The sequence below is a fragment of the Rana temporaria genome, chromosome 2, assembly GCF_905171775.1.
Source record: "Rana temporaria chromosome 2, aRanTem1.1, whole genome shotgun sequence".
NCBI lineage: Eukaryota > Metazoa > Chordata > Amphibia > Anura > Ranidae > Rana > Rana temporaria.
In genome coordinates this window covers 170,436,402-170,508,490 of record NC_053490.1, presented here as the reverse complement: position 1 = coordinate 170,508,490, position 72,089 = coordinate 170,436,402, and the positions used below count along the sequence as shown (strand labels likewise).

General features: G+C 42.8%; 2 protein-coding genes and 1 long non-coding RNA gene across 4 annotated transcripts; 1 reads left to right on the top strand and 2 right to left on the bottom strand.

The window, feature by feature from the left end:
- The first annotated feature begins 1,917 nt into the window (after nt 1–1,917).
- Nucleotides 1,918–16,009, top strand: LHFPL5 (LHFPL tetraspan subfamily member 5). 2 transcript variants are annotated; one of them, XM_040341393.1, is made up of 4 exons: nt 1,918–3,177; nt 7,755–8,199; nt 10,742–10,978; nt 15,878–16,009. In XM_040341393.1, the coding sequence occupies exons 2-4, from the start codon at nt 7,788–7,790 to the stop codon at nt 15,892–15,894; spliced, it is 666 nt and encodes a 221-aa protein (XP_040197327.1). In that variant the 5' UTR covers nt 1,918–3,177; nt 7,755–7,787; the 3' UTR covers nt 15,895–16,009. The 2 variants fall into 2 exon arrangements, with proteins under 2 accessions (XP_040197327.1, XP_040197328.1); XM_040341394.1 differs by lacking the exon at nt 1,918–3,177 and having other exon boundaries at nt 7,617–8,199.
- Nucleotides 16,010–33,095: 17,086 nt separating this feature from the next.
- LOC120929695 lies at nt 33,096–35,179 on the bottom strand. Its single transcript, XR_005747418.1, has 2 exons — nt 35,146–35,179; nt 33,096–33,263 (listed from the first exon to the last, which is right to left on the bottom strand). It is a non-coding gene; the product is annotated as an uncharacterized LOC120929695 (long non-coding RNA).
- A 1,614-nt stretch (nt 35,180–36,793) lies between these two features.
- On the bottom strand, nt 36,794–59,476 carry CLN5 (CLN5 intracellular trafficking protein). The gene is made up of 4 exons (XM_040341392.1): nt 59,173–59,476; nt 52,222–52,396; nt 45,270–45,495; nt 36,794–37,499 (listed from the first exon to the last, which is right to left on the bottom strand). Exons 1-4 carry the CDS (start codon nt 59,241–59,243, stop codon nt 37,006–37,008), a joined length of 966 nt encoding a protein of 321 aa, XP_040197326.1. The 5' UTR covers nt 59,244–59,476; the 3' UTR covers nt 36,794–37,005.
- Nucleotides 59,477–72,089: the final 12,613 nt, after the last annotated feature.

Here is a 72,089-nt window from a genome sequence, read left to right as displayed (position 1 = left end):
CATGCTTCAAATTGGTACTCTTACCTCTGTGCCAGAGTGCTTAGCAAACTGATAATTACATAACACAGTGTTTAAAAAAAAAAAAAAAAAACTTTACCTAAAGGGTTAAGCCCTGTACACACGATCGGTTTGTCTGATGAAAACGGACCGATGGACCGGTTTGTTTTCCATCAGTGAAAAAAAATAGAACGTGTTTTAAAATTTTCCTATGGAAAAAAAAAACGATCGTCTGTGTGGAAGTCCATCGGTCAAAAATCCACGCATGCTCAGAATCAAGTCGACGCATGCTCGGAAGCATTGAACTTCATTTTTCCCAGCACGTCGTAGTGTTTTACATCACCGGGTTTGGACACAGTCAAATTTTTGACCCATGGTGTGTAGGCAAGACTGATGAAAGTCAGCTTCATCGGATATCCGACGAAAAAATTCATCGGATCAGATTCCATCAGATATCCAATCGTGTGTACGAGGCTTAACTCCTCTTTCGTGGGGAGAAAAATGGCAAATAAAGAAAAAATAATATAGCGTATACAATTGTGACATAAGTCATATTGTAATTAAATGTTATTAAAAATGACTTTCCTTTTCAATCTGCAGCTGTTGTATTCATGAAAATGCAATGCTATATGGCTACCTGGAGTTTTTCTGCACACAGAATGTATACAGAACGCCCCCCAGAAATGTAATTTCCTGCTTGTGTGATTGGCCTACCAATTTTCCCAGAAGTCTGCCTAAGATAAAAGTCAGATTTCAGGCATCCCCTCCAACAAAAATTTAATTTTTGGTGAGATACTCCCAATAGGAAAATGTCTAATTTTCTAATTGTCTAATTGCAGGCTCAGCAGTTTTCCTCATTAGAGCCCTGCAGGTGAACACCTGACTGATAATTATGAAACCACTCCCATTAGACTCACTTTCCCACATGGGCACAGAGAAACACAAAGGGATTTCTTCAGAATAACAAAAGGTAGGAATGTGCAACAAAGTTTCATAAAATCCTTGCAATGTACATATATCACCAAGGGGGAATGTTTTTTTTCTCAACAAAAGTGGAGTTACGCTTTAAGGAAAACCATGGCATGCATGTTAACTTGTTTTGCAAGGTGTATCTAAACCTAAGAACAAAAATTTCATATTTTGCAGCTTACCAAACCTTAGATGTGGTGGCTGTATCTGTTTTCTATTTTAGGCTTTTCTTTTTTTTCACCTGGTGTTCAAGACAATAAAACACTTTCTGTCTTAGGGCGGCTACACTCACCTCTCCACTGTATCAATGGAGGAACAGCATAGCCACCTTTTTACAGCAGCATTGTCTTTTTTTTTTATAATCAAATTTTTTATTTTATTTTGGATCTCAACATATCCATTCAATATTATACATTCTTGTATTCCATATTTCAGTAGTTTACATTAAAAACATAAACATTACACGAATGAACTGGGTACACAACTATCTTGGCGAAAATTTACCAACTATATTACCCCCCCCCCCCCCAAAGAGAGAGAGAAAAAAAGAAATTGATAGTAGAAAATGCCCATCATTGGTATTTTTTGGGGGAAGGGGGCTATTGCCCCATTGTTGGTATCATGGGAAGCAATAGTGCCCCATTATTGGTATTAGTGGAAGGAAGAGTGCGCATCATTGGTGTCAGTAAAAGGAATAGTGCCCCATCATTGGTTTCAGTGAATGGAACAGTGTCCTATTGTTGGTATCAGTGACAGGAATTATGAACCATCATTGGTGTCAGTGGGAGGATAGTAATGTACATAGTAATGTAGTAATGTATATATAGTAATGTATACCTGTGGGAGGAACATTGCCCCAAGGGCCGGATACAGGCAAACAAAGGGCCACATCTGGCCCCTGATCCACAGTTTGGAGACCACTGGGCGTATTTGTTTGTAATTGAAGAAATCTCAGTCTTCCATGTTTTTTTTGTTTTTTTTACTTTTGTAAGGGTGGGGGAACCCTGGGAGTTTTGCTAGATATTTCAAAAGAAACCTGGGAGAGGTTTAGTCACTACAAGAGTGTGGTACAACATATCTCAGCCATGCAAGACAGAACTGTTTTGGTTATACCTCAGTAGGCTCTGACAGCTCAGAATTTGAGTATACAAGAGGTCTAAAATAGGTTCCTGTCAGGGACTCTGTGAGAAACTTTGACAGGTTAGGGGTGGTAATCTACAAGGTTTAGCAGCCAGACAGAAGGAAGAAAGAGCAGATCTATTACATAAACTTGGTAAAGTCTTTAAAGATAGAGAATACCTTTTGGCCATGGGAGATAGCCCCCAAAGATTAGGAAGGCTTAGCCCAGCAGAGGTGAGAGAGTTTCTGCAGCAGGATAAGAATCTCAGGTTGCAGGAGGCTCTGACGAAGAGGAATTTCTTGAAACGCGTTACCCAGTCTACGTCTTCATGGAGGTAGTCCAATGTCACGTGGACAGTTTTTATGGACCTATGTGAAGGAATTTTTTTATATGCTTTTACCAAGTCAATGTTTGTGAGTATGATACTTACCTTTGTATCAAATAAATAACTGTTTATTGAGGATAATGTGCTAGGTCCACACACCTTCTGTTTATTTTCCTGTTCCAGAGTTTTGGATTCCCCAATCTGTGGAGAGCAGCGAGAAGTGCAATATCCAACAATTAGAGTCAAAGCAGAGAGTGCATGGTCATGTAGAGGCACATTACACAGCGCAGGAGATTGATTGGTTCTGTTTTTGGATAGTGAATGCAGGGTCCTAGGTTTAGAAACACTTTAAGAGTTTTTTTAAAGGAAAATAAAAATAAAGAATATAATACAATTATCTGTTGTTATAAACATGGCATGAAATCCCTAGTAATCCTGTAGCCAGGAGCAAACTTAAATACAGAGAAATCATTTGTAAGGAGATTACCTGTATTCCCACAATGCACTGGTGTAGTGGGGGATGCATGGAAACTCTGATCAGATGCTAAAGGAAGGAACACACAGATGACACCGTACACTGGCTCATCATGAATAATGGAGAGGGCATAACGTTACACCAGTATCGTCTTATTAGGTTTCATTGTTACCAGAGTCACATTTTGAACTCTGTTTCCAAGTGCAGTTGGACTTTTGGATCATCGGTTTATTTTACTATGAAACGTCAACTCAACAAAAGCATTTGATTTGATCAGCATTACAATTTAAGGTCAGTTTGATTGTACTACTTTTTATATTTAAAGCAGTAAATTAGTTATTAAACCAATAAGTAAAATTAAAGTTTGCCGAAATACTGAAACATTTTCTTAATTTGATACACGCATAAGGATTATTTGTTGTCTACCTGTCTACATTTTGGTTACTTAATGAAATAATAAACTGTATCAAACAATACAGTTGAAGTTTGTGCATAAATGTTATTGTACCTATTTATTTGGATATATGGCCAACAGCAATAGATGTCACCAAAGTTGCAAAGTGTGAAAAAATGCAATTGAGATTAAGTAATTCATTTAAATAAATGGGGCAAAAATTGTAAATTACATACATTTTTTTTTATATTTACTTCCCTGCTTTGCCCTGTGTATAAATCCACAAGTTAGAGACAGTACAGTTAAGGTTATCATACATTGCACTTGCAATTTGTATGTAACAAGGCAGAGATCATTTAAAGGTTTCTATCTATCTATCTATCTATCTATCTATCTATCTATCTATCTATCTATCTGTCTATCTATATACATATACAGGTGCATCTCATAAAATTAGAATATCATCAAAAAGTTAATTTATTTCAGTAATTCAATTCAAAAAGTGAAACTCCTATATTTTATATAGATGTGTTACACACAGGGTGATATATTTCAAGCCTTTCTCTATTGTGTGTATCTTACAGCTAGTGAAAACCCCAAGTTCTGTATCTCAGAAAATTTGAATATTACATAAGACCAATAAAAAAAGGATTTGTAATACAGAAATGTTGGCTTAGTGAAAAAGATGTCCAAGTACAGTAGAGAATGCACTCAATACTTAGTCGAGCTCCATTTGCATGAATTACTGCATCAATGCGGCGTGGCATGGAGGTCATGAGCCTGTGGCACTTCAGAGGTGTTATGGAAGCCTGGGTTGCTTTTATAGCGGCATTCAGCTTGTCTGTATTGCTGGGTCTGGTGTCTCTCATCTCCCTCTTGACAATACCCTACATATTCTATATGGGGTTTAGGTCAGACGAGTTTCCTGCCCATAAAGCACAGTGATACTGCAATCATTAAACCAGGTATTGGTACTTTTGGCAGTGTGGCCAGGTGCCAAGTCTTGCTGGAAAATGAAATCAGCACCTCCATAAAGCTGGTCAGCAGAGTGAAGTATGGAGTGCTCTAGAATTTCCTGGTAGAGGGCTGCGCTGACTTTGGACTTGAAAAAAAAACAGTGGACCAACCAACACCAGCATCCCAGAATCTGGAGGAAGAGTGAAGAGGCACAGAATCCAAGTTGCATGAGGTCCAGTGTGAGGTTTCCACAGTCAGTGATGATTTGGGGAGCCATGTCATCTGCTAGTGTTGGTCCACTGAGTTTTTATCAAGTCCAAAGTAAGTGCAGCCCTCTACCAGGAAATTCGAGAGCACTTCAGCCTTCGCTCTGCTGACCAGCTTTATGGAGATGCTGATGCAACTATTCAAAAACATCCATATCTAAACATCAGCTTTATAGTTAACCTGTGAGGATAGAAATAAGGCAGCTGCAATAACTAACTTGGTTTTAAGCGGTGCAGGCCCCAGGGCAATCAAAGTAAAGCCTGATAAACACTATTGGGTATTTTTTCCATCCAGCGTTAGTATAGCGATTACCCCCGCTAAGTTGTGTTCTGACAGGGGGACGCAGGGGATGCCCCCCCCGGGTTTTCCAGCATGCTCGTCCGACAGTAGCCAGCCAAACTTCAGACTAGCTTCCGTACACACTGGTCGAATGTTGTCTGGCATTTTGTCTGTGTGTACAGTGAGTCAACAGAACAGTGACTGTTATTAGAAGTCTGAGTATAAGTTTTCTTTCAAATAACCTGAGCTGCAAAGCAAGTTGCTCTGCTGTGCTGGCTCATAAAAAAATCCAACGGTGCTTTGCGAATCCCTTGTCAAAAATGAAATGTTTATATTTATAATGTGCACATACAAAAAAAATCAATGGAATTTTTTTTTTACCTCAAACCATTCAATTTTCTATTTACTAAGACCTCATGCTCACTGGGTGGTGTTTAGGTGCGGGCGGAAGGTACAGGCACACTATCTAGCCCCTCTGCCGACAACCTGTAAAAGTCTATGAAAGGCTGATAACTGGATAGTGCGCCAAATGGTACTTATGTTTAGGGCAGTATGTGTCTAGGGACAAATGCCCAGAATGCAAGAAGCATTTTTTTCCTGGGTTCATATGGCTCTAAATATTAGTAACGCTAGGTGCAATGATGATGTGATAAAGGGCGCTCCCAATACAATCACTGAAATTGCAAAGAGTGATCTATGCAAATAATATGTATACGCTTGTAACCTTGTTTAAACGTGTATTAGCGAATTGCTTCACTTTATACATGTGCACAAATGTTTAAAAAATGTGTATATATAGTTTATATTTGCTCAAAACAAATATGTCATAAAAAGTTCAAAACAGCTCCAGAAATCTTTTTGGATGAATCTGCTCCAAACACCATGTGGAAAAAAAAAATCAGTTTTCCAGATAAAATGTGTGACTTTTCACCCAAAGTGACAACAAAATGCACTCACCAGATGGCTCTGGCCAGCAAGTGACCATAAAGCAAGAAGTAGCTCCTCAATCCCTGGAAACTATTCAACGATCTCCTCCCAAACGATCATTCACACGTGTGGTGAACCAGGTCGAATGAGCCTGGGAACAGCCAGATCAAATCCTTAGTATCTATCCTCCGCTTCAATCACCCACACCTGCAAGGCAAGCTCCGCCAAAAAGAGCCAGGGAAGGCAGATATGTAGGCCCAGATTCTCGTAGATGGGGCGTATCTCTGCGGCGGCGTAACGTATGTCATTTACGTTACGCCGCCGCAAGTTTTTCATGCAAGTGCTTTATTCACAAAGCACTTGTGTGTAAAGTTGCGGCAGCGTAGCGTAAATCACGCGGCGTAAGGCTGCGTAATTCAAATTCGGCGGGTATGGGGCGTGTTTCATTTAAATGAAGCGCGTCCCCTTGCCGAATGAACTGCGCATGCGCCACCCGTAAAAAATCCCAGGGTGCATTGCTCCAAATGACGGCGCAAGGACGTCATTGTTTTCAACGTGAACGTAAATGGCGTCCAGCCCCATTCACTGACGACTTACGCAAATGACTTTACTTTTCAAATTTCGACGCGGGAACGACGGCCATACTTAACATTGGTTGCGCCTCATATAGCAGGAGCAACTTTACGCCGGGACAAGCCTAACGTAAACGTCGTAACTTTACTGCGTCGGCCACGCGTACGTTCGGGAATTCGCATATCTAGCTAATTTGCATACTCAACGGGGAAAACAACGGAGGCGACACCTAGTGGACAAAAAAAATTGCATTTAAGATCCGACGGCGTAAGAGCCTTACGCCTGTCGGATCTAATGGTTATCTATGCGTAACTGATTCTAATAATCAGTAGCATAGATACGACAGCCGAGATTAGGACTTACGACGGCGTACATGGCGTTGCGCCGTCGTAAGCCCTTTGAGAATCAGGGCCAAAGTGTAGTATCACTTGTTTATTGTTAAAAATGTCACTTACAATTTTTCCCGCAGGGGAGCGAAAGTGACGTGAAGTGCGTATCAGACCTAGCTTCATGCAGCCCTCTCCAGCCACAACCTTCTCATAGAGTTTGACAGGCTGCGGGTAATGGGGCTGGAGGTAACACCTGTGCTCTCTGCCCGCCCGCACATAAATGTGGAAGCCTCATGCAGCGGGGCTAAGCACCAAATGTGCATGAGGACTAAGCAGTGTTGCCAACCTACCAGATTTAAATTTACTGACAAATCACCCTAAATTTACTGGCACAGACAGGTTTTTACTGGCATTTCTAAAATTTAAGAAATTACCATTTTAAGTGCAAAGGTCAGTATTTAGGCTACGAAAAAGTACAATATGCAATTAGCAATAAGATTTAGGATGCATAATAAGGCAAAAAACATATTTCTTATTTTATTTTCGATATAGTAAATAAGTAGCTCAGGGACAGGATTCAGAAGGGTAAGCAATTAGATTGGGTCAGGCACACACCTATGAAACTGACTCTCACAATGACAGCAGTGTGCAGCAGCACAGATCACCGACATGACATGTCCCCTCCTGAGTCACACCGACAGTCACTCTCCACACCAGGTGATCCCTCCAGTCTAAACAGCACTGACAGTCCCGCTCCCAGCCTGCCTTGATCCTGACCCACACACAAGGCTCTTGCTGCTCTGCTTGGCTCCCTTGCACCATGACATCACAGGACATGCTCAGGCACCGCCTCCGCCATAGCCGTCCAAACACACTGTAGCAGGCATTCAGAGGGTCTCAGCCGGCTCTGGCCCTAGCTAAATGTCAGAGCCATATTTTTTTACTGGCAACCTTTTCCATTTACTGGCAGGAGAAAATTGCCTGTTTTTTACTGGCTGCCAGTAAAAAATACTGACGGTTGGGACTAAGATAGCAGTGGTACATGTTAAACAGAAGTATTTGTATCAGATATCATCACAATTCACTGCTGATGCCATCACAACCTGACATTGTTATAACATTGTCTCTCTATAATGTTTTAGATTTGTGAAGAATAACACTGAGCTGCATTCACCATGCCTCCGTTGCTGCCTGCACAAGAAGCAGCTAAAATATACCACACCAACTATGTTCGCAACGCTCGTGCCATTGGTGTCTTGTGGGCCGTATTCACTATAGTCTTCTCCGTTATCATGGTGGAAGTGTTCATTCAGCCATATTGGATTGGAGACAGCTTGAATACACCTCAAGCTGGTTACTTTGGACTGTTTAGCTACTGTATAGGCAATGCATTGACCTCAGAGCTCATCTGCAAAGGAGGCGCCTTGGACTTTGAATCTGTACCTTCAGGAGCCTTCAAAACAGCCATGTTTTTTGTAGGAGTGTCAATGTTTTTGGTGGTGGGCTCCATGCTGGCATTTGGCCTTTTCTTCTTCTGCAATTCAGCAACAGTGTACAAGATCTGTGCATGGATGCAGCTGGCTTCAGGTAAATGTTCACACTATTTAAATGAAACTGGGTATACACATTGACATATTGTTCAACCTGTGGGCTAAACTAAAATAATTGAACAGATCTTGCCATCCACGTTATACATTGCAGATGGAAGAATCTCCCACTACAGCTATTGTATTCTGAGAGCCACAGCTGGCACCTGTCTGAATATCGAAGCAGCGGCTGCATCTGACTGGATAATGCTTCTGTTTGGCTGACAATTTTCTGCCAGACTCTGATGCCGCGTACGCACGGTCGTTTTTCGGGAAGAAAAAAAATGTCCAAAAAACAACGTTTTTCCAACTTCATCATTAAAAACGATGTTGCCCACACACCATCGTTTTTAAAAAATGATGAACAAAGCGCGGTGACGTACAACACGTACGACGGCACTCTAAAGGGGAAGTTCTATTCGCCTTTGGGCTGCTTTAGCTGATTCCTTGTTAGTAAAAGACGATTCACGCTTTTTTGTCTGTTACAGCATGATGAATGTGCTTACTCCATTATGAATGGTAGTTTTACCTGAATGAGCGCTCCCGTCTCATAACTTGCTTCTGGGCATGCGCGGGTTTAAAACGTCGTTTTTGCCCACACACGATCATTTTTAACAACACGAAAAAAAATGCAGCATGTTCGAAAAAAAATGTTGTCCACACACGATCATTTTAAATTACGTTTTTAAAAAACTTTGTTTTTTTTAATGCCGAAAAACAATCGTGTGTACGCGGCATGAGTTTTATTCAAAGGATGTCAGGTGAAAGGCAGCCAACAGACCCACCCAAGTTTAGGAACCGGACAAAATGTATATAGTGTGTTTGCAGCCTTAAGCTGACCATAGATGGATCGAATCTTCGGTCAGCAGGGACCGGTCGAGATTTGATCCGTCTATGGGCAGGCTGATTGTACTGAAGCCAGTAGTGATTATTGTGTTCTGCTGGCAGGGAAGGCTTCAAATCCGCAGAACACAGGTGCTGCATGAGGGATACTCCCATCAACACTGATGTGTTGATGGGGGGAATCAAACAATTTTCTTTCCTTCCACCTCTGGTAGAAGGAAAGAAAATCACATACTCTGTGGACTGCTTTAGCATAATAAAAAGGTCAGTGTTATTTTTATTAGGTATATCAATATTTTACTGCAATTTTGTGCTGTCAGCCTGTCTTGTAATTCTACACTAATGCCGCGTACACGCGATCGGAAATTCCGAGAACAAAACCGTGAATTTTTTTCAGACGGACTTTTGTCTTAAACTTGTCTTGCATACACACGGTCACACAAAACTTGTTGGAAATTCCAAACGTCAAGAACGCGGTGACGTACAACACTACGACGAGCCAAGAAAAATTAAGTTCAATGATTCCGAGCATGCGTAGGATTTTTGTGCGTCAGAATTGCATACAATCGGAATTTCCGACAAGAACATTTCTTGTCGGGAAAATTTGAGAACCAGCTCTCAAATTTTTGTGGTCGGAAATTCCAACAACAAATGTCCGATGGGGCCTACACACGGTCGGAATTTCCGACCAAAAGCTCACATCGAACATTTATTGTCGGAATTTCCGATCGTGTGTACACGGTATAAGGGTTCATTCACATGGACACCTAAAACACTGTGCTTAGATTCATTCAGCGTAATTTTGTACACATCTAAATGCAGCACTATAGTTATCCTTGAAGCTATACACACAGCGGCATCTACAAGCAAAAACGGGTGCGGCGTAAACGTAAATGCGGCGGGCGTAAGCGCGCCTAATTCAAATTTGGCTGAGGGGCGTGTTTTATGTTAATATGGGTTGACCTGATGTGATTGACGTTTTTTAGGAACGGCGCATGCGCCGTCCGTGTACATATCCCATGTGTGCATTACGGCAAAGTACGCCGCAAGGACCTATTGGTTTCAACGTGGACGTAAATTACGTCCAGCCCTATTCACGGACGACTTACGCAAACGACGTAAAATTTTCAAATTTCGACGCGAGAACGACGGCCATACTTAACATTACTAGTAGCTATTTGATGGAATAACTATACGCCTGAAAATGCCTTACGTAAACGGCGTATCTGTACAGCGTCGGCCGGGCGTACGTTCGTGAATCGGCGTATCTAGTGATTTACATATTCTACGCCGACCGCAATGGAAGCGCCACCTAGCGGCCAGCCTAAAAATTACACTTTAGGTTACGACGGTGTAAGACACTTACGCCGCTCGTATCTTAGCCTAATTTTCTGGTTACCAGAATACGCTTAAATTTGCGTCGGCGCAGATTCAGACTTAGGCTGGCGTATCTACTGATACGCCAGCCTAAGTCTATCTGAATCTGCCTATAAGTGTCTAAACATTGTATGCATCCTAACATGCCTAAACAAGATAACCTTAGGTGCATATTTTATGCAGGATCGTATGATGGCTCTGCCAGAAAGACCCTGCATTCCATGCACAATATATGCATATGCCCATGTGAATGAAGCCTCAACCTTTTTAGTCCTGCCAATATGATTGTACACTGAAGATGTTGTTTTTTGTTGTCCTCGCAGCTGCCGGCTTGATGATTGGCTGCCTTATTTACCCTGATGGGTGGGACTCTGCAGAAGTGAAACGCATGTGTGGGGACAAGACTGATAAATACTCACTAGGAGCATGCACAATACGCTGGGCATATATCCTAGCTATCATTGCCATTCTGGATGCCCTCATTCTCGCTTTTTTGGCCTTTGTCCTTGGGAACAGACAAGATAGTTTGCTGCCAGAGGATTTCAAGATCCAGAGCAAAGGTTAGAATTCAGTTTTTATTGCCAATTTCTGTAACGTTACACAATTAATAAAATATCCCAAATATAATTCAAATGAGAAAGTAATGCAACAAAAAGCATATGTACAAAATAAAAAATATAGCTGCACAAATTCACAACTTAAAGTGGAGGTTCACCCAAAAAATCTATTTTTTACATTAGATTGAGGCCAATTACTGGAGGCAGAATCGGGTGTTTTGTTTAAAATCAATGCAGTACATACCGTTTTAGAGATAGATGTTCTCCTCCGCTTCCGGGTATGGTCTGCGGGACTGGGCGTTCCTATTTGATTGACAGCCTTCCGACCGTCGCATACAGCACATCACCAGAGCCCCACCGACGTTCGGCAACTCGTGACGCGCTGTATGCGACCGTCGGAAGGCTGTCAATCAAATAGGAACGCCCAGTCCCGAAGACCATACCCGGAAGCGGCGGAGAACATCTATCTGTAAAACGGTAAGTACTGCATTGATTTAAAAAAAAAAAAACACCCGATTCTGCTTCCCGTAATTAGACCCAATCTAATGTTAAAAAATTTTTTTCGGGTGAACCCCCGCTTTAAGAAAAATCTTAAAGGGGTTGTAAAGGTACGATTTGTTTCCCCTAAATGACTTCCTTTACCTTAGTGCAGTCCTCCTTCACTTACCTCATCCTTTGATTTTGCTTTTAAATGTCCTTATTCCTTCTGAGAAATCCTCACTTCCTGTTCTTCTGTCTGTAACTTCACACAGTAATGCAAGGCTTTCTCCCTGGTGTAGAGTGTCATGCTCGCCCCCTCCCTTGGACTACAGGAGAGTCAGGACGCCCACTAACACACAGCCTCTTTTCTCTATCTGCAACATAGAGAGCGTCCTGACTCTCCTGCAGTCCAAGGGAGGGGGCGAGCACGACACTCCACACCATTACCAAAATCATTATTTGTGTGTTATATTTGGTAATGTTCTTGCTTTATCTTTGACAACAGATGCCTGTCAAAACCGGATACCCGCTCCCCCCCCCCCAAAAAAAAAATGATATGCCAAATGTGGCATGTCATGGGGTCACGAGTACTCAAAGCAGAAGTTCCATTTTTGGGTGGAACTCCCCCTTAAGGCTGATTTACTAAAGGATTTGAATAAAAACAGTGTGAAGATTCACTCCAATTATCCAATCCTATGGAAATAAAACCTCTATTTACATATTTTATCTGCACATGATTGGATAATTGAAGTGAATATGCACACCTTTCATTTTTCTTCATTCATGTTCCAAACACATCGGATAAACAAGCCACCATGCTGAAATATCTTGTAAAGAGACACGGCATTCAGAATAGGAGTGGTTTACAACATCTCTAACATCTCCTACTAATGTGAGGAAGGAAGCATGGGAGCTGTCATGCAGGGGCGGACTGACCATTCGGGCACTGCCCGACGGCCCCATGCCACTAGGGGGCCCCATCAGGGTTGTCAGCCTTAGTAAAGCCAGGGACAGAATGTGAAAATCTGTGTTTTTTTTTTTTAAATCCCAAGATTATAGCTGCCCCGCCTCTCCAGTACCTTTTCAGTTTGTGTGTGTGTGTCTGTGTGTGTATACTGTGTATGTATACTATGTGTGTGTGTTTCTACTGTGTGGCCCCATAATCTCCTATTGCCCGGGGGTTTCATAATCTCCTATTGCCCGGGGGCCCCATGAGTTATGCCTATACTTTCCAAAGCACTGTACAATTTCTCCCAGGTTCTCAAGGAGCCTATATACTGTTGCACTAAATATGACAAGAAAAATAGAGGAGGCTTTGTGTTTTCTACAGTGATGAAAGCCTTAGGGCAGTGAAGGCGAACCTTGGCACTCCAGATGTTTTGGAACTACATTTACCATGATGCTACACTACACTGCAGAGTGCATGAGCAGGGCTGCTGATAGAAATCATGGGGCCCCGTACAGCCTACCTGACGGGGCCCCCATTCAGCTCCACCCCTTGTCCCTCCTTCAGCCCCACCGCCTGCCAATGCTGTAATGTGCTGCAGACAATGCCACCCATGATGCTAATGCCATAAAACATGTGCTGCCTGCTGACAGTGACACCCATGCCGCCAATGCCATATTGTGCTGTAGACAGTGCTCACTAGGCCACCAATGGCATAATGCCATTGGCGGCATGGGTGGCACTGTCTCTGCAGGCAGCACATGCGTTATGGCATTAGCGTTACGGGTGGCACTGTCTGCAGCACATTACAGCATTGGCGGTATGGGTGGCACTGTCTCTGCATGCAGCACATGCATTATGGCCCATAACACATGTGCTACCTGCAGACAGTGCCACCCATGCGGACAATGCCATATTGTGCTGCAGACACTGCCACCCATGCTGCCAATGGCATAATTCTACTGGCAGCATGGGTGGCACTGTCTCTGCAGGCAGCACATGCGTTATGACAAACGGCTGTTTGGCTGGTTGGTCATTTTTTTTATGTTCAGGTTGCCGGGCCCCCCTGCTGGCCGGGCCCGGTACAACTGGGCCAGTTGTACTGGCCTATCAGCGGCCCTGTGCATGAGCATCATGGGAAATGTAGTTCCAAAACATCTTGGGTGCCAAGGTTCGCCATCACTGCCTTAGGGGGACATTTAAGAGCAGTGGTATGGCCATATAAAAAGAAAAATCTAAGCATTGTGCTTTACAAATAAGTATTGTGACTGTGAAAAAAAAAGCCGGGAGGAGAGTCTGGTCACGTGACCGGTCAATCACATAACCAGATGTCCTCCAATCACCAAATTCTCTTTGCTGCTCTAAGCAAAGAACACTCCATGGGGAATCCCAGGCTCCACGCTACGGCCCGCATATTATGAATAGGTCACATTCAGGGCTATTGTTAGAAATCACGGGGCCCCATACAGCCTACCTGACAGGCCCCCTCAGCCAGAAGTGACTGAGGACATAGATTTATCAGTCCCTTTCTTTGCAGCCTCAGTTGCAAAGATTAATGAATTGGAAGCGCTCTGAAGCTTTGTGCTCATTCACAAACTGAAGCATAGTAAACACAGTTTACTATGCTTCAGCGAGGAATGGACACAGGAGTGATTGGTACCAATCGCTCACTTTGTTAATTTAGGAAATGTAGGAGCCAATCATTTATATATTTACCAGTCCGTTCCCCCACTCTTCATCCTGGAACATTCCCCTGTGTGCTTGCAGCAGCTGCCGGCAGGAGAGGAGGGAAGCCAGAAGTGCTGCGGAGGAAAGGGGCACACAAGGGGTCCTGGATGGCAGATGGAAGGGGTGCATGTGCTAAAACCAATCCCCTGTAGTGCAGCCAGAGGGAGAAGCTGGCAGCATTGCATGAAAAGGCAGAAGAGGATTGGTGTCTGCAATAAGACAGTACAGCTGGACCTCCTGCTTAGCAGGAACTGATGGGGCCCGGGCCCAGTACAGAAGGGCTGGCTGTACTGCCTTCTCAGCGGCCCTGGTCACATTATAGAGTTTATAGACTGATCGCATTATAGACTTGCACTATCCGCTCTCTGTTATAAATCGCTCCCTTAGCGTTATTTTGAAAGCCTGTTTAAGGCATGTTCTAGTGCTGAACATCCTTCCTGATTGTCTGTTACCATAAGAACAGAATACAGGTTAGAGGCTCAAATGTTATTAAGAATTTCAGAACATCACTGAAACACCAACCTCTCCTGCAGCCTAAGGTTCTTACAAAGGATGAAACTTAATAATAAAGGACGTGTCTGAAAATTATGTTTAAAAAAAAAAAAAAAAAAAACAATGCTTATCTTCTCTATCTGTAACCTGTACACCACTGTTGTATCAAAGACTACAAGCGTCATCAAAGCAGGTACACAATGTGATTCCGAGGACAGAAAAGAGTCCCTTCAAAATATCTGAAACTCATTGGTATTTGTATTATTAAAGTGGTTGTAAACCTCAGACATGAACAAAGCATATCCTTCTATAGTGTGTACTTATCTCAATAAAGAGCACTAAGTGTAATTTCTTTCTGCTGTTTTGTTCCTCTGCTATCTCCATTTTCTTTTTCTGCAATCTGCATGAATCCCTTCTGACAAGTTTTTCTGACACCATGAGAGAAAAGCTGACAAGGGAGGCCACAGTCTGTGATTGACAGCCTTATCTCTGTTCCCGTGTGCTGTATGAAGGGGGGTGTGTCCCTTCCCTCCAATGAACTATCTTCACTAATGTAATGCCAACTCCCTGCCTCCTGCTTTTCAGAGCGAAGAGATCCTGTGTAAATTCTGCACTTTGAATGAATGTAGGGGAAAGAGGGCTGTAGATAGACAGGTACCACCTATGTAAGAGGATTTGTTTCATCTCTGTGTATCACCTAAGGGCTCTTTCACACGGGCGGCTCGTTCAGGTCCGCCTGCCAGTTTTTTAGGCGGACCTGAACGGGCGCTCCGTGCTCCTCTATGGAGCCGCGGATGTCAGCTGTGACATGCCCGCTGACATCCGACCCGCCAAAGTGTGACGGAGGAAAAACCTACTTTTCCATCCGTCTGGCGGATTGGATCGGGTGAACACGGACATACGGTCCGTGTTCATCCGATCCCCCCCATAGGGGAGAGCGGAGAAAAGACAGGGCGGTCCCTGCACAGTGTGCGGGGACCGCCCTGTCATCCGCCGGCTCAGTGGGGACATACGGAGCGATCCTCGCTGAGCAAGCAGAGGTTCACAGGGCGGATCATTACTGATCCGCCCCGTGTGAAAGGGGCCTTAAGCTGGTCACTTGACCAGGTATATGTTAGGGTTTACAACCACTTTAAGTGCAGATAGCCAGTAGGGTTTGGGTTGTGATTCTTAATAGGAGTACATTTCTGTGTGTTTGGGTTGGGCTTAGCTGTGTAATAAGGCACTGACTTTTTCTTTTTTCTTATGTTTTACAGAAGATGAGGGTGGCTGAAAAGAAATGCAGCTCAAGAACATGTCGAGCTGTGTGTTATGTATGTATGTAGTGGACATAACCTTGGAGTTAACACATTCGCTGAGTAAGAAGAAAATACAGGAAGTGAAATGTGTGTGTTGTCTCACCTGTTAATTCTCTTTAAGGATACTGTGAGCATTAAACTTGGCCAGTTACACTTCGAAAACTATTTAATTTTCACAAAACACAGTTTTTATACTTGAGTATCATATCTTTGTTAGAAACTGAAAGAAAATATTAACCACTCGCTGACCGCCCTATAGCAGATTTACTGCTACAGGAATATAATTTTTTTTTTTGTTTTCAAAATTGTCAGTCATTCTTTGTTTATAGCGCAAAAAAAAAAAAAAAAACCCAGAGGTAATCAAATATCACCAAAACAAAGCTCTATTTGTGGGGAGGGGAAAAAGGACATACGTTTTATTTGGGTACAACCTTGCACAACCGCGCAATTGTCAGTTGAAGTAATGCAGTGCCATATCACAAAATATTACCTGGGATTGAAGGGGGTAAACCTTCCGGAGGTGAAGCGGTTCAAAAACCTGTGCAATTTTCATATTATTGACTATGCCAATTCCCGAACATGCTGAAGGGCCTGTTCATACTAAGGGCCCCTTTCTTGCAGTTTGCGGCAGTTTCCAGCACAGGCAGAATGTTAGTGTTGGTTACTGATACTTGCTTTCATTTAGTACCTTGCAACTGTCAATGACATATTGAATGTGGTAAGTTGTTATGAACTTCCACTGGCATTGTGCAAAAAATGGTGTATAAAAACATATTGGGTGAAGATCTAAGATTCTCAGCCTTGATTAACTACAGTGGGGAAGAAAATTATTTGATCCCCTGAAGATTTCTTATCATAGGTGTATTTTAAATGATAGAGACAGAATATCAACCAAAAATCCAGAAAAAACACAACAAAAATACAAATGTTGCCACAGTGGGGTGAAGCACACAAAATATATATAAATGAGAAAGAATTAGTGTATAAAAATTAATAAATTAATACAAAACAAATTAATTCAGAGCATCAAATAGTACTCAATCTCAGAATACCGTCCCTGTAGAGTAGATGGTAAATTATAGGGTTAAACAATGTTGATTAGCAGCAGCGTGAGAGTGTCACTGGATACAACAGCTCTGTGAAACAGGTGCCTCATACTCAGCTTCAAATCACTTCAGTAGCTCCAACGACACAGCCTTGGTCATTAGTGATGGTGCAAAAAACAGGCTTCAGCCCCCCTCCTCAATACACCACAGCAGGTGTGGGACATGTAAGAAAAGGGGAAACACAATAGTGTAATACAGCCAGACACGACAATACCACTGCCAATGCTATGCGCCAATCCACTCATGCTCTCCCCGTCTTTGAATCAAGCCACTCAGTAACGAAAAGTGTAGAGGTCCTCACTCGGGAACTTCCGACAGATCTCGTACAGCAGACTCCTCCCCCACGCGTTGCGTCACTTGCCACGTGACTTAATCATGGGTAATGTCCATAGAGCATTCAGCATACCCATGATTAAGTCACGTGGCAAGTGACGCAACGCGTGGGGGAGGAGTCTGCTGTACGAGATCTGTCGGAAGTTCCCGAGTGAGGACCTCTACACTTTTGGTTACTGAGTGGCTTGATGCAAAGACGGAAAAAATAGGAAAGCAACCGCGCTAATAAATTAGGTGATAAAAAGTGACTACTACTGAGTGGCAATCAAATGTGATACAAGTGAAGCTGCGTCTTACTGGATATATACAAACAGTGAAACATATGGAAAAAAACAAGATGCGCTACACATAATACAATGTAAACAAGTATCCAAAATCTAATGAAATAAATCATCCGTGAATAATTGTGGAATGTGAATGGACAGCAAATATTCAAAAACAGTCCTTAGTGAAAACAAAAAGAGTCCTTTCACCAGTGATTATGAAAAGAAAAATCCGTATTGATAAGTGACAATCCAAAAGAAGAGAAGACCTCCACCAAACGAGTATTGAATCTGCTTACCAGATTCCCGGTGGTCTCTTAGTTAAAAGAAGACCCCAGGTAGCATGAAGATTTTAAACTCTGCAGAGTCAAAGCTTGAAGGGCAATCAGGCAAACGATCTCGGTTGCACTCCAGTGTTAGGGGATACGGTGACCATACAACATAGAAGATATAGGAGGCCACAATAGTGTAAATCCGTAAAGAATTATTTTATTTAAAAGTTAGTAACAAAAACGCACTTACAATTTAGTAGTGTTTAACAGGCTTATCAAGTAAAGCTCCGGCCGGAAGCAGACAAAACAGCCCATCAAATGGTGTGGAAAGTATGAAGACAACGGGGGTGATACCGATGTGAAAGCACGTTCCGCCCGACCTGGTTTCGCGACAAATCGCTTCCTCTGGGGCACAGGCAACACACCGAATCACCCCCCTTAAAATAGCAAACAAACGCCAGGATGGGAGGAGCCAACGCCACCTACCACGCCTGCGCATGACTGGACGGTCCAAGCCTCATTCTGGGACCAACCAGTGCTAATGCGCATGCGCCGGCGGGACGCATGTCAGCAAACGCTTATGGTGGCGTTAGCAAGCTCCCATGGTGCATAGTTGCGGCATAAACATAAAAAGGAGAAGAAGGATCCCGCAGCAAAGCAACAAGCCGCTGCGGGAAACAATAAGCTAAAAAATCTTTACTGGGGCGCGGGGATTACTTCCGCGTCACGTGGTCACACACGACCACGTGACACGTCAGCGGCGTGATGACGTGACTGGGCGGAAGAGCCCCGCGTCCCAAATGAAAATTAAAAAACAGAGATTCTGTATAGGGAATGTCAGCCAAGCCTCGTTTTGGTAAAAACCAAGGGAGCCGATCAGCTGGTCATATCCCAACCAATCGAGCAACTCCGTTGACAGAGGCCGGACAGACAATCCAAAAACCGGAAACAGCAAGAGAACCGGTGGTTACAGCAAAAATAATCACTGATCTCATCTGCTGTGGCCGGCTTAAGTATATTTGTTAAAAAATATGGTATAAAATAAAATAAAACAGCAAAATCGACATGACTACACAATATAAAATTTAAAAATTAACAATAACCCCTAAATATAATAAAAACCTAGAAAAAGGGGGTTATGTAAAAAACTGTGTCCCAATGTGGATGTTTAAGCTGGGAAACGAATCTTATCAAAACATAAAGGTGAATAGCATAATAAACTTTCACTCAGTAAGGGCCCTAATAATGAGCACATACAGGTGTACAAAACCACATACTGAAAGGAGCAGACAAATCCAGGGTACAGACTACAATCACCTTATTCAGGACATGATTGAAACACTAATCAGAGAGACCATATACACTTGCATAATACATGGTATGATGATAACATCAGATTAAAAAAGGCACATGATGACATAATGTGACCTGGGTGAATAAATCTAAGAGTTGTTTATAAAAGCGTTAATATCTGTGTCGATATTCAGCCCAAATGGCGTGTAGGTTTTAACTCTATGGATCCATGCCATTTCTTGCTTAGATATCTCACGAACAAGGTTACTGCCTCTCCAATGTGGGCGGTATTTGTCAATCCCGACAAACAACGTCTTGGAGGGGTCTCTATTATGTTTCAAATCAAAATGTCTGGAAACGGAGTGTTTATCAAATCCTGCCCTAATTTTAGCAATATGCTCATTTAGCCTAACTGACAAGGCTCTCTTGGTGCGGCCAATGTACTGCAAGCCGCAAGGGCACTGAATAAGGTATATCACCCCCTTAGTTGAACAGGTTATAAACGGTTCGACCTCAAAACCAATAAAACTTTTGAGGTCGAACCGTCCATTGGCCCCTCAATGTAACAAAGTTAGCCTGTACCTTTAGCAGATAAATGGCCCCAAAGCATAATGTTTCCACCTCCATGCTTGACTGTAGGGATGGTGTTCTTAGGGTCATAGTCAGCATTTTTCTTCCTCCAAACATGGCGAGTCAAGTTAATGTCAAAGAGCTCAATTTCCAGGGAGTCGCGAAATCCGGGAAAAGGGTTTAAATCCCCGGAAATCCAGGACAGTTGGTAAGTATGCACACTGGTTCTGTGATTTTGTGAAATGTAATACTAATCTGTGACTTATGCAGTGCTGACGTCATTAAGCCCCCGTTCACACCTAGGCGTATATACGCCTGTAGTGCGACGCCGCTGCAGCCCCGAGACGCCTGAGGGATGATTTAACATGCACCTCTATGGAGATGGTTCACATCTCCACGCCGTACGCCTGCCGTCTGAAAAAAAGTCCCGGACCTTTTTTTCAGGCGGCTTTCGGCGTTCGGCATAGGATATGTGAACCATCTCCATAGAGGGGGTGAAGGCTGCATTCACAATCACGGCGACAAAACGCCGCAATTCACGGGACAAAACGCCGCGATTTTGTATGCCGAGGTGTGAATGCAGCCTTAAGGTGCCCTGCTGCCCCTCTGCATTGTTTCTATGTGACCTGTTCTATTACATATGATCACATGCACCGACTGCACACAAACATGTCCAGACCACATACTAGGCATGTGCAATTCGTTTTGTTTCCAATTATTTTTTTTACGAAAATTCACAAATTTTCGTATTTAGGAATTTTTTATTTACGAATTTTCGTATTTCTGAAAATTCGAATTTACGAATTTTCGTATTTCCGCAAATTTCCATTTTTTTTAATTTCCGAATTTTCGTATTTACAATTTTCGGAAATTCGTAGCATTTTCCAATTTTTCACTTTTCAAATTTTGAATTTTTCAAATTTTGAATTTTCAAATTTCGAATTTTCGTATTTCCGAATTTCGAATTTTCGTATTTCCGAATTTCGAAAATTCGAAATTTCGAAAATTTAAAAATGTTTCAAATTTCGAATTTTTCAATTTTCGAAATTCGGAAAAATTGAAAAATTCGAAAATTGAAAAATGTCGAAATTTCTGAAAAATGTCAATTTCTGAAAAATTTCTAAATTTCTGAAAAATTTCGAAATTTCTGAAAAATTTCGAAATTTCTGAAAAATTTCTAAATTTCTGAAAAATTTCGAAATTTCTGAAAAATGTGAAAAATTCTAAATTTCGAATTTTTTGATTTTCAATTTTTGAAATTTCGATTTTCGAATTTTTCAATTTTCGAAATGTCGATTTTCGAATTTTTCAATTTTCGAAATTTCGATTTTTTCAATTTTCGAAATTTTGAAATTTCGTATTTCCGAATATTTTCGTATATTCGAAATGCGAAAATTGAAAGATTCAAAATTTCGAAAAAAATGGAAATTCGAAATTTCGAAAATTGAAAAATTCGAAATGTCAAAAATTCGAAAATAGAAAAATTCGAAATTCGTAAATTTCGAAAATTAAAAAATTGAAAAAATCGAAAATTCAAAAATTCGAAAACTGAACAATTCGAAAATTAAAAAATTCGAAAACTGACAAATTCGAAATACGAAATTTCGAAAATTGAAAAATTCGAAAATTGAAAGATTCAAAATTTCGAAAAAAATGGAAATTCGAAATTTCGAAAATTGAAAAATTCGAAATGTCAAAAATTCGAAAATTGAAAAATTCGTAATTTTTTTTTCCGTTTCATTCGTTTTTTTCGTTTCATTCGTTTTTTCCGTTTTTCGGAAATCCGAAAATTTCCCGAATTTAAGAATTTACGAAAAAAGCAAAAAAACTGAATTTTTTTTTTCGAAATTTACGAATTTACGAAAAAATATAAAAAACTAATTAAAGAAAAACGGGTTTACGAATTTACGAAAAAATTAAGAAAAACGAAAATAACATAAAGGAAAAAAAGATTTTTTTGGCAGTGCACATGTCTAGTTAAAGCTTTTCCATTTATAAGACATTCATAGCATGAAATAAAAATGCTCTAACATGACACTTGATCTTAGCCAAAAGGCTGAGAAGCGGTGTTCTCTGCACTCTAATGTCATTCCATTGAAGGGATGCTCTTGGCTCCATAGACACAGCTTCTTTAGCACAACTTGGATGTGGTGTTTAAGCTCTGGGACACCATCCAGAGATCAGCCAGACGATACACTAGCTATCACTAATGGATAGATATCATCCAACCCTGCTCTCACATCCTACTATGCTGTGATGGTGTCAGTTCTATATAAAGGGTGGGAAAATTTGTTCCCCCCAACTTAGGGAGAGAACATTTTTACACTTTTTTTTTCGGTGCAATTGCAGGCGATATCTACAAAACTATTACTAGTTTTACTTTCCCCATAGCATCATCATCTTTTTTTATCATTTATTACTGAGAAAATATAAAAATTCAAGGAATGGAAGTGCTTTCCTGAAATATGCAAATTTACAAAAAGCAAGCGACGTGATTGGCTAAGACAGACTCCTCCCCTATACATATGCAGCTGTGTGTTTAGTGTGAGCGGAGGGTCGTTGATATCTCAATTGCTGGGCTTTCTTTTGTCTGGAGCGGTAAAAGCCCTTTGACACTGGAAACACCTATAGCGGAGCATTAAAATAGCGGTAAAACACTGCTATTTTACTGCGTTTTTACCGCGTTTTTACAGCGTTGAAAACGCATTTCAATGGAGAGGTGCATTTTTGGAGCGTTTTATGAGCGTTTTAATAGCGATATACAATTTTCCGAATTTTGGAAATTCTGAAATACGAAAAATTTTGGGATTTTCGAATTTTTCAATTTTCGAATTTTTCCATTTTCGAATTTTTCATTTTTCGAATTTTTCAATTTTCGAATTTTCGAATTTTTCACTTTTCCAATTCGAATTTTTCAGATTTGCAATTTTTCAAATTTGGAATTGAAAAATTCGAAAATTGAAAAATTTCGAAATTTCGAAATTTGAAATTGGAAAAGTGAAAAATTCTAAAATTCGAATTTTTCGATTTTCGAATTTTTCAATTTTCGAAATTTTCATTTTCGAAATACGGAAATACGAAAATATTCGGAAATACGAAAATTCGGAAATACGAAATTTCAAAATTTCGAAAATTGAAAAATACGAAATTTCGAAAATTTAAAAATTCGAAAATTGAAAAATTCGAAAATTTAAAAATTTCGAAATTTGAAATTGGAAAAGTGAAAAATTCGAAAATTCGAATTTTTCGATTTTTCAATTTTCAAAATTTCGAAAATTGAAAAATTCGAAATTTCGAAAATTGAAAAATTCGAAATTTCGAAAATTGAAAAATTCGAAATTTCGAAAATTGAAAAATTCGAAATTCGAATTTTCGAAATTCTAAATTTCGAAAATTGAAAAAATCGAAATTTCCGAATTTTTCAATTTTCGAAATTTCGAAATTTCGATTTTTTCAATTTTCGAAATTTCGAATTTTTCAATTTTTCAATTTTCGAAATTTCGATTTTTTTCAATTTTCGAAATTTCGAACTTTTCAATTTTCGAACTTTTCAATTTTCGAATTTTTGAAATTTCGTATTTCCGAATATTTTCGTATTTCGAAATTTGAAAAATTTGAAAATTGAAAAATTCGAAAATCGAAAATTCAAAAATTGAAAAATTCGAAAAATAAAAAATTTGAAAACTGAAAAATTCGAAATACGAAATTTCAAAAAATTCGAAATTCGAAAATTGAAAGATTCGAAATTCGAAATTTCGAAAAATTCGGAATTTCGAAAACTGAAAAATTCGAAATGTCAAAAATTGAAAAGTTCGAAATTCGTAAATTTCCGAAACTTTTTTCTCCGTTTCATTTGTTTTTTTTGTTTCATTCGTTTTTGCCGTTTTTTGCTTTTTCGGAAATCCGAAAATATCCTGAATTTACGAATTTACGAAAAAAGCAAAAAAACGTCACCGCGCTTTGGTTAGACGTTTTTTGCATGAACATGTTTATGCAAGCCAGGCTGGAGAGGAATCACGTCGGGAAAAATGTAATCCCCCCCCTGCTGAGAAAAATGGTCGTGTGTACGAGGCATAAGACTAACCTATCAATAGAGAAGGGGGCACAAGGGGGTAGGGAAAGTGCTGCTCACCCCTAAAACATGGTATATATGGAAGGACTCCCCAATGGGGTTTTTAGGCAGCAAAAGAAATTAAAGAATACAACAGAGTAACAATTATGTAAAAAAGTAGAAAAATCATTTAATTGGTAGAGGAAATATAAAACAATAAGCTCTGGTATGGTTTACACTAAAATCATATACACATGGAGTGTTGCACCAACATATATGACATCAATTAACATGAGTGGTTAATGTTCGAGTCAAATAGTTTCTGACGCGTTTCAACCCTTATGAGGGTCTTCTTCGCAGGAAATTGAGGTGCAAAGCTGCAACAAAGAATAAACGTATGACAGTAAAGCACATGATAAAGAGTACTAAATGGAACATCGTAAACTTTGAGTATATAGTTACCAACTCACGGTGTGTAAGTTTCAGTTATATATCAGACAGGAGGCTCATATCTTATGCATTAACTTTCTTTATTTAATGCCCATAGCAGACATTTTAAAACTTTTCTATAAACTTTTAATGTAAAAATTTTTTAGTCAGTAAGACTACGACTCCCAGCAGTCCTTGTAATCCGTAGCCACGCCCAGGTCGGTGACCTCTATATAACAGACTGCCCGACTAAGATCCTCCTCTTTCTTTCTGCTCATAGCAAAAGATAAGTACTCACGGCAAATTTTCTTATATATTTTACTATTATAAGTGTATTTACTTCAGTATATACATATATATATATTTAGATTGTACTTAATCGTCTGATTAGTGTTAATAGGTAGTCACTTCTTAGCTGTTAGTGATTTCTTTATATATATATTTATAATGGTGCTGTATTACTCATAATAGGTATATATGTAATCATATTAGGTATATATGTTACCTATTTCACTTTGTACCAAACGTTTTTTCCCTGACCTGTACCTTTGCCCAGTTTTTTCCCCTGGGCTGCTGTACAGTACCTGTACCGCCGAGCGCCGCACTGCGCCGTTCTTTTAAAGTATTTTTTTCCCTCTTTTTCCCTCAGAGGTGCTGGTGCGTCAGTTTACCTCACAGAGGCACCGCGCCATAGTATCCTTCCCTCCCCGTCTTTCCCGCGCGCTGCGGGGGGAGGGATTCGTCTCCCCCTCCTTCTCTCCTCAGACAAGCTTGTATGCTCTCTCAGCGCTGGAGGAGGGAGGGGCGGCCAATCAGAGGAGAGTCACAGGACATGTGACTCTCTCTCTGCTCAGGCAGAAGGTGTAGGCTTCCTCCTCACGCTGATAAGTCAGTCCCTGCACTGACTGCGGTGAGGAGAGAGCCTGGTATTGTAATTTAACCCCTGCCTGCCTTAGCAAGAATAACTTTCACTTTGCCTTACTCCTGGCAGCGTGGATTAACCCCTACCTGCCTTTAAGCAACACTACCCATATTGCCTTACTGTTTGTGTCTATAGCCTAATTTTAAGAGCTATCCTTACTAATATATAGCTATACAGAGCGGCAGCATGTCTGACCTCCCTGCCCCTACGGATCCTATGGAGGATGACACCAATAGGGACACAGCCCCAGCCCTGAATGCTGCCCAGATTCAGGAGCTAATTAATAAATCCATCCTGGCTGCCCTGTCCTCTGCTGCCTCCTCCAGGGTATATGTACCCATGGCCCCACAGTTACCGACGCCGCAAGGCGACGAACCACCGCCCAAAAAAGGCAAAGCCTCTCAGAAGAGGAAGCACACCCTGGCGGTGATTGACTCCCCGGCAGGGGAAGGAAATAATATGCCTCAGGTAAACCCTAACACGGCTTACCAACCCCAGCATCAGACGCACTCAATTAGACCCCTGGACCCCAGGGAGTTACAATTTAAAGGGACTAAGGCCGCAAGAAGGGCCAAACCGGACTCATACATTGACTCTCCACAAGAGGATTCTGATGACCCCTTAGAGGGATCGGATGAGTCAGAGCCGGATTCATATGAGGACGATGCTGGGGAGACGGCGCTCACTACAGCTGCCACCCCTGCCACGCAGGGAGATATTCTCCTAGACTCCCTAGGAGAACCGTTCTTTGATCCAAACGCTATCAGTCACCCGCGTTCTGGAGAATGGACCCCTCTACCAGAGGTGAACCAATACATAGAATTATGGGCTAGAAAATCCCTTGACAGGGTTAGTCGCAACAAACTTAGGGCTGAATGCCCTAGACCCCTTATACCCAATAAAGTGGTGGCTACCCCTGAGATAGACCCCATTTTAACCAAATATCTAATGAAATCTGGCAAATTCCAGAGAAAAGGGGTAGAACGATCATTCCGATCCATTCAAGATCGTGTTCTAGACATGATGGGGCCCCTGACCAAGATCCTCAATCTTTCGGAACAGGCGGCAGCATCCGGGCAACCGGTCGACGTGTCCAACTCAGTGGCCGATTGGAATTCTCGGTACCTGCGAGATTCCAGCGACTGGAAGTTGGATCGCTCAGTATTTCTCCATCTACAACAGATCTGGGGTCCACTATACATAGACCTGTTCGCCTCACGCCTCAATCATCAGCTGCCCCGCTTCTTCAGCTGGAGGCCGGACCCAGAGGCCTATGCGGTCGACGCGCTGCACCAACCTTGGCCGGAGGGCACCCATTACGCATTCCCTCCCTTCCAGTTGATCCCCAGACTCCTCATTCGGATTGCCACCCTGGAGGCAACTGTGGTGTTGATCACACCGTGGTGGCCGACCCAACCGTGGTTTCCCCTCCTGTTGGGGATGACCGCGGATCGTCCCAGGCTCCTGCCTCACTTTCCTCACCTTCTCACCAATCCGAACGGGGAACTACACCCCCTAATTTTAGAAGACAACCTACCACTCTTGGCGTGGCTGGTTTCGGGATCGCGGACGCTGACAACGTCCTTTCACAGTCGGCTCAGGACCTCCTCGCCCTGGCCTGGGCCCCCGGGACTCGATCGGCATATTGATCAGCGTGGGGGCTCTGGGTGCGTTGGTGTGATCGACGGCAGGTCGATCCTGTACGAGCCCCTGTATCTTTAGTGGTGAATTATTTGGCAGATTCCTTTGAATCTGGCAAATCGTTCAGCTCCATAAATGTTTACCGGTCAGCTATTTCGGCATACCACTGTCCTGTGGATTCCCTACCGATCGGCAAACACCCGTTAGTCTGTCGACTCATGAGAGGCATAAGATTCCAACGTCCCCCACGGCCTAGATACCAAGCAACCTGGGATGTTTCCAAGGTGCTGGATATGTTCGCCAGGTGGGAGGATAATTCGGATCTTCCTTTAAGACTCCTTTCCATTAAACTGACAGTCCTTCTCTGCCTAGTGTCCATTAAAAGGGTATCCGATGTTAAGGCCTTGGATATCTCTAGACGACAATTTTCACCGCAAGGAGTCAAGTTTTCTGTAGTGCGCAGGACTAAGACCGGTATTCAATCGGTCTTCTACCCGTTTTTTCCTGCTCATCCACTCCTCTGCGTGGTTCGCTGCCTACAGGCATATGAACTACAGACCGCTAGCTTGCGTTCCCCGGGTTTGTCACAACTCCTGGTGTCTTATGTCAAGCCACACTTTCCAGTATCGTCGGCCACGCTGGCACGCTGGGTACGTATGGCCATGGACATGGCTGGTATTGATGTGTCCCTCTTCGGAGCTCACTCCGCCAGAGGGGCCATGGCCACCAAAGTAGTCACGTCAGGGGGCTCCCTCTCCGATCTTCTAGTGGCGGCAGATTGGTCTTCAGAGACTACCTTCCGTCATTTTTACTTTAGACCGCAAGATCATGTATCCATGGCAGTTTTACCCTAATATTGTATGTGCAATGTATTCTGTCAGGATATGCATATTATGTCTGCAGGATTAAATGTTAAGCTTTAAACTTGCATAAGATATGAGCCTCCTGTCTGATATATAAATCTAGATTTTCCTAGCTTGTGACGGAAAATATAAGTTATATGAAGACAGGAGGCGAGTATCTTCCCTCCCGTCCCACCCTATTATGTATATCTCTGATTTCTTCACAGGTTACTGAATATCGTACCTGGGTAATACTCCGGATTGGGATACTTGGAAGTTCTACTGTCTTCTTACCCCTGTTGGGACGGAACGCCTATTGAACCCTCGTTGGGTTAAAATTTCTCTGAGACCCCCGTTGGGACTCGACGAACGACTCTGATCCAAGTTATGGATTCCACGGACCCCGGCCGGACGGATACAGTTCAAGACGACGACATCCGACAGGCAAGATCTTCGCAGCAAGAAAGAGGAGGATCTTAGTCGGGCAGTCTGTTATATAGAGGTCACCGACCTGGGCGTGGCTACGGATTACAAGGACTGCTGGGAGTCGTAGTCTTACTGACTAAAAAATTTTTACATTAAAAGTTTATAGAAAAGTTTTAAAATGTCTGCTATGGGCATTAAATAAAGAAAGTTAATGCATAAGATACTCGCCTCCTGTCTTCATATAACTTATATTTTCCGTCACAAGCTAGGAAAATCTAGATTTATATCCTAGACCAGAGTTTAAACTAAAATCCACTGGAGGACCCCTGGTTGATCAGCTCCGCAAGGATGGCTGGAACCCCCAAACGGTCTAACAGTGTGCCATATGGAACGGTCTACAGAGACCCATAGCAAAAATTGGGAAGGATCCAAAACACCAGCCAAAGAGGACCGGGTCGGACAGGATGGAGGGAACCCAGCAGGGCGACTGCCAACAAGTGTACCTAATAACAAATATGAATGAATAATATTAAGTAGATAACCTGTTTATATTATATAGGTTTAAGTCTGTAAGGTACTAATGACACTAGGCATGCACATAGAACCCATTATATCAATCATGCGAGGGGGGGGGAGGGTTGGTTGATGAATATCATAGAGATACTATAGAGAATATAATTGAGTATCTCTGTGATATTCATTATATATGATATTCCAGTATCCAATATAATTGTATCTACATATATAATATCTAGTGCATTTTTGCTCAGCCCAATACAACATATTTTATATCCATTGTAATCAACCAACCCTTCCCCCCCCTCGCATGATTGATATAATGGGTTCTATGTGCATGCCTAGTGTCAATAGTACCTTACAGACTTAAACCTATATAATATAAACAGGCTATCTACTTAATATTATTAAGCTATCTACTTAATACTGTTTTACTGTCATACGTTTATTCTTTGTTGCAGCTTTGCACCTCAATTTCCTCTGAAGAAGACCCTCATAAGGGTTGAAACGCGTCAGGAACTATTTGACTCGAATATTAACCACTCATGTTAATTGATGTCATATATGTTGGTGCAACACTCCATGTGTATATGATTTTAGTGTAAACCATACCAGAGCTTATTGTTTTATATTTTCTCTACCAATTAAACGATTTTTCTACTTTTTTACATAATTGTTACTCTGTTGTATTCTTTAATTTCTTTTGCTGCCTAAAAACTCCATTGGGGAGTCCTTACATATATAAGACTAACCTATCTAGCCCTGCAAAGAAGAGATCAGTATACATACCTTTTTTGGAAGCTGATCCGATCCGGTCATCAAGGGCGGAAACTCTGCAAAGGACCGGCCGACAACGGCTGTGAAATGAATGGGGAGTGACCTCGCCCATAGACTTACTTTGAGGCTTCCATTGTCGGATGTGTCCTCTGCACCCGCCTACACAGAGAAGCCGCAGATGACAGCTCAGCATGGGATCAGGTTGGATCGACTTCAGAAAAGGTATGTATACAAATGTATTCTTTACAGGGCTAGCTAGGTACGGTAAGTGTTAGATCATGGATGTCTGTAGATGTAGAGGTTTTAAGCCCCGTACACACGATCAGTCCATCCGATGAGAACGGTCTGATGGATCGTTGTCATCGGTTAACCGATAAAGCTGACTGATGGTCTGTCGCGCCTACACACCATCCGTTAAATAACCAATCGTGTCAGAACGCGGTGGCGTAAAACACGACGATGTGCTGAAAAAAATGTTACGATGGACTTATCCTTTAAAAAATATATATATATATATATATATTTACTGTAGTCACAGCTCAGTATGCAGCGTCTTCATCTTTTAATCTTTGCTTATATTCCAGTTTAATTTGGTGCCATCACTACTGCCTCATGTTTCACGGTGGTGCCTTCCTCTTGCAGCATCCTATGGAGTCATCCTTGGATGCCGGGACTGGAGTTGTGTCATCTCTACACTGTGTGCATCAATAGAAGCACATAACCCCATAGTCTAGGATGGCAGGGCACATCTCTGCTTCCCAACTTCTTCCTCCCACTTCCCTTTTCCAAGTTAACAGCCTAAGGCCCCGTACTCACGACCAAACATGTCTGCTGAAACTGGTCCGCAGACCAGTTTCAGCAGACATGTTCCGTCGTGTGTACAGCAGCGCGGACAGGATTCCAGCAAACAATTGTCTGACAGACCGTTTCTGAGCAGACAACTGTTTCCCGGACTTGCTTTAAAACAGTCCGCTGGAAACCTGTCCGGCCGGACATGTACGGTCGTCTGTACAGACCTACCGTACATGTCCTGCCGCCCGCCATCCCTCGCATGCGTCGAATGACTTTGACGCATTCGTGGAAGCATTTTAAAGAGCCAGCAGCATTGAATGTTGTAAACCGCAAGTGCTGGGTTAAGAATTTTAACACAAATTTTAATTAGAAATGTGTATTTTTTTGTGCTCAATGTATAAAGCTAAAATATGTTGAGAATTTACTACTACTTTAACATGTCCATGGTCAAACTGACCAAAAGGTGTGCATCCTGAACTCTGTAATCCATGACAATTTACAACGTACAACATGGTAGTCTCAAGTAGTCTCAGTTCTGTAAAACAAGGGAGAGTCAAATGTGTGAACACGGTGCATGCCGTACTGAGCTCGATCCCACCCACCAAACAAAATTAACTTTTTATAAAAAATTGTAAAAAAAATAAAAAAAAATGGTAGCAGAAAAGGAGTTATTTAAAAAAAAATACCTGTTTGGTAAAGAAGAGCAACACTTTCACTTTTGTTACCTATTTCCATTTCTTAAAGAAAGAAAAAGAAGTCGACTTGTTTGAGGTGAGCGACAGCTTAAAGTTCATTCCAAGATATTACTGAATTCAAAATGTTGTAATGGTTTTCCTTTATCTTGTTTAACCACTTAAGCCCCGGACCTTTAGGCAGCTAGGACCCGGCCAGGTTTTGCGATTCGGCACTGCGTCGCTTTAACAGACAATTGCGCGGTCGTGTGACGTGGCTCCCAAACAAAATTGGCGTCCTTTTTTTCCCACAAATAGAGCTTTCTTTTGGTGGTATTTGATCACCTCTGCGGTTTTTATTTTTTGCGCTATAAACAAAAATAGAGCGACAATTTTGAAAAAAATGCAATATTTTTTACTTTTTGCTGCAATAAATATCCCCCAAAAATATATATAAAAAAATGTTTTGCAATAAGCGTTTATCGGTTGGTTTGCGCAAAATTTATAGCGTTTATAAAATAGGGGATAGTTTTATTGCATTTTTATAAAAAAAAAATTTTTACTACTACTAATGGCGGCGATCGGCGATTTTTTTCATGACTGTGACATTATGGCGGACACTTCGGACAATTTTGACACATTTTTGGGACCATTGTCATTTTCACAACAAAAAATGCATTTAAAATGCATTGTTTACTGTGAAAATGACAGTTGCAGTTTGGGAGTTAACCACAGGGGGCGCTGTAGGGGTTATGTGTGATCTCATGTGTGTTTACAACTGTAGGGGGGTGTGGCTGTAGGTGTGATGTCATCGATTGTGAATCCCTATAAAAGGGATCACATGATCGATGCCGCCGCCACAGTGAAGCACGGGGAAGCTGTATTTACATACAGCTCTCCCCGTTCTTCAGCTCCGGGGACCGATCGCGGGACTCCAGCGGCGATTGGGTCTGCGGTCCCGGAGCTTCGGACCGGGTCGCAGGCGCACGCCCGTGACCCACAGCTGGGTACTAGCACAGGACGTACGTGCATGTGCCCAGCCGTGCCATTCTGCCGACGTAAATGTGCAGGAGGCGGTCCTTAAGTTGTTAAAACGGTAATAAACCCAAAACCAAAAATGGAATATATATCCGCTTACCAATCATTAGATGTGGTGGCTGCATTCATTTTCTTTTCTTAGGCTTTTCCCCCTCTGTTTTCACCCGGTGATCTAGCCAGTAACACACAGTGCCTACACTCTGGATGTAGGAGCACAGCAGCATGATTAATGTGGGGGAGGATAGTGTTAGATGTACTAGCAGATTTAGATACACTAAGAATTGAAACTAAAATTCCAGCTCACACTGCAGTTACACCAACATTTTTGTGTAGTTTAGGATAAAGGTTTTACACAAATAAATAAAAGCTGATCATTGTAAGGCTGCATTCACACCTCGGCGTACTGAATCGCGACGTTTTGTCCCGCGAATTGCGGCGGCAAATAGCGGCGTTTTGTACCGCGATTCGCGGCGACAAAACGCTGCGATTGTGAATGCAGCCTCACCCCCTCTATGGAGATGGTTCACATCTCCTATGCCGAACGCCGAAAGACGCCTGAAAAAAAGGTCCGGGACCTTTTTTCAGGCGGCAGGCGTGGAGATGTGAACCATCTCCATAGCCGACCATGTAAAAATCACCCCTCCAGCGTATGAGGGGCGGCTGCAGCGTCGCGCTTCAGGCGTATATACGCCTAGGTGTGAATGCAGCCTAAGCACCCCTGTCTGTGGTAAATGGTTTGTTTTAACACTCGTAACTGATACATTTATAGGACAGTTTGTTCTTTTGAAAAACATCAGACTTACTGTCTGGATCACCAGGATAAAAATAAAAGAAAGCAAGCATAAAAAAGAAAACTAATATAGCTGTCACATCTAAGAATTAGTAAGCTGCGGTGTAATAAATGTTTGCTTTTGGGTTTGACGCCCCTTCAAATCAAGTATTGTTTGTTTCCTACATTTATGGCCTGGAGTTCTAGATACAGAAACAAAGCAACACATACATGAATATATTTGTGAAAGCATACTTTTACACCATGATTACAAGGAACCATTGGGTATTGAATTTCATTCAGAAGTGAATGAACTGATAAATTAGTTTTGGCAACAATAATCTTCGTATTTAACAAGAGATTTCCCATATTCTTCCTCCTCAAATATCCAGTATAAACACAGTTCAGAACGTGTAAAAAAGACAAATCATAAGAACTAAAACAACAGCACCATCTAGTGGAATATTGAGCTCTAAACACTGAAATGCATGTTTATTTATTTTACAAAGACAATATTATTTATGTCCATATAAAATGTAAAAGGAAACAAAAACAATACGCCAAAATGCATCAATTATAAAGTGCAATAACAGAATTCATCTTTCAGGAGTCTGATTCAGGACTAGTTCACACCTCATGCAAAACCACATCGTTTTGTGTTTGATGGCCGACAATTCTTTGCCGTTTGTATGCAATACAAGTTCCTGGCCAACGCTCTTTGGGCAAAAGTCCGATCGTGTGTATGTGGCTTTAGGGCTTGTTTACAGCACAATCCTTGCGTTTACTGTGCAGTTCCGCATGCTCATTTACCGTATATACTCGAGTATAAGCCAAGATTTTCTGCCCTTTTTTGGGCTGAAAATGCCCCCCTCGGCAGTGTACCTAAAATTATTGAGAGGCTGCAGGCGTCCATCATTTAAAACTCGTGGTCTCCTGGTCCCTTCCGTGATAGGCGGAACTCTGTCTGCTGAGAAATCACGAACGTTATCTCATCCTCACCCATCCCAGCAAACACTGGGCTAGATTCAGATAGGTGAGCGGATCTTTAGATCCGCGTAACCTATCTCATTTACATTACGCCGCCGCAAGTTTTTCAGGCAAGTGCTTTATTCACAAAGCATTTGCCTGTAAAGTTGCGGCGGCGTAGCGTAAATCCACCCGGCGGAATTCAAATTCGGCGGGTAGGGGGCGTGTATCATTTGAATCCCAGTGCGCATGCTCCAAATGACGTTGGCAACTCGTCATGCTTTCGTCGTGAACGTAAATTACGTCCAGCCGTATTCGCGAACGACTTACGCAAACTACGTAAAAAATTCAAAACTCGGCGCGGGAACGACGGCCATACTTAACATAGGATACCCTGCACATACCCCTCATATAGCAGGGGTAACTATACGCCGGAAAAAGCCGAACGCAAACGACGTAAAAAAAAAGCTCTGGGCGGTCGTTCGTTTCTGAATCGGCGCAACTCCTCATTTGCATATTCCTCGCGTAATAATACGGAAGCGCCACCTAGCGGCCAGCGTGAGATTGCAGCCTAAGATCCGACGGTGTAAGTCACTTACACCTGTCGGATCTTAGGGATATCCATGCGTAACCTGATTCTACGAATCAGGCGCATAGATACGACGGCCGGACTCAGAGATACGATGGCGTATCAGGAGATACGCCGGCGTATCTCTTTTCTGAATCTGGCCCACTGTGTCTGCTGGGAAACTGAGTCCGAGGATGAGAGAACGTTCGTGATAGGTGTTTCTCAGCAGACACAGTTCTGCCTATCACGGAAGGGACCAGGAGGAGACAGAGAGTCGAGTTTTAAACAATGAATGGATGCCTGCAGCCTCTCAATTTCAGGTACACTGACAACAGGCACAGTGACGATGGGCACAGTGAGGATTGGCACAGTGAGGATGGGAATAGTGACAATTGGCACAGTGAGGTTGCAATGGGCACAGTAAGGCGTGCAAATGGGCACTGTTGCCCCTTTTTTTCCCCCGTTTACAGTAGCTGCTGCATTCTCACCCTCGGCTTATACTCGAGTCAATACGCTTTCCTATTTTTTTTTAGGTAAAATTCGGTACCTCGGCTTATATTCGGGTCGGCTTATACTCGAGTATATATGGTGTATGCCATTGCTGTTTCAAGCATTATTTTTTTTCTACTAAGTCGCATTTACATGTGTTCATATGCATTCCAGTACAACTACACACATAAAGATGCAGCATATAATACGCAAAAATGGTTTTAAAAACTGAAATGATTTTTATTGAAGAATTCAATAATAGGAAAAAATATCCAGTGGTGTGTCTAGCTGCATATCATAGTATAGTGTGAAGTGTCACTCATTCAGTGTCTACATATCTCTCACCAAGCATAGATGGTTCCAGGGGGTGCAGCACAGGCCATACAGATATTTGTAGACATTTTCAGGCTGCTGCAATAAGGAAAAGATCAAATTATAAAGTGCAATAACAAAATTTATCTTTCAGGAGTCTGATTCAGGACTAGTTCACACCTCATGCATTCCAGTGTTTTTTTTTTTTTTTTTTCTGCATCCAAAAGAAAGTAGGTTTCATGGTTTTCAATGGCAATACAAGTTCCTGGCCAATACCCTTCGGACAAAAGTCTTACGCTTTGTCCGCGGAAAATCCGATCGTGTGTATGAGGCTTTAGGGCTTGTTTACAGCACAATCCCTGCGTTTACTGTGCAGTTCCGCCTGTTCATTTATATGCCATTGCTGTGGATTTTTCAAGCATTATTTTTTTCTACCAAGTCGCATTTACATGTGTTCACATGCATTCCAGTACAACTACACACATAAAGATGCAGCATACTTTTTTTTTTTTTAAATATATGTGAAAGCACCGTGAGGTGTAAACCAGGTTCATTTACATTGATTATTCTTGTATATGCATTCATAAAAATGCATTTGACTGCATATGATTAACATAAGCCCTAAAGGCACATTCAATGGGGGGGTATGCACTGATCTAAAGAAATCTATTTGCAGTAGAATTTTTTTTGCACCTAGGCAGTTGCCATTAGAACAGCTTAAAAAAATCTTCTTAAAAGTGATCAGTATGGGATGCCCTAGTAATCAGTTTTAGCTTCATATTTTTCTTTTGCTGCTAGATAAGTGTTTTGACCATATCCAACTGTTTTATTGGTTGGTAAACTAAAGTGTGGTTGATTTGTATGGTCAGCACACTGGGGGTTATTTACTCAAACTGGAGAGTGCAAAATCCGCTGCAGCTGTGCATGGTAGCCAATCAGTTTTCCAGTTTTAGGTTCCTTTCACACGTGCGGACCGTTCGTCCGTTTTTTCATACGTCCGTTTACGGACTGCAATGCTTTCCAATGAGATAGCGTATGTTAGCGGATGAGCATCCGCTAACGTCTGTTAACATCCGTCTCCGTTAAGCTCCGTTTTTTTGAACGGAAGAAAACCCTATTTTTCTTCCGTCAAAAAAACGTAACGGACGAAAAACGGATGTTAGCGGATGATCCGTTTAACATCCGATCCGCTAACATCCGTTTTTCATCAAAATATGTAATAAAAATAAAGTTCTAACAAAAAACGGATGAAAAAACGGATGACAACTGATGAAAAACGGATGTAAAACGGATGAAAAAACGGATGACAACTGATGAAAAAAACGGATCAACTGATGATAAAAAACTGATCTAAAAAACGGTCCGCACATGTGAAAGGACCCTCAGGCTGGGTTCACACTACTACACTACTTTCATCCTACTTTGCTCTGTGTTCAATGTTTCCCTATGAGAGCGTCTTGTAGCGTCCTACACAAGTCGGTCCGACTTTGAAAATGCTCCCTGTACTACTTTTGGTCCTACATTGATCCTACTTCAGGCCCATTGAATATCATTGAAGTCGGACCAAAGTAGTATCCTGTTCATGAAAGTAGGATGGATGTAGGACCAATGTAGGATAAATGTAGGACCAATGTAGCAGAGCAAAGTAGGATGAAAGTAGTGTAGTAGTGTGAACCCAGCCTTATGGTCAAAGCTTACCTGAAAGAGCTGAAGTTAGACGCTTATTGGCTATTATACACAGCTGCACTAGATTCTGAGTGCTCCAGTTTTAGTAAATCAACCCCATTATCTGAAGGAGAGAATGGTTACTGAGCATTCTAATAGAAAGGACTATTATTGTATCTACTGATAATGGATCAAGCTTTCTTGGATAAAATACAATACAGTAGCTGTGTCATATTTCATTTGTACACCATTTTTAATTACCAAACTGAACAATGATTGTGCCTTTTAGTCCTTCTGAAGCCACAACTGGCATGCAATATTGCCAGTCACTGGTAAAGACACATGGAATGTTTTATATGGCAGATCGGTCAGAGACTATCTGGACGGCAGAGGGATCTCTTCATATGTAATTGTAATGTAAGGAGGTTTCATAGGTAAATACCAATATTCAAAATTATAAAACAAATAAAATGTCTTCTGTAACACCGATTTCCCATAAATGTCGAGGATGCTTAGAAGAAGTTCTTTAAATGATTGATGAGGCCTGTAAGGGAAATAAAACTTGTGAATCTCAGTTGCTAGTGACTTGTTTCCACGTGGGCCGAAAATGGAGCTTGCATTCCCCAGGTACACAGGCTCTCCACTATACAAGAACAAGCGAGTATAGTTTGTCTGAACGCTCTTCTTGAAGGTGGCGCCAAGCTCTGATAACTTCTGATAGGTCCGTAGCACAAATTTGCTGCAGTCATAGGAATCAAACCACAGAGTTGAGTTCGGTGCCATTGATTCCTTCACAGTCCACGTCTCATAGTAAATGCCAGTGTTATTATCTTCTTTTATCCATTTTGCCAGATGATTAAACATGGAACCTATTGTATCAAAGAGAAGTAAACAAATTTACAATCCACAAAAAGTATGAGAAATCAGATTTTCATCTGCTAAACATGGAAGGTGTAATGGTTAAATCAGGCTTGGGAAGAGATCAGCATCTGCATGTACCTTTTGGCTGGCCTGCTGGTTTCTAATGCTACATATACAACAAACGGATCCCCAAACAAGGGACCTTTAAAAGGTGCCAATCCTTTTACCCTCAGTAAATAAAAAAAAATGATAATAACTTTTACCTATAATATTCCCATAAATCAGTTTAACATTTTGCTTATTAATAATAAAGATATGTTTTTAGAACATTGGTACATTTTGTGCTCTTTTTCTGAGGATGAACTTCCTTAGAAGTCTGATATACTCAGTTTTTTTGATAATCTAATGCTACATTGAGGAAAAAAAAATAAAAAATTTGATCCTTTACTGATTTTGTACATTTCCCCACTGACATATAATTTTAATGGTAGGTTAATTTTCACAGTGAGAGACAGAATAACAACAAAAATATCCAGAAAAACACATTTCAAAAAAGTTATAAATTAATTTGCATTTTAAAAAGAGTGAAAAAAGTATTTGATCCCCTATCAATCAGCAAGATTTCTGGCTCCCAGGTGTCATCTATGCAGGTAATGAGCTGAGATTAGGAGCACCCTCTTAACCACTTAACCCCCGGACCATATTGCTGCCCAAAGACCAGAGCACTTTTTGCGATTCGGGACTGCGTCGCTTTAACTGACAATTGCGCGGTCGTGCGACGTGGCTCCCAAACAACATTGGCGTCCTTTTTTCCTCACAAATAGAGCTTTCTTTTGGTGGTATTTGATCACCTCTGCGGTTTTTATTTTTTGCGCTATAAACAAAAATAGAGCGACAATTTTGAAAAAAAATGAATATTTTTTACTTTTTGCTAAAATAAATATCCCCCAAAAATATATTAAAAAACATTTTTTTTTCCTCAGTTTAGGCCGATACATATTTTTCGTAAAAAAAAAAAAAAATCGCAATAAGCATTTATTGATTGGTTTGCGCAAAAGTTATAGCGTTTACAAAATAGGGGGTATTTTTATGGCATTTTTATTAATATATATTTTTTTACTAGTAATTGCAACGATCAGAGATTTTTTTTCGGTACTGTGACATTATGGCGGACACTTTTGACACATTTTTGGGACCATTGGCATTTTTTAAAACATACAAAATCAGCATGGGATCAAATACTTTTTTCCTGCACTGTACATATAGGAGCTGATTGCTACAATTACTATGTTTTTTTAGGGCCCATACAAAAAGTCACATTACGGTAACATGTTTTGTCACACATTACCCCAATGCATTCCTTGTAGTGTGTTGATTTTGACTATGAATGACCTGGTAGTGGATGAGTGGCACTAGAATGCACGGTGGTTCAGCGCCTGGGAACAGGTGGAGCGATATCCTTACCAATGTATTTTGTATAGTCCTTGCCCTGATCTTCCCAATGACCACACAGACATCTCAGTAACATTTCTCCTAAGGTTCCATGGGCATTGTTACTCCCACTCATTCAGGGGCACTTAGTACTCCCACTGACACCAAGGCATTTTATACTCCCACTAACCATTGACTGTCCTGAGTGGGTGCAGTTCCCAAGGTATGTACAGTTGTCATTGTGTAACAAAAACAGTGATGCGCACTAGAAACCCTACAAGTCACGCCTCATTAGGAAAGCAAAATGTACATAACATAGACAAATGTGTACAAGTGTGAGCTAAAAACTGCAAACTTCCTCAAAGTGGAACACTACAGACTGGGTTTAGGTAACCCTGCAATGTGGTATATAATAACTTGGATGCCTTGTCGCTGCCTCTGCAGCTTACGAATGTATTTGCAAATGTGTGCAAACTGTTTTTAATGTGAATCGTTAGACAAGAAAACGGAAAATTGTATACTTACCTTTCCGTAATTTTCCTTTCCTGACGCATCTTCATGGCAGCACACACTGGGTTGTGACTCCGCCCCCACAACCTGACAGGATTGGTTAGCTATAAATTTGAAGAGGAGACACCCGGCATTATTCTCCGTAAATATCATCATTGAACAGTAGGGTGGGCAGCTGTGTGCTGCCATGAAGATGCGTCAGGAAAGGAAAATTACGTAAAGGTAAGTATACAATTTTCCGTTTTCCTGACGCATTCATGGCAGCACACACTGGGAAATAACTCGCCAGTCGGGAGGGTTCAATGCAAAAGTATTTTATTCCCTAGAGAGCAGAAGAATTGGCCCTGATGACAGATCTGCCAAATTCAGCCGTAGCCAAGAGAGCGGCGTCCACCCTGTAGTGGGAGATAAAGGTATGCCTGGAAGACCAGGTTGCTGCTCTGCATATAGTTTCCGAAGAAACACCACAATATGCTGCCCAAGAGGTTGCCACTGCCCTGGTTGAGTGTGCCCTGACGCCTTCCGGGATCTCCATCTGCTGAGTGGAATACGCTTTTCCAATAGCCCTGACCAGCCAAGAGGCGATGGTGTGGGAAGTGGCCGCCTGGCCTCGCCTGGCCCCGTGAGGTATAATCAAGAGAGCGTCTGTTGATCTAAGATGAGTAGTAGCCGACAGATATTTGGAAATTGTAGATTTAATGTCCAAGGCATGAGGTTCGCCATTCTCGTTAGAAAGGCATGGTAAGACGATGTCCTGGCTGTAATGGAAGGCCGAAGTAACTTTGGGCAGGAAACGGTCTGACGGTCTCAGAATCACCCTGTCGGGATGAAAAATCAGGTATGGCTCCTTAGACATGAGAGCTTGCAACTCCGACACTCTCCTTGCCGAGGCAATGGCAATGAGGAAGGATAACTTTAAGGTCAGATCCTATAGAGAAATCGAGTTGAGTGGGAAGAAGGGCGGATTGGAGAACGCCTCGAGGACCACCGAAAGATCCCAGGACGGGAAGCACGGTCTTCTGGGTGGTCTGATCTCTACGCATGCCTTCATGAACTGGATGATCAAAGGATGCAAGGCCCACCTGGTGCCAGTTTTGGCGGACAGAGCGGAGATCTGTACCTTTAGGGTGCTCGAATTTAGGCCCTTGTCAATTCCTGTTTGCAGGAACTCCAGGATCTGGTAAGGATCGGGTGAGACGGGGTTCCAACCTTTGAGTTGCGCCAACTGGGCGAATTTTTCCCAAATCCTGGTATAAATGGAGTTCGTGGAGGATTTCCTGGCTTGCATTAAGGTTGTTATAACCGCCTGGGAACATCCTTGTTCCCTTAGTCTAGCCCTCTTAACCTACAGGCTGTCAGGTGGAGCCTGTCTGGGGCTGGATGGAGAGACCGACCTTGGAGTAGGAGATCCGCTGTAACTGGAAGGTGGATTGGAGGTCGGGTATTGAGCTGTAGGAGCGTTGTAAACCACGGTCTCCTCGGCCAGAATGGTACCACTGTGATTACTGTGACCGACGACCTTCGGAGTCGAGATAGAAACCTTGCTATTAGAGGAGTTGGGGGGAAGATGTACCCCAAATTGAAGTCCCATGGGTGAAGGAGGCAATCTGTCCCCTCTGCTGTTGGAAAGGGTACCCTGGAAAGGAATCTTGAACACTTGGCATTCGCTGGTGTTGCTGCCAGGTCTATCTCCGGAACCCCCCAGGTTTCCGTCAGAACGGCGAACACCCGGGGATTCAAGGACCACTCGTTGTTGGATAGAAGTTCCCTGCTCAGAAAGTCGGCTAGCGTATTCTGTGCTGCTGGGACATAGACTGCTCTCAGGTCCAGAAGATGTATCTGGGACCACTCCATTATGGGGCGAACTTCCTCCAGAAGAGTGAGGCTTCGGGTACCGCCCTGCCTCTGGATGTAGGCTACCACCACCCTGTTGTCCATCCGAATTAGGACGCTCTTCCCCTGTAGAAGAGGCGCAAAGGCTAAGAGGGCCTGGAATGCCGCTCGGAGCTCCAGTATATTTGAGACTGTCCCCCGAGCAGGGAAGTGCCAGTGACCCTGGGCTGTCTGATCCAGGTAGTGAGCCCCCCAACCTCTCTCGCTGGCATCGGATGTCACTATCTCCGGTTCCGGAGGAGCTATGGGCCTGAATCTTCTGAGGTTGGAAGGGCAAGTCCACCACAGAAGGGAGTGTCTTACATGACTGGGGATGCTGATGGGTTGGTGCATTGATGCTCCGTCCCAATGCCTGAGAAAAGTGTTCTGCAGGGTTCTCATGCGCCATTGGGACCATTGTACCATGGGTATGGTGGATGACATCGAGCCCAGCATACTGAGGCAGGTTCTGGAAGACGTGAGACTGGAGGACAATAGATTCCGCACTTTCCGGACTAAGGGATTCACCTTCTCTAAGGGCAGTTGTACCCTGTTCTGTTTCGTGTCCAATTCTGCCCCCAGGTAAACCATGGACTGTGATGGCTGAAGGCTGCTCTTTCGCCAGTTGATTAACCAGCCAAACTTTTGGAGGGTCGAGATTAGGATCTCCCGCTGGAGGAGTAGAGTCTCCCGATTTGTTGCCAAGAGCAAGATATCGTCCAGGTAATGATGCACCCGCAGCCCCTTCTCTCTGAGGAATGCTATGAGGGGAAGCATAACCTTCGTGAACGTCCTGGGAGCTGAGGAGATCCCGAATGGTAGACATCGGAATTGGTAGTGATGTTGGCCGATGGAAAAGCGCAGAAACTTCTGGTATGCGGGATGTATTGGCACATGGAGGTAGGCGTCTGACAGGTCGATCGACAGCATCCAGTCTCCGAGATTTACTGCCAGGAGGATGGACTGGAGTCTCTCCATTTTGAAGGCCTCTATCTGAATCCTTCTGTTGAGCCGCTTGAGGTCCAGCACGGGCCGAAGATCCCCTGATTTCTTTCGAACCAGAAAGAGAGGGGAATAAAATCCCCTGCCTCTTTGGTGCGAAGGAACTTCCACGATAGCTCTTTTCTGAACTAGTTCTAAGATGTATTGAGTGAGCAGTTTCCTTTTGTCTAGGGAAGACGGTATCTTGGTGGGTTGAAAGGTAGCGTGAGGCAATACCCCTATAAAGTTCCATCTGTGGCCATGCTTTATTGTAGAAAGAGTCCATGGGTCCTCTATGTGGTCCGACCATATTTGTGCAAAACTGCTGAGCCTGGCGCCCACCTGAGCTGGGTGGGCAGGCAAGACTTCAAAAAGACTTCTGCTGGTCCCCTGCAGTAGAGACCTTGGGCTTCTGCCCCCTCGTAAAGGGTGGGCGATTGGGTCTCCATTCTCTCCTGAACTCCTTACCGGGACGATAGGATCTGGCCTCCCTGTACCTCTCAGGCAGATTACGCCTGAAGGTAGGACCTTTCTGAGGCTTGGGTCTTCTGTCGGAGGGAATAAGCCCCGATTTTCCACCAGTGCACTTGGAGAATGCCGAATCTAATTTTGTGCCGAACAGGTTCGTGCCATCATATGGTATCCTGCACCAGTTGGCTTTTGAACCCGCGTCAGCGACCCAAGGCTTTAACCATAAGGCTCTGCGGGCCATAACTGAGGCTAACATGGACCTGGCCGAAGAACGAATGATATCCACCGAGGCCCCCGCCATAAAGTCACCGGCTAGCCTGATCTCCTGCAAGGAGGATATGACATCCCCTCGATCAGCACCTTCCAGGAGAACCTTCTCAGCATTGGCTGCCCATGCGGAAATGGCCTTGGCGACAGCTGCTGTAGCAATAGCTGGTCTACATGCTCCCCCTGACGTGGAGTAAGCCTTCTTTAATTCTAGGTCGATCTTACGGTCGAGAACATCCCGGAATGATACTGCGTCCTCTATTGGCAGAGTGACATGCCTGGCGAGTGGCATAAGAGAAGCATCCACCACGGGAGCGTTAATGAGGGAAGCGACTTTAGAGTCTTTCAGAGGGTACAGTTTAGAGAGTTTGTTGGACAGACCGGGACGCTTGTCCGGTTTCTCCCACTCCTCCTTAATGAGGTCTTCCAATTCTTCGATGAAGGGAAACAGTTCGGGATCCCTCCATAACTCGGGGAAATATTTCCCAACCTTGGGTGGTTCCGACACGGGTTCTTCCCAACCTATTGTCGCCTTGACCGAGCGGGCAAAAGGTTCGACTAGACAGAAGTCAAATCCAGACACAAGTTCTCGATCTTCATGATCGGAATGAGCCTCTATTAGTTGGGCATATGGGCCGGAGGCGGATGAAGTGCCCGGAGTGGGCTCATCACAGACCAAAGGAACTGAAGTCCACATTGATTCTTGCGCTGACTCCCCCACGAGCTGTTGGGATGAGAAATCTGTAGTCATCCTGGCGCTCGTCTCCTTTTCTCTAGTTGCTTCATTAAAGCAAGTCTGACATGCTAGCTTTCCTGGCAAAGCAGTAGCACCGCACACCCAGCAAGCGTTAGCTGCAGGACGGGTATGATAATGCTCGCGGTGAGATGAGGGAGACCGTCTGCGATGAGACCGGCTATGACGGGATCGGCTATGCCTTGATCGATGGTAGCGGGAGGAAGATCTTGACCGACTTTTACGGGACCTCCTGCTTGATGCATGCCTGGACCTCTCCCTGCGCCGTGGGCTTGCGTCTCTTGGCCTGATGGGACTGCAACAGAAAGGCAGTGTTTAGTGGCCGGCTCTCTTTTTTGTCTCTTCTCTACTTACCCGAAAGTGATGGTCTCCATACCTCGTTTGCTGGTAGTGGTCTGCGAGGGCAGTGGGCTCCATGAAAAACACAGGGAAGCAGCAGAAGGATGTACTGGAAGAAAGCAACAGGTGGTTAAAAAAATAAACAAAACACATAACAAGGCATAAGCAAAGGGAAAGGGAAGCACCTGCATACCCTGGGAGAAATCCCTGTGGAATTCAAGCAAAGCAGCAGCCTTAGGGAAAAAAAGAAATTTTCAGGCTTTTTAAATTTGGCGCCGCCATCGCGGCGCTGACGCGTACGCGCATGCGCAGTAGCGTCCCGGCGCCATCTTGGATGAGGGCGAGGGAGGTGTCCGGCGTCATCATTGTGCTGCGCGCATGCGCAGTACGCCCGGGGAACGCGGCGGTGCGAGGGACTACATGGCTCAGAGAGCCTGCTGAAAAAAAAGGTACAGATGTACACAAATAAGCACAGCAATGAAATGGGAACCTTCAGGGGGCACAATTGCAGAAAAAGCTTTGACATATAAAACGAAGGGCATACCCAGAAAGAGGAGTGGAAAGAAAAAAGTTAGAGAGCCACACTGCCTGTTTAAGCTTATTTAAAGCTTGCATATATGCCAGGAACTTGCCGGGATTAACCCCTGAGACCACCAGAGCGGGGCTCCCCCTATAAAAGCTCTATTAGAGACTGTACAAGGGGGACTTCCAAAACAGGAGAGGCTGAACCTGCTGGGGCGATAGCGGTAGGAGACAAGCTGTACGTCCACGTCCTCTCAGGTGAGGATAAAAAAAGAGAATAATGCCGGGTGTCTCCTCTTCAAATTTATAGCTAACCAATCCTGTCAGGTTGTGGGGGCGGAGTCACAACCCAGTGTGTGCTGCCATGAATGCGTCAGGAAAATGTGGTTTGTTGCAGGCTGGTTGGCAAGTTGAGCTGGGAATTTTTCTTTGTTGTTTTTTGAGAGGTGTGTAATAACTGCAGGAAATTGGAGCTGCACAAAGCAAACAATCAGATTTTAGCAATCATTTTTCTTGCCTTAGCTGGAGGAGAAGCCTGAATGACTGCTGTAAGTAAACACATCCTCATTCCTGTCGCTGTAGTTTTTACATAAGAGGCTATCGAACCTTCATTTCACATTTGGATCTTTACCTGAGATCGTTGCTACTGGAACTAAAGTTCCATAGGTCCTCCAGTGTTCATCATCTATCCCTTCAAAGAAGCAGGCTGCTCCTTGGTTACACCAGATTGGTTCCTCTATGTCAGACTGTAGGTGGGGGAACGTACAGTTACCGAGTTGGAAGAGCTCATACCATTCTGCAGTGTAATTTTTCCCAGTCAATGAGCTTTTGAATCCAATGGCATCATGCATAATTTTCTGAAAATAAATAAAAAATAACAGCACTGAATAAGCACTTTTGATAAAATAACACATTTATTAAAAATTGTACTGTCTGCAAAAGCAAGTCTGCCATAGCATTGTGTTGTGATAAACAGCCCATTTAGGTCCAGGGAGGAATGTGGAAGGAGTTTACCTGCTGCCTAGACTTTGATGTTTTATAAAATAAGCTGTTGGTAATGGTAGGTCTGTCTAGAATATGCTGGGGACTATTCAATGCTTTGAAGTCAGCCCCTACAGTGTATATATAATCCATATTTAATTAGAACAGCAAATCATTTCCATGCTAAAAACATATTCCAGAGTGTCAACTGCTACAATCAAAATGAAAGACTCTTGGTAGTACCATAGTGTGTGGAATCACAGGACCATTTATTAGAACACAGCATGCAGTACAGAGAGCTGAAACAGTCATCCCAGCATCACTGCGACTTCAGCTAGCCTACAAAAGACATCTCTAGCCTAGGCTGTAGAGTACATAGGTATGATCACTTAGTACTACACGCTGCTCTAAAGAGATAGTGGTGATTGTCAGTCCCTGCTGTATGCTCTGCCCCTCCAGAGCTCACTGGAGCACTGGGCTGTGTGGGGGGCGGGAGGGCCTGACTCAGGGTCTTAGCAAGAGGCTGAGCCAGATGTCAGTCCAGGTTCCTGGGTCGATCCCAACCATACGGTCGCAATGTTTCCCAGCCCAGACCGGCTCTGTGACAGCAGCTAACAGCAGGCTTTAGCCCAATGTTGGCTTAAAACTAACTGCACTCCTGTGATCCATAGGAAAAGTATAGTCAAATGCGCTTTGGCTGTACTTCTTCATTAAACTATCATGCCATGTTTACCTATATTTGTGCAGCATTACGCCACTGTGCACAAATGGTCTCAGATAGGCATTTCCCACATATGGATCCTGTGAGGATCCGTACCTTTCTTATCCGCTTGCTCAGCGGGGATCGCTCCGTTGATCCCTGCTGAGCTGGCAGATGACAGGGTGGTCCCTGCACACTCTGCAGGAACAGCCCCGTCAGATCTCTGCTCCCCCTATGGGGGGGATCCGATAAACACGGACCATCTGTCCGTGTGCACCTGATCCGCTCTGCAGACGGATGGAAAAATAGGATTTTCCTCCGTCTGCAGAATCGGACCATAGCGGGGACCGATGAGATCGGGTGTCAGCGGATGTTCATTCGCTGACACCCGCTATCCCATAGGGATTAATGTATGTCCGTATTTCATCCAAAAAAGGATGGATGTAATACGGACATACGGTCCGTACGTGTGAAAGGGCCCTAAGACCTCATGCACACTGGGGCTTCTCTAAATGCTTTTCTCTTGGCAGGAGAAAAGCAGCTCCTAAGGTGTGTTTTTTCAAGCGCAATTAAGGGCATCAAGTGCTTGGGCGTTTATTGATTTCACTGGCCAAAATATTAATTTATCCTGGCCATTGAAATGAAAAAAACTATCAAGTAAAAGCACCTAGCGTTAACATGCAATTAGGTACGTCAGACAATTTTTTCTGCTGAAAACGCTTGTATCTTGAATGCAAAAGTAATGGGTTTATTTTTTTCTTGAAGGACAGAACAATACATTTCAACAGGATATTTCAGAGAGAAGTATTCACCCAGGATAGGGGTAGGCAATAGTAATATAGTGACTCAATGCAAAGGTAGGGACGCAGCCCTTTGTAACAGAACATAAAAAAAAAAAAAAAACAGCCATCAAAGCATAAAAAGATCCTAAAGCTACTCAGTGTGGGACACCTAGGAGATTATTGATAAGTGGAATCCAGGAACCAATGTGATTCCTATAAACAACGGCTAGTTACGGAGGGCTCCAGTCGGAGTTGAATGAATGAAAACTTATATAGCGCGGCACATGCAAACTAAATCGCCTCTGGGCGCTTGTTGTTCCTGTCTTCTTTGATATCAAAAGAGATGAGTTTTGATCTTTCTTCTGAATGCTAAGTGGTTCTCCTCCAACCCTCAGTTACCCTGAGGTTAACAAACAAACAGGTGTTTAAGAGTCCTCGAAATGGATAAGGTTAAAATGTATGATAAACATTGAAAGCGTTCGTAGGCCTGAACTTAGGAGGATTACAGTTGGATGGGGAATTTCTGGCCTCAGCATGATGGGTAGATAGCTTGGTTGAAGCCGAGAGGTTCAAATCCAGAAGAGAAGAGCTGAAAAGGTGAAGAGAGGAAGAAGAGAAGGGGGAATTTAAGAAAGAGGGGAAGGGCAAGGAGGGAAGAGGTATGGATCTGGTCTCTATGGGTAAACAAAATTACAAATAAAGCTATTCGGGGTAGTAATAAAGCATTATCAAAGTCAGGGGGAAGGCAATGGTTGACCAAGGGTTTCCAAAGGCGTTCAAACTTTTTGACCCCGTCTAGGAAAACTGTTCTATTTTGGCATGAATCATGGCTCTGGTAACTCTGGGCCAGATTCACATACATTTCCGCTACGCAGCGGCGGCGCAACGTAATCCATTTACAATATACCGCCGCAAGTTTGCAGTGTAAGTGCCTGATTCACAAAGCACTTGCCTGTAAACTTGCGGCGGTGTAACGTAAATGCGCTCGGCGCAAGTCCGCCCAATTCAAATGGGGCGTTCCCGCGCCGAGCGTACTGCGCATGCTCCGTCAGGTAAATTACCCGACGTGCATTGCGCTAAATGACGTCGCAAGGACGTCATTGGTTTCGGCGTTAATGTAAATGGCGTCCAGCGCCATTCACGGGCAACTTACGCAAACAACGTGATGTTTTAAATTTCGACGCGGGAACGACGGCCATACTTAACATGGCTTAGAACACCTAGGGCTCAGCCCTAATTTTACGACGCGTATCTCGACGGAAACAACGTAAAGTTAGATCGACGGGTAACGCGGACGTTCGGGGATCGCCGTAACTAGTCATTTGCATATTCTACGCCGACCGCAATGGCCTCACCACCTAGCGGCCGGCCTAGAATTGCATCCTAAGATCCGACGGTGTAAGTCAATTACACCTGTCGGATCTTATGCCGCGTACACACCATCACTTTATGTGATGAAAAAAAATGACGTTTTTAAAAACGTCACTTTAATTGACTGTGTGTGTGGGAAAACGTCGTTTTATGTCTTCTAAAAAACGACCAAAAAAAATTGAAGCATGCTTCAATTTTATGTGTCGTTTTTCAAAACGTCAACTTTTACTTCACAGAAATTGACCGTGTGTAGTAAAAAACGTCGTTTAAAATGACGTTTTTTCACCCGCGCATGCCCAGAAGCTACTTATGAAGCAAGCTCCAATGGAAAAAGTGGTGAGAACGTAACCTCGCTTTGCTATAACATTGTGAGAAAAACGATGGTGTGTAGGCAACTTCGTCTTTGAAAATTGAAGTTTCAAAAACGTAATTTTTTACTTCACAGAAAATGTCGTTTTTTTTCATCACATAAAGTGATGGTGTGTACGGGGCATTAGGGCTATCTATGCGTAACTGATTCTATGAATCAGCCGCATAGTTAGGACGGACAGATCACAGAGATACGACGTTGTATCAGGAGATACACCGTCGTATCTCTTTTGTGAATCTGGCCCTCTATTCTTTGTTTCCAAGACAGTGAGGTGGGGTGTATTCCAGGCCTTTGCAATGGTTTGCTTTGCAGCAGTTGTAACCTGCAGGAGTAGCTTGAATTGGAGGTTACATGAGGAGGTTTCTTATTGAGTACACCCATGGCTGGGTCGGGAGCTAAGGTTCTACCAATTAAGGTGGAAAGGCTACGGAAAATGTCAACCCAAAATGATTGGGCCAACAGGCAGCTCCACCAGATATAGAGGCGTGTGCCGTTGTCAGGACAACCCCGGAAAAAACAGGAGAGTAGGACAGAAGGCATTTGGCAATCCGGTAAAGGACCAGGTACCAGCGCATCAATACATGTAATTAGTTTTAGAGGCTACAACATTCTGAGTTTTTTTTTTTCCTGCCTCTAAATTCCTGTAAACGCCTGTGAACGGGACCTCATGCACCCTTGAGCTCAAAAATGCCTGTTTTACAGATTTTCTATGTTTTTTTTTCTGCCTACCCCAAAGTCGCATGACAATTCATACCCCATGTTTCCCAATAAGTACCGTTCATATATGTGTGACTTAAAGTCGCAGCGATTTTAAAGTAGCTCCTGCACTACTTTGGTCTGACTTTCATGCGACTTGAGGTCCTTTCGATTCCAATGTAAACCCTCAAAAGTCGCACGAACGTCGCAGCTGCATGATATACAGGCGACTTTGTAGAGCGAAAACAATCACAATGGTCAAAGCCAGAGTCGCACTCATCCAAACATGGAAATCGCACAATTTTTAAGTCACACAAGTGTGAATAGACTCTTAAATGTGGCCAATGAAATAAATAAATGCCCAAGTGCTTGGCACGTCTAAACACATTTGCAAAAATGAGGCTTAGGCTGGGTTCACACTACGGTTTTCCCGTCCGTCAGCCGCATACGATTTATATGAAAAAACGTATGCGGCTGAAACGGACGGGAACGTATGGAACCGCACATATGTACGTTTTCCATTGACATTAATGTTAAAGGAAAACGTATGCGGTTGCCATACTGTTTTAAAAACGACCGCAAAACCGTGGTTGAACACGGTTTTGCGTACGTTTAAAAAACGTTTTGCCAGCAAATCGTACGCACCCGGATGCATCTGGGTGCATACGATTTGCAATGCATTCTCTATCTATACGTTTTCCCGTCCGGGCCCGTACGTTTTCGATACTGAAATCGTATGCGGCTGACGGACGGGAAAACCGTAGTGTGAACCCAGCCTTAGACACTTTTTGAAGCTGCTTTTCTCCTGCCGGGAGAAAAGCATTTACAAAAGTCCCAGTGTGCATGAGGTCCTAGGCTGCATTGACACATGATCGCAGACGCAATCACCACGATTCTGCACGGTGATTTCAAATGGCTGCAAAACACAATACCATTACTTCTAATGGCACCCCAATCGCGGTAAATTTTTCCGGGAGATAAATCCCACTGCAATCGCAGAAAATCACAACGCTTCTCCCTCAAAAAGGAACATGAGCTTCTTATAGGTGACAGCGTCGCGTGTTGCGGTTTGCTGCAATTGCAGCGCGATTGACTGTAAGACAATCGCTGCAGAATCGGGGTGCGAATACGTTGCCATTAGAAGTAATAGCATCACAAATACACCCTGCGTTTTACAGCCATTTCGAATCGTGGGGCAGTATCGCTGCGTTCCCCCCGTGATCATGTGTCAATGCAGCCTGGGTCATTCAGTCCAGATGGCTAGAAAGTTGTGATCATCTGCTGGTGTTTTTTTAGTACAGTGACCAACTCACTGAAAATTGCCACTATATCTAAAGCCTAAAGAAATTTGCCTCCACAGTCAGCAGATGCAAAGCAGAAACTTTAATACCTGTATATTATAAAATTCCTAATACATTTCTAGCAAAGAGAATGTAATTACCGTATATACTCGAGTATAAGCCAACCCGAGTATAAGCCGAGGACCGAATTTTACCCAAAAAAAAAATGGGAAAAATTATTGACTCGAGTATAATGCCTCGTACACACGACCTTTTTTCAAGATGTGAAAACTGCCATTTTTTTTTATTGTTTGAGAAAACCGGTCGTGTGTATGCACCCTAGCAGTTTTCGCGATGGAAAAACTGCCCGCAAATTTTTTTAAACCAGCTCTCTTTTTTCTCGTTGTGTTTCCCCGTCAATCTTTTTCTCGTCATGAAAAATGGTCATGTGTATGCTTTTCCGAGGGGAAAAAAAACCACACATGCTAAGAATCAAGTATGAGACGGGAGCGCTCGTTCTGGTAAAACTAGCGTTCATAATGAAGATGGCACATTCGTTACGCTGTAACGGACTGAAAAGCACAAGGCTGAAAAGCGCGAATCGTCTCTCACCAAACTTTTACTAACACGAGGATCAGCAAAAGCTGCCCAAAGGGTGGCGCCATTTGAAGTCCCGTTGTACGTCCCCGCGCTTTGGTCGGACTTTTTTTGCATGAACGTGTGTATGCAAGTCAGGCTGGAGAGGAATGACGTTGTGAAAAACGACGGGTTTTTGAACAACAAGAAAAACGGTGGTGTGTACGCGGCATCAGCCAAGTGTGAGAATGCAGCAGCTACTGTAAGTGGAAAAGTGGGTCAACAATGCCCATTTGCATGCCTCACTGTGTCCATTGCAACTTCACTGTGTCATACCTCACTGTGCCCATTGCAGTCTCACTGTGCCCGAATACCTGCATTCTTAAAAGGTGTCCATTTTTTAAAAGTCGCGGCTTCCTCCTGGCGTTCCGTTCTGTGATTTGACTATCACGGAGGTCCACTCATCCTCGGACTCAGTTTCCCAGCAGACACTGTGTTCAGTGTTCCACCAATCACAGATATCCTTTCATCCTCGAACAAGAGGACGTCCGCGACTGGCGGAACACTGAACACAGTGTCAAATGCCTATAACGGAACGGAACACCAGGAGGAAGCCGCGACTTTTAAAAAAAATGGACGCCTGGCAAGAATTCAGGTACTGACTCGAGTATAAGCTGAGGGGGGTATTTTCAGCCCTAAAAAAAGGGCTGAAAAACTTGGCTTATACTTGAGTATATATGGTAACTGAAATTTTGTTCATAAACGCAAGTGTTAATGTGATATCTAATCTTTAAAAAAACAAACAAAAAAAAACAAAGTACACCTACAAAATGACCGAGAAGATCTCCATACTTGAATTCCCAAACTGGTGCTTGTAGTCGAAAAATCTCAATGGTGTCTTCATCTTTCATCAAGGGAATAGAGCCATCTGCATATCCAGTAGGGCAAAATGTATACTGGGCTTGGCAGTAGGGATCCGTCTTAGGACGATAGTCAAATCGTCTGCATATAAAAAAAGGAAATTAAAAGATTATTCTAAAAAGAACTTTAGAAATTGCTGCAATTTGATGAATGTATGTATGTGTGAAAAAAACAAAAGTCACCTGCTGTATGCATTTACTATTGTTATCTATATATTAAAGCCCAACTCCAAGAGAAAATGGAATGTAAATAGTGCATTGTGCATCAAATTCTTTACTTGTCTCCTACCTTATAGGTAGGGTGTTAGCAAGATGGCAGCGACGGCATCGAATATGACGAGCGCATGCTCGTCGTAGTCCATGACGTCACTGCGTTTGCTCCATTCAAAAGAAAGGCAGTTCTTTTGAATGGAGTGTCTGTACACTCGGTCGTCAAGAGATTCTTGCCAAGAATCTTGTCAGGAAAAACAACTTTTTTTCCCTGACACGATTCTGGGCCGTGTGTACGAGGCTTCAGTTTTGATTCCAAAACACTTCTTACTAAAGTCAGCCATAGACAGTTCGAATCTGGGCCAGTTCACCATGTGTGGGCAGGCTGAATGTACCAAGATGATCGATCACCTTGGGTACAACCAGCCTGACAGATTTTTCATGTGATTATTGCTAACAGATGTTATATCACGAGGGGTCTTCAAAACGTTTCCGCACTTGAATTTTTTTTGTTGGAAACGGTGAGGGCAGAAGGGAGTAGAAGTTGGTTGTGTCTGAGTGTGTCATGTGACTAGTCTGTCTGGCAATCCTGCTGACCTTGCAGTTTAGTATAAGAGTTGTCACGATGTGGTGAAGATTGCTGTGAAACTCATAAAAAAAAAAAAAAGAAGAAAAAGAAAAATAGTGTGAAACTTTTTGAAGAACCCTCGTATATAACACAATAATCACAATGGCTCTGTGGGAGGGATTCCTCCATCAACACTGTTGCAGGAAACAAAAATCGCTCCATCAATGGCCAGTCTAATCCATCTCGCTGTGTAAGGCCCCATGCACACTGGATGTTTCAGTGCCTTGAAAAAGTATTCATACCCCATGAAATCTTCCTCATCTTGTCATGTTACAACCAAAAATGTAAATGGATTTTGTTGGGATTTTGTGATGGACCGACACAAAAGTGGCACATAATTGTGAAGTGGACGGAAAATGATAAATGGTTTTCAAAATTGTTGACAAATATGTGAAAAGTGTGGCGTGCATTTGTATTCAGCTCCCTTTACTCTGATACCCCTAACTAAAATCTAGTGGAACCGATTGACTTTAAAAGCCCCCTAATTAGTAAATAGAGTCCACATGTGTGTAATTTAATCTCAGTATAAATACAGCTGTTCTGTGAAGCTCTCAGAGGTTTGTTAGAGAACCTTTAGTGAACAAACAGCATCATGAAAGCCAGATTAGGTATAAAATTGTGGAGAAGTTTAAAGCAGGATTAGGTTTAAAAAAATAAAAATAAATAAATAAATATCCCAAGCTCTGAACATCTCATGGAGCATTGTTCAATCCATCATCCGAAAATGGAAAGAGTATGGCTCAACTGCAAACCTACCAAAACATGACTGTCCACTTAAACTGACAGGCCGGGCAAGGAGAGCATTCATCAGAGAAGCTGCCAGGAAACCCATGGTAACACTGGAGGAGCTACAGAGATCCACAGCTCAGCTCTGGGAATCTGTCCATGGGACAACTATTAGTCGTGCACTCCACAAATCTGGTCTTTACGGAGGAGTGGCAAGAAGAAAAACATTGTTGAAAGAAAGCTACAAGAAGTCCCGTTTGCAGTTTGCGAGAAGCCATGGGGGATACAGGATATGTGGAAGAAGGTGCTCTGGTCAAATGAGACCAAAATTTAACTTGTTGGTCTAAAAGCAAAATGCTATGTGTGGCGGAAAACTAACACTGCACATCACCCTGAACACACCATCCCCACCGTGAAACATGGTGGTGGAAGCATCATGTTATGGGGATATTTTTCTTCAGCAGGGACAGAAAAGTTGGGCAGAGTTATTGGGAAGATGAATGGAGTCTGTGCAAAAGACTTGAGACTGGGGCGGAGGTTCACCTTCCCGCAGGACAATGACCTTAAACATACAGCCAGAGCTACAATGGAATGGTTTAGAACAAAGCACATTCACATGTTAGAATGGCCCAGTCAAAGTCCAGACCTAAATCCAATTGAGAATCTGTGGCAAGACTTGAAAATTACTGTTCACAGACACTCTCTATCCAATCTGACAGAGCTTGAGCCATTTTGCAAAGAAGAATGGGCAAAGATGTAACTCTCTGGATGTGCAAAGCTGGTAGAGACATCCCCAAAAAGACTTAAAGCTGCAATTGCAACAAAAGATGGTTCTACAAAGTATTGACTTAGGAGGGCTGAATACAAAAGCACGCCACACTTTTATTTGTAAACAATTTGGAAAACCATTCATTTTCCTTCCACTTCACAATTATGTGCCACTTCGTGTTGGTCTATCACATAAAATACATTTACATTTTTGGTTGTAACATGACAAAATGTGGAAAATTTCAAGGGGTGTGAATACTTTTTCAAGGCACTGTATCTTTTCTAGATGCCTTCCTCCTGTCAGCAGAATTTTAGCAGAAAAAACACCTGATGCACTAACTTGCGTTTAGACACATTTACACACATCAAGTGTTATTCTGGCAAAACGCAGCTTCTCCTGGATGACAGTGTTTTTTTTTTCTGCCTCCAAACTCATCTTATGCAGCGTACACACGATCGGATTTTCCGTCGGAAAAACCTTGGATGGTTTTGTGTGTGAGACACAGTCACACAAAAGTTCTCTGAACTTTCGTCCGTCAAGAGCGCAGTGACGTACAGCACTACGATGAGCCGAGAAAATTAAGTTCAATGCTTCTGAGCATGCGTCAAATTGTTTCTGAGAATGCGTCGGAATTTTACGCATCGGAATTACTACAGACGATCGGATTTTCCAATCAGAACCAGCTCTCAATCTCTTGTTGGTGGAAATTCCAACAGCAAAAGTCTGATGGAGCATACACACGGTCGGAATTTCCGTTCAAAAGCTCACATCAGACTTATTCTGTTGGAATTTCCGATCGTGTGTACGGGGCATAAGTCTAGTTACACTTACGTGTCTGCATTTGATGCCTTTTTCAAGCACAATCTACAGTGCATTTTGAGTTTTTAAACCAGCGTTTTTTATGTGTTTTTGCATGCAGTTTTCATGCATTTCGCATTTTTCTTTCTCTTTGAACACACTGTAAAACACTGTATGAAGCTGGTTGCTAAGGAGGGGGCTGGGAAGCCGGCCACAGCATCCTTGGCAACCAATGAGTCATCAGCTGTCAGTGGGGTTCCCCGCTGAATAAAAAATACTGAAAAAAGTGTTGCAGGTTTCCCCCCCCAGGTCCATACCAGGCCTCTCGGGTCTAGTATGGATTCAGAGCCCCCCCACCTGAACCATACCAGACCGCATGCCCACAACATGGGGGGGGGCAGGTGCTTTGGGGCAGGGGGGCTCTGCACCCCACCCCAAAGCACCTTGCCCCGATATTGATGAGGAAAAGGGCCTCTTCCCGACAACCCCTGCCGGTGGTTGTCGGGGTCTCCGGGGGGGTTATTGGAATAACAAGGGGACCCCCAAACCCCTACCCATTCACCTAAAAAGCAGTGAAAGGTTACACAAAACAAGAGCTAGTTTTTGACAACTCCTTTATTAGTAAAACAGCTCTGAGCTGATGTCTCTTCCAGTGCCCTTGTTTTATTCCGCCACCGTTTTCTCCCTGTGTTGTCATCTTTTTCCTCCTCGCCACCGCCTTCTTCTCCTTCCTTGCTGCTGCCGGTTACCCGCTAAAAAACAAATAAGAAGCTGGTATTTCTGCAAAGCTGTCTCCTCCGTTGTTATGTTCCCCGCTGTCCGTTGCCTATTGTTCGGCGCTCACTCGTCCCTATCCCTTCCCTTTCCTTTCCTGACCTGCTGGGTGGTATGCTTGGATAATGTTCTGATATGGATTTTGGGGGGGGCCCCATGCCAATTTTTTTAAAATGTTGGCGTGGGGGGTTGCAAATTGTTTTGCCGGCAATATATATATATTTTTACATTCAGCTTTCAGCAGGGAACCCGGCTGACTGCTGATGACTCATCGGTTGCTAAGGTCGCGGCGGCCGGCTTCCCGGCCCCCCTGCTTAGCAACCAGTTATATACAGTGGTAAAAAAAGAAACGTAAAACACATCAAAAAGGCACCACTTGCGTTTCTGGTGCAGCGCCATTATAGTCGATTAGCCGCAAATCTAAAAAAGTCCCAGACCCTTTCCAAAAGTGCACCAGCCGCAAAACGCAAAGATGTGAACTAGTACCATAGGAAACCATGTTAAATGGACTGTAGTTAGTTTCTGAAAACTGCAAAACGCACCAAAAAATGCATAGGTGTGAACTTAGGGCATTCAAAAGCAGGGGGGGGGGGGGAATATACGCCAGATGCTCCCTTGAGCAGCTGAAAACATGTCCAGTGTGCATGAAGCTTAACTGATTAAAGTAAAAGAAAACTGTAGTAAATTGGAACTTTAGCCATAACAACTTGATAAAAATAATGTTCTTTAGCAAGGAACATACATTCAACAATAAAGTAGAAGTCCACCCTAAGGCTAGCTTTCCACTATTGCAATCCCAAAGTTGCACGATTTTGATGCGACTTGAAGCAATGCCTGTGTATTCTTGAGGTCTGTGGACCTCAAGTCGCATCAAAATGGGACCAAGGCAGTGCAGGGACTACGTTGAAGTCGCTGCGACTTGAAGTTGCATAGATATGAACAGTACTCATTGGAAATCATGGGGTACGACTCATCATGCAACTTTGCAGTCCCAAGTCACATTACAAGTTGCAGTAGTTTTAAAGCCTAAGATCCTATACACACTAATAGATTTTCTTCAGATTTACCAAAACCATATAATATGAGGTCAGACCTTAAGAGTTTCAATTTGTATGCAATCAGGCAGGCCCTTGCACTACATGGTTTTGGTAAGCAGGAACACAGATCTCTGCCTTCTCAAAGTACAAGCACCTCCCCCACAGTTAGTAATCACTCCCACTGAGCAGATCTAACCCTTTGATTGCTCCTGATATTAACCCCTTCCCTGCCAGTGTCATCAGTACAGTGACAGTGCATATTATTAGCACTGATCACTGTAAAAGTGTCACTTAGTGTCCAACTTGTCCGCCGCAATCCAGCTATAAGTTGCCATTATACAGGATTTATATAGCGCCAACAGTTTGCGAAGCGCTTTACAACACGAGGGCAAACAGTATAGTTACAATACAATTCAATACAGGAGGGATCAGAGGGCTCTGCTCATTGGAGCTTACAATCTAAATATCCCATAGTTTGTAGACGCGATAACTTTTGTGCAACCCAATCAATATACTCTTATATTTTTTACTGAAAATAAAGTAGCAGAATAAATATTGGCCTAAATTGATGAAGAAATTCGATTTTTTTCAATTTTTCTATTGGGTATTTATAGCAGAAAGTAAACAATTATTATTATTTTTTTTTATTTCAAAATTGTCGCTCTATTTTTGTTTATAGTGCAAAAAATAAAAACCGCAGAGGTGATCAAATACCACCAAAAGAAAGCTCTATTTGTGGGGAAAAAAATACATCAATTGTATTTGGGTACAGCAGCGCACGGCCGCGCAACTGTCAGTTAAAGTGACGCAGTGCCATATCGCAAAAAATGGCCTGGTCATGAAGGAGTTAAAACCTTCCTGGGCTGAACTTGCTGACCGCTGCACGCCAATATACATCGGCACAATAGCGGGGGTGGGCAAATGGACATACAGGTACATCCCCTTTAATTTACAGCTTGCCCGCCGCGCTTTCCGTGACCATGACCTTGTTAAGTCGATGTTCACCGGCGGCCCGCGACCGTGTCACGGAGCTGCAGAACGGGGAGGTGCCTATGTAGACAAGGCATTTCCCTGTTCTGCCTAGTGACAGGACAGTGATCTCGGTCATATCACTGGTAGCCCAGCCCCCCTCACAGTTAGAATCACTCCCTCTTGATTGCCCCCTAATGTCTAACCCCTTCCCTGCCAGTGTCATTTACATAGTAATCAGTGCATTTTTATAGCGCGGATCATTGTATAAATGACAATGGTCCCAAAATAGTGTCAAAAGTGTCCACCGCAAAATCGCAGTCACGATAAAAATCGCAGATCACTGCCAATTCTAATTAAAACGTATAACTTTTGCGTAAACCAATCAACGCTTATTGCGATTTTTTTTTACCAATAATATGTAGAAGAATACGTATCGGCCTAATCTGAGGAAAAAATAAATGAGTTTTTTTATATATTTTTTTGAGGATATTTATTATATCAAAAAAGTTAAAAAATATTGAATTTTTTTCCAAAATTTACGCTCTCTTTTTTTTGTTTAGTTTATAGTGCAAAAAAAAAATTGAAAAAAACAGGAGGTAATCAAATACCACCAAAAGAAAGCTCTATTTGTGGGGAAAAAAGAACGTAAATTTTGTTTGGTCACAGAATCGCACAACCGCGCAATTGTCAGTTAAAGCGACGCAGTGCCGAATGGCAAAAAGCGCTCTGGTCAGGAAGGGGGTAAATTCTTCCGGGGGTGAAGTAGTTAAACCAGGTGAAGTTAGAAGCTGATTGGCTACATTTTGCACTCTCCAGTTTTAGTAATAGGCAGAAAGCAGCTATGGCTTGTTTGTCAATGTGCTTCATACACCTAAGCCAAGTAGAGAGTTGTGACTTTCTGTCATGTGACCAGAGAAGTCCAGTGTAGTGAGGACATGACTTACCTGTATGGTACTGGCCACAGTCCAGACACACTGCACACTGACAGACCGATCAGGACCAAGGATAGCGCCATCCCACGACCACCAATCACTTCCCCGACTCTCACAAGACTCAGGGTACTTCTGCCTTCACATCAACAGGAAGTCAGTGAAATGACCAATCAGGCTGACAAGCACTTCCTAATCCAAGATCCTTTTTTGAGAATTTATTTTAATTTCTCTTCTCACACGTAGGTCACGTGTTAGTTTTATTATTATATTATCGCTATACAGTAATCTTCAAGAGGTGCCCGTTGCCAAGAGTCAAGATGGTCGCCGAGGAATTAGAGTGGGAAGTGATGTCAGCAACATTGGGGCAGGAAGTAGGTGAGTGGGAGGAGGTTGTGTGGGCGGACAAGATGGGGGAGTGGCCATGGACGGACGTAAGCAGTACTCCGTGACTATTGTAATAGGTGTCGTGTGTTGTGATGACTACCTTGCTTAGTTCGTGGCATTCTGCATCATATGGAGGATTTAGTGATGATAGATACACAGAGTCAATGAGATGCTGCATCATATGGAAGGTTTAGTGGCAGTGTCCTGTATAAACTAATACCTGCAGAGATTACTGAGAGTTTCATCCTTTTGATGTTGGATCAAGCCTATTATTCCTCATACGCACCATAGAATGCACATTATGGGCTAATGTTACTAATATGAATTCTGGACAAGACTCCACCATAAATTGGGATTAATTCCCAAAAGAGTCTCACATTAAATATTCGGGTCATGTGACACATGTAACCCAAATATCGCATGCAGTATGAAACATGTCAATTCACTACAGGGTTCAGCGTTATTTACCACAAATTTAAGAAACGCTTGGTAAATACCGCATGAACCTGTCTAAAAAGTAATATCACAAAAAAAAAAAAAAATTGTTAACCACTTAAGCCCCGGACCTTGAGCCCTGGTTCACACTGGGTACGATTTGGAACGATTTGAGATGCGATTTGACATGTCAAATCGCATCTCAAATCGGCGGCAATTGTCGGCAATGGCACTGTCCTAATCAGTGCGAATTTCAAAAAGTAGTTCCTGTACTACTTTTTGCGATTTCGGGCCGCGATTTACAGTAAATTGCGGCCGAAATCGCGGCAAAATCGCGGTAAAATCGCGCATTTTACCGCGATTTTGAATTCGCAGCAGTGTGAACCTAGGCTTAGGCAGCTAAATGCCCAGGCCAGGTTTTGCGATTCGGCACTGCGTCGCTATAACAGACAATTGCGCGGTCGTGCGACGTGGCTCCCAAACAAAATTGACTTCCTTTTTTCCCCACAAATAGAGCTTTCTTTTGGTGGTATTTGATCACCTCTGCGGTTTTTATTTTTTGCGCTATAAACAAAAATAGAGCGACAATTTTGAAAAAAATGCAATATTTTTTACTTTTTCCTATAATAAATATCCCCCCAAAACATATATAAACATTTATTTTTTCCTCAGTTTAGGCCAATACGTATTCTTCTACCTATTTTTGGTAAAAAAAACCGCGATAAGCATTTATCGATTGGTTTGTGCAAAATGTACAGCGTTTAGAAAATAGGGGATAGTTTTATTGCATTTTTTTCTTTTTTTTTTTTTTACTACTAATGGTGGCGATCAGCGATTTTTTTTTGGTGACTGCGACATTATGGCGGACACTTCGGACAATTTTGACACATTTTTGGGACCATTGTCATTTATTTTCACAGCAAAAAATGCATTTAAATTGCAATGTTTATTGTGAAAATGACAGTTGCAGTTTGGGAGTTAACCACAGGGGGCGCTGTAGGAGTTAGGGTTCACCTAGTGTGTGTTTACAACTGTAGGGGGGTGTGGCTGTAGGTCTGACGTCATCGATCGAGTCTCCCTATAAAAAGGGATGACACAATCGATGCAGCCGCCACAGTGAAGCACGGGGAAGCCGTGTTTACATACGGCTCTCCCCATTCTTCAGCTCCGCGGAGCGATCGCGAGGGGGCGGCTAGAAACGAATAGCCGCGCCCTCATCCCGGATCGCTCCCTGAGGCTTACCGACCGCCGCATGTACCGGGGGGGGGGGTCCTGATCGGACCCCCGACCCGCGGAAAGGCAGCGACGTGCAGGCACGTCGTTCTGCCTGTCCGTGCCATTTTGCCGACGTATATGTACATGCGGAGGTCGTTAAGCGGTTAAAGAGGAAGTAAACCTCCTCTGCAAACTTTTACCTATAGGTAAGCCTATAATAAGGCTTAACTATTGGTATTGAAAATATCTCCTCAACCTGTACAGTTTAGGAGATATTTTCAGTGCACGTCCGGCCTCTGCATTAAAAAAAATGGCGCCGCTTCGGCTGTGAAGCGGTGATCTTTTTTTTTTTTTTTTTAGCCTTCCCAGCCTAGCGGTGAGATGTGGGGTCTTATTGACCCCATATCTCACTGTAAAGAAGTCCTTTCATGCATATTCCTATTTAAAGTGTCAAAATGTAAAAAAAGATAAGTCAAATTAACACTAATAATATTTTTTTTTTAAGTGCCCCTGTCCCCGTGTGCTCGCACGCAGAAGCGAACGCATACGTAAGACCCGCCCACATATGAAAATCGTTTTCAATCCACACATGTGAGGTATCGTCGCGAACGTTAGAGCGAGAGCAATAATTCTAGCCCTAGACCTTCTCTGTAACTCAAAACATGTAACCAAGTGTCGCCTATGGAGATTTTTAAGTACCGAAGTTTGGCATCATTCCACGAGCGTGTGCAATTTTGAAGCGTGACATGTTAGGTATCTATTTACTCAGCGTAACTTCATCTTTCAGATTATGCAAAAAAATTGGGCTAACTTTACTGTTTTTTTTTTTTTTTAACGCATGAAACTGTTTTTTAAAAACTCGTTTGAAAAATTGCTGCGCAAATACTGTGAGAGATAAAAAGTTGCAATGACTGCCATTGTATTCTCTAGGGCCTCTGCTAAAAAATATATATAGTGTTTGGGGGTTCTATGTAATTTTCTAACAAAAAATTTGCAAAAAAAGATGATCTTTACATGTAGAAAACAAAGTGTCAAAATTGGCCCGGGCCTGAAGTGGTTAATATCTAAACTGCTGGCAACAAAAGTGAGTATTTCCAAATTGGGCCCAAAGTGTCAATATTTTGTGTGGCCACCATTATTTTCCAGCACTGCCTTAACCCTCTTGGACATGGAGTTCACCAGAGCTTCACAGGTTGCCACAGAGTCTTCTTCCACTCCTCCATGATGACATCACAGAGCTGGTGGATGTTAGAGACATTGCGCTCCTCCACCTTCAATTTGAGGATGCCCTACAGATGCTCAGTAGGGTTTAGGTCTGGAGACATGCTTGGCCAGTCCATCACCGTTACCCTCAGCTTTTTTAGCAAGGAATGGGTCGTCTTGGAGGTGTGTTTGGGGTTGTTATTATGGAATACTGCCCTGCGGCCCAGTCTTCAGTATGTCACAGTACATGTAGGCATTTATGGTTCCCTCAATGAACTGTAGCTCCCCAGTGGCGGTAGCAATCATGCAGCCCCAGACCATGACACTCCCACCATCATGCTTGATTGTAGGCAAGACACACTTGTCTTTGTACTCCTCCCCTGATTGCCGCCACACATGCTTGACACGAACTGAGCCAAATACTTTTATCTTGGTCTCATCAGACCACAGGACATGGTTCTAGTAATCCATGTCTAGTCTGCTTGTCTTCAGCAAACTGTTTGCAGACTTTCTTGTTCATCATCTTTAGAAGAGGCTTCCTTCTGGGATGACAGCCATGCAGACCAATTTGATGCAGTGTGCGGCTTATGGTCTGAGCACTGACAGGCTGACCCCTCACCCCTTCAACCTCTGCAGCAATGCTGGCAGCACTCATACATCTATTTCCCAAAGACAACCTCTGGATATGATGCTGAGCACGTGCACTCAACTTCTTTGGTCGACCATGACAAGGCTTGTTCTGAGTGGAACCTGTCCTGTTGAACCGTGGTATGGTCTTGGTCACTGTGCTGTAGCCCAGTTTCAGGGTCTTGGCAATCTTCTCATAGCCTAGGCCATCTTAATGTAGAGCAACAATACCTTTTTTCAGATCCTCAGAGAGTTCTTTACCATGAGGTGCCATGTTGAACTTCCAGTGACCAGTATGAGAGAGTGAGAGTGATAACACCATATTTAACACACCTGCTCCCTATTCACACCTGAGACCTTGTAAAACGAGTCACATGACACCAGGGAGGGAAAATGGCTAATTGGGCCCAATTTGGACATTTTCACTTAGAGGTGTACTCACTTTTGTTGCAGATCTCGCTTTTTGTCACAATATAGAAAAGCGCCCTTCGTAAAGGGTTGGGATTTTAGCAGCAACTAAATGTGAGATTCAAAAACAGTGTATGTAAATATAGCAAACGTTTTTTATTTAATTTCTTTTTGTCACAAAGATTTAAAAAAAAATATATACATTTTCCTTTTCTTTCTTCATTTTCCAAAACAAAAATACTCACCATGGCTCTAAGCAAATTGCTTGGGGTGACTACTTTCCAAAATTGAGTCATTTGGGGGTTATCTTGACATTTCAGGACCGTTTTACGCCCTTAGAAATCCTGAAGGCGGTGATTGTTTTTTGGAGTCACCCCATCAGTGGTGCCATAGAGGGCACAGGAGCGCCACCCCTCCTCTCCTGCACCTCTCTATCACCAATGGATAGTTTCATGCATTGCATGAATCTATTGTCGCCGCTGCCTCCCCCTATTCAGGTGTCCGGCCCCTTGTTGGGCGCCGGGCATCTGAACTACAGCGGCGGGGGGTGTTTTTGGAAGCTCCTGATTAGAGCCGTCTGCTCTAATAGGCGTCCTGATTAGAGCCATGGGCTCTAATAGGCTTGCAAGTTGGTAAACAGTGGGCACAATGCTGTGCGTTCGCTGTTTACACAGTGTTGTGTTACTGATGTGAATAAATCGCTTCCCTAACACTGACCCGCCTCTCAGCCAATCAGGTGCTCGGGTCTGGTTACCCTGTCACCTAATTGGCTGAAGCGACAGGCGCTGTGATTGGACGCCTATCAGGCGTCCAATCATAGCAGAGATGATGGGAAAAAGACATGGAGGACTCGGAGCGTGGAGGACAGTGCCGTGACAAGTAAGTGCCGGGTGGGGGGGCACACTGGCAGCATTATATGGCGCACAGTAGCGCTAATTTATGGGGCACACTGGCGCCAATTTATGGGGCACACTGGCGGCAATTGATGGGGTACACTGGCAGCAATTAATGGGGCACACTGGCAGCAATTGATGGGGCACACTAGCAGAAATTGATGTGGCACACTGGCAGAAATTGTTGGGGCACACTGGCAGCAATTGGTGGGGCGCAGTGGCAGCAATTGATGGGGCACACTGGCAGCAATTGATTGGGCACAGTGGTGGCAATTGATGGGCGTAGTCGCGGCAATTGATGGGCACACTGGCAGCAAATGATGGGTACAGTAGCTGCGTTTGATGGCACAGTGGCAGCAATTTATGGATACAGTGGCTGCGTTTTAATTTTTATTTTTTTTCAGTTCGTTTGTGTCCCCCCAAAAATTTTGAGCACCAGTCACCACTGATCCCCATACTCTGGAGGAGCATCAGAATGTATTTTAGGGTGTAATTTCACATATGCCCATGGCATGTTTGGGAAATATATCATTTAGTGACAACTTTGTGCAAAAAAAAAAAAAAGTTTGCAATTTTCCTGAAATTTGTGGCAAAATATAAAATATTACATGGACTCAACATGCCTCTCTGCACATAGCTTGGGGTGTCTACTTTCAAAAATGGGGTCATGTGGGGGGGGGGGGCTTTGTGCTATCTTGGCATTTAATGGGCCTCCAAAACTGTGTTAGGTAGTGAGTAGTAAAATCCCCATTTTACGCCCTTAGAAAGCCTGAATGCAGTGATATAGTATACGGCCTTCAGGCCTGAAATACTGAACATGTTCGCTATACCTTTTTTAGGCTAAGGGTTGATGGTATCTTATACCTCCTCCCTTAGTAGCTTAATGTATTCCTGTATGTGTGTGATATGATGTAGTGAACCCCCAAACTCTTTGTCTCTGATTAGAGTGACATAATTATGATTTGGGATGGATCCACCGATTCTATTATCGATTTTGTGGCCTACTGTAACAACCAGGGCTGTGGAGTCGGAGTCGGAGTCGAGGAGTCGGAGTCGGGGGAAATTTTGGGTACCTGGAGTCGGAGTCGGAGTCGGCAAAAAATGCACCGACTCCGACTCCGACTCCTACTAAATTTAGATTGGAATAAAAAATAAAAAAAAGCAAGTTTAAATGTCCCAATTCACAAAAAGTTATAATTAATGACTTCTCTACTGTAAGAATAAAGACCAATGCATGCAGTGCCTCACGTAACCGCAAAACGAACACGTTAAGTGACCGTGAAGAAGCATGCTTTTCATGTGCTTCACTATATGGCACGCAACGCACAATTAGGAGCTGCAATACTTATACTTTCCATAGTGTTGTGTTCTGCTTTTACAGGGAACGCATGTTAGAGAACCAGTAAGTGTCCAAATAAAACAATTCCAACAGGTGTTTTATAAAGCACTAAAAGAAGTTGAAAAGTATGATCGCTCATCAAAACTTACTGTTGAAGAAGCCATCCTTGTTTATCCAGAGATCGTTAGTGATGTGGCCAGAATAGTTACTGCAATGCCACCCACCCAAGTCAGTGTCGAAAGATTATTTTCAGCCCTAAAAATAATAAAGTCTGACTTAAGAGCCTCTATGAAAGAGGATCTGGCAGAGGCAATTCTCTTCCTTAGAACTCTACATTGAATTGATTTGCATTTTCTAAGCCTAGAACTACATTTCAAGATTAATATAAACCATTTCTAGGTTTTACACATTTTGGTTCATTATAGATAAGCTTTGTTTTTGTTCTAAAACAACCAAATAATGTGGTTTGTATTTTTGAACTGGTAAAGATCCTGTTCCTGATGTTTATGCCTGCTGCTACTATCCAGCCACTTGATTGTTTTCATTGTGTTTGTCTTTTGCTTAAACTGTGCAATACAGTAGATTGTTGGCTTCCCAGCCAGTAGTCCTGTGGTAGGTTGCGTTTCTTTCCCTCAAGGAATGTATAAAATTCATTTGCATATTAATACAGAGGAGTCGGGGAGTCGGAGTCGGAAGTACATAAAACTGAGGAGTCGGAGTCGGAGTCGGAACATTTATCTACCGACTCCACAGCCCTGGTAACAACAATTCTTTTGGTCTAACTTTCACCTCGGCCATGGATCCTGACTCTATATACTATTTAGATCTAGAGTTATTTCATGATAATAACATCATTAGCGCAAAAAATTTCACCAAACCTACAGCTGTGAATTCCTATCTGCATTATTCCAGCTGCCATCACCCAAGATGGATTAATAATGTCCCTAAAAGTCAATTCCATCGGCTTAGACGTAACTGTACTAGACTAGAAGACTATAAATCATTAAGCGTCAACTTAAAGGATAAATTTATTGCCAAAGGTTATCCTTTGAACCTTGGCGAAGAAGCTCGCACTATGTATGAACTAGATTCTTTACCCCAGTCCCAGAAACAAAACTTGGCATCCACTACTCACTTAATCACCCAGTATCATGTCAAACATAAAAAAATGGAAAGTATCATTAAGAAACATTGGCCTATTTTGACTCAGGATCCCCATCTCTCTACATCTATAACTGCCTCGCCAAAATTTGCTTATCGTAGGGCTCCCAATATTAAAAGTAAGATTGCCCCTAGCAAAATTAAATCTTCAGGTAGTACCAAACACAACAGGCTTAAACAACTTACTCTCATCCCTCTTGTTGGGATGTTTCAGTGCAAAAGGGCTCTATGCCTAACCTGCTCCAATGTTACACATGGGAAACATAATTTTTTAGCTAATAATAAGACTTTTAATTTAAGCTCCTTTTATAATTGTTCTACGACGTATGTAATATATTGCATCTCGTGTCCTTGTGGCCTACTGTACGATTAGAGCCCTTCGCACTAGATTTGGGGAACACCGTCAAGCTGTTCATGCAGGCAATCCCAAATATAGTGTCACACGTCACTTTGCGACGCATCATCAAAAAGACACTACTGCCTTGCAGGTTTGGGTTATCGAGGCTATACCTGAAACTCCCACTGCAGTTGAAAGATTTCAACGTCTCTGTAGACAAGAAACCTTCTGAATTTATTCCTTAAACACCATGTCGCCCCATGGCCTTAACAAGGAAATAGAGACTAACAATATCATTTAATTTATTGATTACATATAATTATTTATTTTTATTTTAATTAATAATTTGTTCTCCTTTCTTGCATATTTGTTATGGAGGATATTTATGTGCATGTATGGTAGGCATGTGCCACCATATGCCAACATTTACATGTGGTGATACAGGATCCCTTATGTATCTGTGTGTGTATGTATTGTTGATATATCACTTTGATATATCTCCAAGATATATATAATACCATATTCTGTATTGATTTATATATTTATCTATAATAATTCTACAGTATAACAATCTCCACCTTCCCTTTTTTTTATATATTATTATTATTTTATAATTTTGTAGTATGTAGTATGTAGTATCCCTCTAATATCATTTATTTTATTAATATAATTTTTTTATTATTTTAATTTATTTATTTTTTCAATTACAGTAGTCAAATTATTCAACATATTCAAAATATCCATCTCTCTCCATTTAATTATCACTATCATCGTTCTTTATTATTGTTTCTTAATTGATCGATTTACATTATATATACATATTCACGGATTACTCCTATTTAGATCATTGGTGTCAGGTTTTTAATGTATTGGTACCCGTATTAGTATTATTATCATTATTGTTCTTAACCTTCTGTCATAGGATATATATTCCTTCTCTATAATACCCCCCTTTTTAAACCGTCGTTCTCCTAATGACCCATGTTTATTTAATCTACAAGTTCCCAGCTCATTGATAGTATGTCTTCCTTGTTTTCCCTGTGTGCTTTCTATGTATACGTGTTTCTGACCAATCACAGCATTATTTAACCCATATAGTACGTCCGCTCATAATGGACACTATGGACCTGAAGAAACAGCGGAGGCTGTGAAACGCGTCATCCCATTGGCTGGCTCCGTGTTTCACGTCACTTCCGGTGCGACAAAGGCACGCTGCGCTCCACGCTGACACGCACGCCGTCTCAATCGACGCATCTGGTTTCCTGCTCCCCCGTGGCTCCCAGTAACACTGGACTTCCATCTCATCCAACTCTCCTGTCTGCCGAGGATTGTGGATCGGGACCAGGGATCGATGACCATCCGTAGTGACACCGGGCCGCCACTACCACCCATATGCCCTGTACCTCTCATGTTTTGTGAGTAGCCATTTGGCTGTATGTGACATACATCCCTATTCATTTTTCTATTTTCTGCACTTAGATTGCAGATTGGGCATCTCTCTCTTTTTTTTCAATACATACATGTCTAAATGGGAAGATGATCTTGGTAAACCTATAACAGGAAAAGATTGGAAACTAATTTGGTACACTACATCCCACTGTTTTATTAATACAGCAGCCGTGAATCCAATTATAAATTACTCATGAGATGGTATTTAGTTCCCCATCACTTATGCCGCGTACACACGATCATTTTTCGGGTTGTAAAAAACTAAGTTTTTCAGCCTTGAGAAAAAACAACGTTTTTTTCAACTTCATCATTAAAACGACGTTGCCCACACACGATAGTGAAAAAAAAATGCTCTAGCAAAGCGCGGTGACGTACAACACATACGACGGCACTATAACGGGGAAGTTCCATGCGGATGACGCCACCCTTGGGGCTGCCTTTGCCGAATTTCGTGTTTGTAAAAGACGATTTGCGCTTTTCTGTCTGTTACAGCGTGATGAATGTGCTTACTCCATTACGAACGGTAGTTTTACCAGAACGAGCGCTCCCATCTCATAACTTGCTTCTGAGCATGCGCGGGTTTTTCATGTCGTTAAAGCCCACACACGATAATTTTTTACAACCGGAAAATCGACATCGTTTAAAACGTCGTTAAAAAATAGAGCATGTTTGAATTTATTTTTTGTCGTTTTTCAGAACCTGAAAAATGCTCTGAAGCCTACACACAATCGTTTTTAAATTCCATTTTTAAAAAACTTAGTTTTTTACAACCCGAAAAATTATCGTGTGTACGCGGCATAAGTGTTGGGGAACTAAATACCATCTCATGAGTAATTTATAATTGGATTAGCCTAATTTAACCTGACAGTTTCTGATAAATGCTTTAGAGGTTGTTTAGAAACTCGAACCCTCTTACATATATGATGGGACTGTCCTAGAATAGAGCAATTTTGGGCTGACATATACCAAATGATTTTTACCACATTTGGAAAACAGCTTTACAAAAACCCACTTTATTAAATCTCAAACTAAACATTTCATAAATGTCTATTTCCACCTCTTAACCTTCTTTTTTACTGCTGCCAAACAAACTTTGGTTAAAGAATGGTGGTCTTATACTTCAAATTCCACTTTGGTTAAAAATAAAATGTACTGGTATATGTCTAACGAAAAACTTGGTGCTGTTCTTTATGATAATGTACACAAATTTGAGAAAACTTGGTCCCCTTGGATTGCATCCTTCTTGCCTCAAAATTTTGATAAATTACTTTCACACTTATGATCTGTCATTAAAAACTCTTGCACACTTCCTGATCGTTTTTGTTCCTTTTAATATTTTCCTCCCATTTTTAGGTGTTACTTTACCTATGAATGTATGAATTTGTATACTTTGTAATCATTTTTATTCTTAAACCTTAATAAAAATATTTATAAAAAACAAAATGATCGAATTTAACTGATTTAAATTTTAAGTATTTTCTTATTTTGAAATGACATGAACTGTTTCTTTACACCCTGGGGGGAGGGAGCACAGTTTTCCCATCTTCACCCTGGGCATCGGATGACCTTGTCCCGGCACTGGTGGCAGATATAGCAGTATTCAACCATTTTCTATTCATGATCATCTATATGTATTGTGGTGGTGGGACTCTGTGCGACCTTAAAAATTGCAGGTTTACGCCATATTTTGGAGAGAAAGACACACTAATTGCTTAGCTGTGTGTTCAGCTATTTAGTTCTGACCTGACTATGGCTCAGAGCCCCACCCCACAGACAGGAAGTCTGTCCTGGGAGTCAGGTGGACTCCCATCCCTCTGAGAGGAGTCAGAGGCTGCATGTCTGCAGGAGGCAGATGTCATTGGTGATTGAGCAGCAAGGCGCTGATCAGGAGCAAGCTAGGACAGAGCTTAAAGTGGAAGTTTTTGATGGCACAATGTAGAGAATAAGATTTCCTATCATCTGTGCCCAGTCTTGCCACACAGAGTTAATCCAGCGCTGAGCAATCCTCTTTTTATTGTTCAGTGAAATAAAACAGACTTCCAGATAGTCCTTGCTTGAGTGACATGTTATTTACATATCTCGTGCACTAGCTTGCAGAAATGCACAGCTTCTGTAAAAAGTGCCCAATTCACATCCCTCTCCTCTCCCCTTCAGCTCTCCTAGGATTGGCTGTCTTTTCTGTGTTTTGACTAAATGTTTTCAAAACATTTAGTCATTTACTATGATGTGTTATATGGGGGAGGGGTGCATTTCTCACTTTTTATACTTACACCCAGTAAGGCTGAATGAACTTAAGGCTGGTTCACATTAGTGCACTGTGTGAGATCGCAAGTGATTCGCACCGCACTGCTGTTCATCTCACATGCGATGCAATTTCAGCCATACAAACTGTATGGCTGAAATTGCATCTCATTTTGACCAAACACGCACAGGACCCTTTTTTTGGTCCACAACAGAATCGCATAGGTGTTTACACCCATGCGATACGATTCATATCCTAACTGTCAGTTTGCAGTGTGATATGCGAGCTGAAATGGGGGTGTCAATACCATTGTATGACACTCCCCAGCAGTTCGCATATGACAGTGTGAACTTCCATGCGAGTCGGGTGCGATGTGGGAACCCGCAGTGGATTCGCAGGGTTCCCGAATCGCACCAGTGTGAACCGAGCCTTGGTGGGAGCAGTCAGGTGACATTTGTAGACTGTATGCTTTGAGGCTTGGTTCACACTGGTGCAATTCGGGAACCCTGTGAATCCACTGCGGGTTCCCACATCGCACCCGACTCGCACAGCAGTTCACACTGCCATATGCAAACTGCTAGGGAGTGTCATACAATGGTAATGACACCCCCATTTCAGCTTGCATATCGCACTGTGAACTGACAGGACATGAATCGGATTGCATAGGTATGAACACCCATGCGATTCTGGTTCGGACCAAAAAAAGGGTCCTGTGCATGTTTGGTCCGAATGTGATGCAATTTCAGCCATACAATTTATATGGCTGAAATCGCATCGCGCAGACATCGCATGTGATCTGAACAGAAATACAGTGCAAATCACAGGAATGCAGAGTGTACAGTGATGGGTAGTACGTGCAGATAATTTTTTTTATTTTACAGTGGGGTAGTGGTCGGTGTCAGTGGGGTAGTGGTCGGTGACAGTGTCAGTGGGGTAGTGGTCGGTGACAGTGTCAGTGGGGTAGTGGTCGGTGACGGTGTCAGTGGGGTAGTGGTCGGTGACGGTGTCAGTGGGGTAGTGGTCGGTGTCAGTGGGGTAGTGGTTGGTGTCAGTGGGGTAGTGGTCGGTGATGGTGTCAGTGGGGTAGTGGTCGGTGTCAGTGGGGTAGTGGTCGGTGTCAGTGGGGTAGTGGTCGGTGGTCTTGGGGCTCTGGACCGTGTCGGTATGGGGGGGGGGGGCGGTTGTGGTGTCGGATGTTTTATTTTTTCAATTTCATTTTTTTTGTGTGTTTTTTTT

What these genes read in the sequence shown, in the direction of transcription:
- LHFPL5 (XM_040341393.1), top strand. Translation starts at nt 7,788, where the DNA reads ATGCCTCCGTTGCTGCCTGCACAAGAAGCAGCTAAAATATACCACACC. An exon ending in ATGGATGCAGCTGGCTTCAG is followed by an intron (nt 8,200 to 10,741) that starts GTAAATGTTCAC and finishes TTGTCCTCGCAG; the next exon opens with CTGCCGGCTTGATGATTGGC.
- CLN5 (XM_040341392.1), bottom strand. Translation starts at nt 59,243, where the DNA reads ATGGCGCTATCCTTGGTCCTGATCGGTCTGTCAGTGTGCAGTGTGTCT. An exon ending in GAGATCTTCTCGGTCATTTT is followed by an intron (nt 45,496 to 52,221) that starts GTAGGTGTACTT and finishes ATTTATTTTCAG; the next exon opens with AAAATTATGCATGATGCCAT. An exon ending in TCCAGTAGCAACGATCTCAG is followed by an intron (nt 37,500 to 45,269) that starts GTAAAGATCCAA and finishes TTGATACAATAG; the next exon opens with GTTCCATGTTTAATCATCTG.